Raw genomic sequence first — 71,785 nt, forward strand, 5'->3', positions numbered from 1 at the left:
GCTTGCCAGGAGCAGATTAAAAAAACAAAAAGAAAAAACCCAGCAACAAGCTACAATCCCAACAAACTACAAGACAAAAAGCTCGCCAACAAGAACTCACATGCCAATTAAGCCCAAAACAAGCCCAATTTCTGTGTTCCCCCCCACAGGTTTGGCATGTCTGATTCTGACATAATTATTTATTTTTGTCTAATATTTCTAGTCTCCCTTTAGCTTAGAAGAGGCTTGGTCCTACCCCTTCAAGCTTTCCACAGAGTTAACGTTCTTGAAACCCCATACTCCACCCGTTTTTGAAGAAAATAGCCTGTAATTAAGCAGAGTTATTAAAGGTTTCTCTTTGTAATTCCCAGTTCCACGCCATTGATTTCAGGGAGAACTTCAGGATCCTGAGCTCAGTTTTTGCAACCGATTTCCCTTACAGCCAGAATAGGTAATGTGTGGGGGAGAACACATTGGCTAGTGGCTTAGGAGTAGCCTACAGCTCCCTGTTGGCCAGGGGTGAAAGTAATTTGAAGGATTTACCAGTACAACAGAGTCCTGAACAGGGGGGCAGGGCCTAAACCAAAAGGGGGCAGGGCTTTAAATCCCCAGGCCCTTTAAATCAAGATTTAAAAGGCCCAGGCTGCGGTGGCAGCAGCTGGGAGCCCTGGGCCCTTTAAATCACTGCCAGAGCCCCATGGTAGCAGTAGCCAGGGCAGCAATTTAAAGGGCCCAGGGCTCCAGCCACTGCCAGGAACCCTAGGCCCTCTGAATCGCCTGCCTGGGGAAGCTGCCCCCTGCCGGTACGGTCAGCTGTGTACTGGCTCTTGCCAGTACACCGGACCGGCTTACTTTCACCTCTGCTGTTAGCACAGTTTTCTTCAGCTTAAAGAGCTGAGACATTTCTGGAGTGAGGGGCCTAGAGTTCCAGCCCCTACTTCTGCATGTTGAAGGGGAGGTAAAGTACCACACTCCCATTATAAGGTGGATTTTCACATCCCTTGTAATGCAGGGAAATGGCATATGCTTAAGGGCATTGAAAACCTGGGCTCTGAGTCAGGCTTAGACCCAAACCCCACTACTGTCCAGACACAAAGCCTTTCAGGGGATGTGGGCCTGCAGACTCACCCAGGTGTATGGATCTGTGTCATGCTGTGGTGCAGGTCTAAACCCACTCACTTTGCAGTGTAGATGTAGCAGAAGCCCAGGTCACCAGGCTCATGTTCACAGAGTCCACTAATACTATCCCATGATCCGCTAGGCCTGCGTGTGCGAGCCTTTCTGGCCCCCAATTTTCCACACAACTCCCAAGAACTGGGAGCAATCTCCTGGTTCAAGTACAGCTGCTTGGCATTTAACCCTTCCTCGCCACATGACCTGCTCAGCTGTAAACAGAGTTAACCCTCCTGTGTGTTTGCAACACCTCTCACTAATAAGAGCTGCTAGCTGGCCAGAGGAACAGAGCAAGAGTCTGGTCAGTCTGTGATGAGAGCAAGACCTAGGACCTCAATAAGGTCATGAGAAACAAGCTTGTGCACACAAGCAGCTCAGAGAGTCCAGCACCACTGGTGAGCCACTGGACCAGCAGGAGCAAGTCAAGCACCTCAAAGACCATCTTGGGAGCGAAGAACGTAGGCCACACAAACACAGGAGGCTCTACTCACCGCTGGACGGCACTGCCTCCTGGTGGTTACCTCTGCAAGGCTGACACCCCTACCTGTGGTTGGATCCAGAGTGATGGAGCGTTTCTCCCCCTGCAGCCCCTCTTGCTCCAAGAGCTCTCACTTCCCTTTTGCGACTTGGCCGGCCGGCCAGATCACCCAGCAGTTTCCCCTTCCAGGGTGGCCTTTCAAGGTCCCTCTCCACAGGCAGCCCTCACGCCCGCTGCCCTGATATTGTCACTCCTGTAGTCTTGCTATCCACTGCCCTCAATAATACCACTCTGTGCTGGAGGGCAGGGGAACCCAGACCTGCCCTCTACTCTGGCTCCAGTTCAGAGGCCTGTAGCAAACAGTCAGCATCTACACCATCTGACTGCTTTCACCCACCATTCCCTCCTACTGTACTGCTTCTCCCTTACCTCAGGGGGAGAGACTGCAGGCTTCTTTCCTGCTGCCTTTTTACCGGCCTTATTTATAGAAGCCCAATGTGTTCCCTCACAGGTGAACTGCCTCCTAATTAGCTCCCTCCACACAGCCTAATAATGGGCTTGTCCCAGGCTGGCCAGCCCTTTGAGGCAGCGGGGCTTAGCCTGGCCTCTGACTTAGCAGGTATCCTGCAGCCTCACAGATCAGATGAGAACACAAGGGCTAATGAGTGACCCGAGCCGGGTGTGATGGGGCTTGATTAGGCCCTGACCTCAGCTGCGGTGGCAAAGCGGTAGAGCACTATTTCAATAGAGCCAAGCCCTCACTAGAGGAAGGAAGACTCTGGAGGAAGAAATACCTATTGAATTCTGGAAAAGGGGCAGGTATGAGCCCACCCTTATCAGAAGGCCCCTTCCCCAGCCTTAGGGAAGGAGCCACTAAACCCAGGGTTCAACTGATCACGTAGGACAACAAATGATTAAACAGAGATTGAAGTGAGTGTCATAGGTTCAAAATTAGGAATCCAGAGGGGGACATTGAGCAGAGAACCTGGACAGCGCCCACTGCTCCTCAAAGGTGTCTAGGGAGCCAGCAGACACCACCCAGAGGAACTCTGCCCAGATGCATGAGACCAGGGAGGAGCGGAAATAGGCCCCCACAGTCACAGAGCACCTCCCCATCCAACATCCTCCTGCTGGTGTTATAGATGGCCACTTTGGCCAGGGGCAGGAGGAGGCTGACGAGGAAGTTTCACGTCTTGGTGGGGCCATGGACTTTGGGGGGGTGTATATGAAAAGGTGTGGGGAAAAGTGCAGCTAGAACTTCAAAGGAAGGTTCTGGAGGAGCCGGAAAAGAGGCTGAAACCTGGTGCATTCCAAATAGGCATGTGCCAGGGTCTGCCTCACACTGCAAAAGGGACAGGCGTCGGGGACGGGGGTGAACAGCGCCAGGCACACACCCGTGCTCACAGCTCCATGGAGGAGCCACCAACTGATAGCCCCGGCGGGCCATGGGACTAAGGTGGAATACAGGCTGGCCCACCGGGGTTCCTCACCCTCCACAGGTGGTAAAAGGTCCCGACACTTAGTTTTGGGGTAGGACACGAGGGTGAGGAAATGAAATGTGTAGAGCACGAGCGTGTATAGTTGTTTCCTAGGCATGGTTCAGAAGTGAACTGCCTGCAGATCACGTAGCCGGCTTGGGTGACAGAGGGGAGGGGGCGACTCATGGGGCAGAGGCCCGCTGAAAAGGTCCAGAGGGCCAGAGGTGAAGGGTGGGCAGGGAGCACCCTCCTGCAGGACCTGCTCAAGGAAAACCCGATAGGTCTGGAGGGAGGAACAAGGGGAGGTTTCCTCTGGGACGAGCCTGAGGAAGGCAGACTGAGGCACCCCCAGAGAGCAGAGCAGGCTCCTGACTAAGGGAATAGGCTGGAATAGGGCAGACGAGCTATTAGTTATAAGTAGGGCCCTTCGTTTTCAGTTTTTATTTTATTTAATTTTTCCAGGGAATGTATCAGCGTTTATTACTACAACAACAAAAACAGGCGAAAATCCGTGCCAAAAGCTATTTTAATCATTTTTCTGGGTAAATATCGGGGCTTATTTCGGTGGACGGAAAGACAGGGGGGAAAGTATGCAGTAGATTAATGCTTTGAATGCCGTTCATCAATGTGGTTTGTTGCAGAACTAGAACAGAACTCAAAACACAACGCCACCGCTGAGTTTAAGAAAACAATACGTCTCTAATCCCCAAATACAACTTTTCATCTTAATAAACAGTTTACTGTTGTAGGCTTAGACCTATTAGCCTATACATATTTACATGTAATAATTGGATCACCCCATTTGCAGCACGTACACTCAACTTCATCCTATTCTCCTGGCTTTTTTTTTTAAATGTTGAATACTTCCTTTTGTGTTCTGAAACAGATTTTAGTTTTCTTCCCATTTTAGTGCATCAAATCTTTAAACTGTTGTCCGCTAACAGCTTGAAACCTGTACGTGGTGAGCGTGAGATTCATCAGCACGTTCAGGTGCGCACACACGTCAGAGCTTGTGGGCCTGTTTGTTTATTGGGTTTATCTTCTAGACTAACACATAGCCTTACTTCAACAGGCAGCTTTGCATATCCACACAGACTAATGTATTATCATAAAACATATATCTCATGCCAAGCGTTGTATTTTCCTAATAAAACAAGTTATTCTTGTATAGTTGAACGATACAAAAGTAGAGGGAAAATCAGAAAAAACAGAATAATACTTTTTGTAAAACCTGGGGAATTTTTCGGTAAAAGTCGGTTTAAACTGAAAACGAAGGGGCTTGGTTATAAGAGGAGCTCTGCAGTAGAGAGACTCCTCGGGAAAGCTGCTGGAATCCCCGGGGAAGGGAGGTGGTAGGAGAATCCTGCTGAAGAATACACAAGCTGGGAGAAGCTCTGCAGGGGCCAGGAAAAGGGGCCAAGAAACAGGGGACTTTAGGGAAGCCTATGAGGGTCAGAAGGATTATTAGTATGGATATTTTATTTGGACTTTGAGTTGGACCTTTGGTATCCTCGGAAAGGGACCAAACCACTGTGTGAGGGGGCCAGAGGGCTGAACCACAGAACACCTAGTGAGTGAGTCTGGGGAAGAGACCAGCTCGGGGTGGTCACTGTGGCTGAGAAAGTGGCCACCACAGGGGGTGTGAGAAGGGAAGCCCCCTACAATATGTCCAGGCCTGATAGGGCACGGTAGGTGAGGATGTGCAGTTACAGGGCTCTTCAGTTTAGCAGAGAAAGGTGTAATGTGATCCAATGGCTAGAAGGTGAAGCTAGACAAATTGATGCCAGAAATGAGATGTAAATCTTTAATGATGAGAGTAATAAACCACTAGAACAACTTGCCCAGGGTCATGGTGGATTCTCCATCACTGACAATTTTTTAATCAAGATTGGATGGCTTTCTAAATGATACACTGTAGAAATTTTTGGGGGTAGTCCCATAGGATCCGTTATACAGGAGGTCAGACTAGATGATCACAATGGTCCGTGAGCCGTTCTGTTTATGTGACAAATCGGAGGAACTGTCCCAGATTGAGGTGTCAATAGAGGAGGTTTTGGAACAAATAGATAAATTAAACAGTAATAAGTCACCAGGATCAGATAGTATTCACCCAAGAGTTCTGAAGGAACTCAAATGTGAAATTGCAGAACTACTAACTGTGGTAGGTAACCTATCATTTAAATCAGCCTCTGTACCAGATGACTGGAGGATAGCTAATGTGATGAAAATTTTTTTAAAAGACTCCAGAGGAGATCGTGGCAATTACAGGCCAGTAAGCCTGACTTCAGTACTGGGCAAACTGGTGGAAACGATAGTAAAGAACAGAATTATCAGATACATAGATGAAAACAATTTGTTAGGGAACAGTCAACACAGCTTTTGTAAATAGATCAGTGAGGCATGATTTCCATTAGAATTCTCTCAAGGGGTCAACAAATGTGGACAAGGGTGATACAGTATACTTAGACTTTCAGAAAGCCTTTGACAAAGTCCTTCAAAGGCACTTAAGCAAAGTAAGCAGTCATAGGATAAGAGATAAGGGATATGATAGAGGTCTCTAAAATCAAGAATGGTATGGAATAGGGCTGTCAATTAATTGCAGCTAACGCCTGTGATTAAGAGAAAAAAAATGAACACGTTAATTTTTGTAATGTGTTAATCGCATACTTCTGGGTGGAAAGGGAGGCATTGGCGGTGGGGGGCTAAAGTCCCAGCCCGCAGCTCCGTGGGCACCCCCAAGCAGGGCTGGAGCCCAGAGCCCATGCAGAAACCCCAGAGCACCTGCAGAAACCCATAGACACTGAAATCAGCTCTGCATAGGAAGGCTCAGCTAAGGAATTGCCCAGGACTCATGTGCACACCCCCCTCTAAAGGATAAACCCCAAAATTTTACCATCTTGCACTGCACAGAGATCTGTACAGTGTAAGCCCATAAAATTCGCCTCCTCCCTCAATGTGGAGAGGAATACGCACAGCTTTCTGTCCCAAGTTATGATTTCCACACACACTGGATTTAGACAAAACACAAACAAGTTTATTAACTACAAAAATTAGATTTTAAGTGATTATAAAGGATAGCACACAGATCAAAGCAGATTACCCAGCAAATAAAACAAACACGCAATCTAAGCATAATATTCTAAAGAAACTGGTATAAATAGCAGATTCTCACCCTACATGTCGATTTAGGCACATTGCAGAGATTTTTGAAGGCAAGCTGCACTTGCTTGCAGCTTAAAACTCCAGTTATTCCTTTCACAGGCCAGACACCCTCCAGCCTGGGCTCAGTCCTTCTTCCCTAGTGCTGTCTCTTTGTTCCCAGGTGTTAAAGCAGTCTCTTTCTTGGGCGGGGAGTGAAGAATGAACCACAATGATGTCACTCTCCTGCCTTAAATAGTTTTTGCATATAGCGGGAATCCTTTGTTTACCAGTTTGATCCCCACCCCCGGTCAGTGGAAAAAATACTAGTATTGTCATGGAGTCCAGAACCAGGTGACCTGGTCACATGTCCCTGCAGCCACAACTCAAGAGGCTGTTTGCAGCGTCTCCAGGAAGGCTTCTCAGGACGGTGAAAAATTAGCATCTTCAAAAACCTATTGTTTTTCCCGAATGGCCCTTTCCAAACGGCGGTCCAGACTGATTGCATTCTGTCTAGTGGTTGTTCCCCAGGTGTAAACACATTTATAAGGGATGCATAGACAATATTCCTAACTTCAGATACAAAAATGATACATGCATACAAATCAGATAATCATATTCAGTAAATCAAGACCTTTCCAGTGACATCTCATATGACCCATCTTGCATAAAACACATTTTAGTTATGCCATAATTATATCATAACCATATCTCTCTGAAGAACATGGGGCGTGGTGTTACTTGGGGTATTTGTCTTATAACACAGTCTTTTTTCTGCAAGTATAGCTGGCCACGCCAGACTGTTTTCCTGGCTCAGCTGAAGTATCAGTTCAAATAGTAGCAGTGGATGTGTTCAGTCCAAGGCTGCCAGACCGGGCTGTGCAGAAATGCAGGGTGGTGGTAAAGAATGTGTCTCCATCCTGCATTTGCATCTTATTGACTTTTGTCTCGAATTTCTGGATGGTGATGCACGTGAACTTCTCCTAGGATAGGAACTCTAGAGGGTCAGTTAAATTCCAGGGCAGGGCATACTGGTTATGTCTGCCTCTCTAGCACATGACCCCCTGCATACAGAGATGTGCTGGTCAGTCACCAGACACCGAAAAATCTCCTGAGCACAGGTGGATGGCTCGCCTCCGCTAGCCTGGAACAGAAGTTCCCATTCCCACCCAGGTGCCCCGCGGATAACAATGCTTCCAGAGCTTGTCCTGCCTGAAAGACACTAAACTGGGAGGAGAGGTAGATATGCTGGAGGGTAGGGATAGGATACAGAGGGATCTAGACAAATTGGAGGATTGGGCCAAAAGAAATCTGATGAGGTTCAACAAAGACAAGTGCAAAGTCCTGCACTTAGGACGGAAGAACCCCATGCACCGCTACAGACTAGGGACCGAATGGCTCGGCAGCAGTTCTGCAGAAAAGGACCTAGGGGTTACAGTGGACGAGAAGCTGGATATGAGTCAACAGTGTGCCCTGGTAGCCAAGAAGGCCAGTGGCATTTTGGGATGTATAAGTAGGGGCATTGCCAGCAGATCGAGGGACGTGATCATTCCCCTCTATTCGACATTGGTGAGGCCTCATCTGAAGTACTGTGTCCAGTTTTGGGCCCCACACTACAAGAAGGATGTGGAAATATTGGAAAGAGTCCAGCGGAGGGCAACAAAAATGATTAGGGGACTAGAACACATGACTTATGAGGAGAGGCTGAGGGAACTGGGACGGTTTAGTCTGCGGAAGAGAAGAATGAGGGGGAGCTGATAGCTGCTTTCAACTACCTGAAAGGGGGGTCCAAAGAGGATGGATCCAGACTGTTCTCAGTGGTAGCAGATGACAGAACAGGGAGTAATGGTCTCAAGTTGCAGTGGGAGAAGTTTAGGTTGGATATTAGGAAAACCTTTTTCACTAGGAGAGTGATGAAACACTGGAATGGGTTACCTAGGGAGGTGGTGGAATCTCCTTCCTTTGAGGTTTTTAAGGTCAGGCTTGACAAAGCCCTGGCTGGGATGATTTAGTTGGGGATTGGTCCTGCTTTGAGCAGGGGGTTGGACTAGATGACCTCCTGAGGTCCCTTCCAACCCTGATATTCTAGGATTCTATAAAAGGACTGTAAAGCCAAAGTTAGTAACAGGGCCCCTCATAGGAACAGCCCCCGGGGGGGAAATGCAGGACCAGCTCTAGACACCAGCAAAGCAAGTACGTGCTTGGGGCGGCACAATCCCAGGGGTGGCATTCCGGCCACCCCTTTTCTTTTTTTTTTTTTTTTTTTTTGGCTTGGGCAGTTGCGCTCTCGGACCTTGGGGCGGCAAAAAGCCTAGAACCGGCCCTGGGGAAATGAGATTGAGGAAGTATGATAAAACTGACATACCCAAATTAAAATAATGCGTCTTGGCTTGCCAGGGCTTCTGAAGAGGCCAGTGAATAAAGTCGGAATAAAATAAAACCAAATCATAACAAGTATCATCCTGTGACCTTGAAGAGAGACAGTCCCTGGAAAAGGGGAGGAATCCTTCTTCCTCCTGGTCCGACAAGGACCACGGCAGGCCCATCCCCCTCTGCTGGGCTGAGACAGGAGCCGGCGGAGGAGTGGACCGTCACCCAGCATGGCGGAAGGGAGAGAATCAGCACTGAAATGATGCAGAACATTTTGGCTAAGGCGGAGGAGGAGGTGTCAGAGAGCCAAGGAGCCACCCCAGCATGAGGCGCAGTTCTTGGGGCAGACGGCAGGTTGAGGGAGGAGTGAGCATAGCAGAAGCAGCTAGTTTGTCATGAACACCAGGCTCCAGCTTCACATGCTGCCATGTCCTGCAGCAGGGGCTCCCCCGGAAGGCATTCTCACGATACACCCCAGGGCTCCCTGCCGCCTTTCTCCCGGTCAGCTTGCTGCAGCTCCCTGTACTTCTAGCTGTTGCTGAGCGAGTCCCAGGGTGGCATAGCAGAGGGGTGACAGGCTGCTGGAAGTGGGTGAGGCCAGGCAGGCCTGCTGGGGGGGGAGCCCTGGTGCAGGAGCCAGCCCCACGGCAGCAGCCTGATTGCCCGTCCCCTTGCCCGGTCAGGTTGGATCCTGCGGCTACCCCACCAGGACAGCAGGGCTGCTGGGCCAAAGCTGAGAGGGACTGACCCCTCCTGCTGTGCACCAGGCTGCAATGCCACTCACTGCATGTAGGCCCTGTGCTGCCTGCCCCCATCCTGGCAGAGGGGGCTGCCAGGCTGAAGCTGCGTAGGCAGTGGGGCAGCCAGCACTGCTGTGAGCAGGGCCCAGTGCTGATGCCTTGGCGCCCGCCCTGCCTATCGCTCACATCGTGTGTAACGTGCCCGTGGGCTGCGTATGGACTCCGTGGCCCAAGCCGCGAATGGTACGTGGAACAAGCAAACTCATGTTCTTAACCTCTGAGGACAGGACAAGAAGCAAGGGGCTTAAATTGCAGCAAGGGCGTTTTAGGTTGGACATTAGGAAAAACTTCCTGTCAGGGTGGTGAAGCACTGGAATAAATTGCTGAGGGAGGTGGTGGAATCTCCATCATTGGGGATTTTTAAGAGCAGGTTGGACAAACACCTGTCAGGGGTGGCCTAGATAATACTTAGTCCTGCCTTGAGTGCCGGGGACTGGACAAGGTGACCTCTTGAGGTCCCTTCCAGTCCTGTGATTCTACGTACCCAGTACGTCGGTCCCCAGCTGTTTAACCACAGCCAGGCCTGTAAAGTGCTGCAGAAGGGCCAACGAGAACAGGAAGACAGGGAACGCACAGAAACACAGGGGGCAGGCTGTCCCTGCCGGGATCGGGGGGGACAGGGGCTGGGCTAAGGAAGGGGGCCAGGAGACCAAGATGTGTTTGTGGGGAGGGGGGGCTGGGCTGTCCCAGCCCAGGGTTGGAAAAGTGGGCGGGGGGGGCTGTCTCTACCCAGGTTGGGGGGCTGAGGAACAAGGGGCTGGGCTGTCCCTGCCTGGGTTGGGGGAAGCGGGGAGCTTGGGGGGGGCTGGGCTGTAGCAGAGGGGGGCAGGGGGCAGTCTTGGGGGGCTGGGATGTCACAACCGAGGTGGGGAGAACAGGGGGCTGTGCTGTATGGTGGGCAGGGGGCTGGGATGTCCCAGCCGGGGAGGGGGAAGTGGGAGGCTGAGCTGTCCCAGATGAGGGGCGGGGGCTGTCCCAGCCCGGGTGGGCAAAGCAGGGGGCTGGATTGTAGGGTGGGCAGGGGGCGGGGGCTGTCTCAGCAGGGTGGGGGGAGCAGGGGGCTGGGCTGTAGGGGGGCAGGTGGAGCGGGGGCTGGGCTGTGGGGTGGCAGGGGCTGTCCCAGCCAGGGCAGGGGGAGCCGGGGGCTGGGCTGTGGGGGAGCCGGGGCCTGGGTTGGGGGGTGGCAGGGGGCGGGGGCTGTCCCAGACGGGGTAGGGGAGCAGGGGGCTGGGCTGTAGGATGGCAGGGGGTTGGGGCTGTTCCAGACGGGGTGGGGGGAGCAGGGGGCTGGGTTGTGGGCTGGCAGGGGCTGTCCCAGTCAGGGCAGGGGGAGCCGGGGGCTGGGCTGTGGGGGGAGCAGGGGGGTGGCAGGGGGTGGGGGCTGTCCCAGACGGGGTGGGGGAGCAGGGGGCTGGTTGGGGGGTGGCAGGGGCTGTCCCAGCCGAGGCGGGGGGAGCAGGGGGCTGGGCAGTAGGATGGCAGGGGGTGGGGGGAGCAGGGGGCTGGGTTGGGGGGTGGCAGGGGGCGGGGGCTGTCCCAGCCGGGGCGGGGGGAGCAGGGGGCTGGGCAGTAGGATGGCAGGGGGCGGGGGGAGCAGGGGGCTGGGCTGGGGGGGGAGCTGGGGGCGGGGGCTGTCCCAGCCCGGGCGGGGGAGCAGGGCCTGGGTTGGGGGGTGGCAGGGGGCGGGGGCTGTCCCAGCCGGGGTGGGGGGAGCACGGGGCTGGGCTGGGGGGGGGAGCAGGGGGCGGGGGCTGTCCCAGCCCGGGCGGGGGGAGCAGGGGGCTGGGTTGGGGGGTAGCAGGGGGCGAGGGCTGTCCCAGCCGGGGCGAGGGGAGCAGGGGCTGGGCAGTAGGATGGCAGGGGATGGGGGGAGCAGGGGGCTGGGCTGGGCTGGGGGGGGAGCTGGGGGCGGGGGCTGTCCCAGCCCAGGCGGGGGAGCAGGGGGCTGGGTTGGGGGGTGGCAGGGGCTGTCCCAGCCGGGGCGGGGGGAGCACGGGGCTGGGCTGGGGGGGGGGAGCAGGGGCGGGGGCTGTCCCAGCCCGGGCGGGGGGAGCAGGGGGCTGGGTTGGGGGGTGGCAGGGGCGGGGGCTGTCCCAGCCGGGGCGGGGGGAGCAGGGGGCTGGGCAGTAGGATGGCAGGGGGCGGGGGGAGCAGGGGGCTGGGCTGGGGGGGGGAGCTGGGGGCGGGGGCTGTCCCAGCCCGGGCGGGGGGAGCAGGGGGCTGGGTTGGGGGGTGGCAGGGGGCAGGGGCTGTCCCAGCCGGGACAGGGGAGCACGGGGCTGGGTTGGGGGTGGCAGGGGGCGGGGGCTGTCCCAGCCGGGACAGGGGGAGCACGGGGCTGGGCTGGGGGGTGGCAGGGGGCGGGGGCTGTCCCAGCCCGGGCGGGGGGAGCAGGGGGCTGGGCTGGGGGGGGAGCTGGGGCGGGGGCTGTCCCAGCCCAGGCGGGGGGAGCAGGGGGCTGGGTTGGGGGGTGGCAGGGGCTGTCCCAGCCGGGGCGGGGGGAGCACGGGGCTGGGCTGGGGGGGGGGAGCAGGGGGCGGGGGCTGTCCCAGCCCGGGCGGGGGAGCAGGGGGCTGGGTTGGGGGGTGGCAGGGGGCGGGGGCTGTCCCAGCCGGGGCGGGGGGAGCAGGGGGCTGGGCAGTAGGATGGCAGGGGGCGGGGGGAGCAGGGGGCTGGGCTGGGGGGGGGAGCTGGGGGCGGGGGCTGTCCCAGCCCGGGCGGGGGGAGCAGGGGGCTGGGTTGGGGGTGGCAGGGGGCAGGGGCTGTCCCAGCCGGGACAGGGGGAGCACGGGGCTGGGTTGGGGGGTGGCAGGGGGCGGGGGCTGTCCCAGCCGGACAGGGGGAGCACGGGGCTGGGCTGGGGGGTGGCAGGGGGCGGGGGCTGTCCCAGCCCGGGCGGGGGGAGCAGGGGGCTGGGCTGGGGGGGGAGCTGGGGGCGGGGGCTGTCCCAGCCCGGGCGGGGGGGCAGGGGGCTGGGTTGGGGGGGGAGCTGGGGGCGGGGGCTGTCCCAGCCGGGGCGGGGGGAGCAGGGGGCTGGGTTGGGGGGTGGCAGGGGGTGGGGGGAGCAGGAGCTGGGTTGGGGGGTGGCAGGGGCTGTCCCAGACCGGGTAGGGGAGCAGGGGGCTGGGCTGTAGGATGGCAGGGGGTGGGGGCTGTTCCAGACGGGGTGGGGGGAGCAGGGGGCTGGGTTGTGGGCTGGCAGGGGCTGTCCCAGTCAGGGCAGAGGGAGCCGGGGGCTGGGCTGTGGGGGGAGCAGGGGGCTGGGTTGGGGGGTGGCAGGGGGCGGGGGCTGTCCCAGCCCGGGTGGGGGGAGCAGGGGGCTGGGTTGGGGGGTGGCAGGGGGCGGGGGCTGTCCCAGCCCGGGCGGAGGGAGCAGGGGGCTGGGCTGGGGGGGGAGCTGGGGGCGGGGGCTGTCCCAGCCCGGCGGGGGGGGCAGGGGGCTGGGTTGGGGGGTGGCAGGGTTGGGGGGAGCAGGGAGCTGGGTTGGGGGGTGGCAGGGGCTGTCCCAGACCGGGTAGGGGAGCAGGGGGCTGGGCTGTAGGATGGCAGGGGGTGGGGGCTGTTCCAGACGGGGTGGGGGGAGCAGGGGGCTGGGTTGTGGGCTGGCAGGGGCTGTCCCAGTCAGGGCAGAGGGAGCCGGGGCTGGGCTGTGGGGGCAGCAGGGGGCTGGGTTGGGGGGTGGCAGGGGGCGGGGGCTGTCCCAGCCCGGGTGGGGGGAGCAGGGAGCTGGGTTGGGGGGTGGCAGGGGGCGGGGGCTGTCCCAGCCCGGGCGGAGGGAGCAGGGGGCTGGGCTGGGGGGGGAGCTGGGGGCGGGGGCTGTCCCAGCCCGGGCGGGGGGGGCAGGGGGCTGGGTTGGGGGGTGGCAGGGGGCGGGGGCTGTCCCAGCCCGGGCGGGGGGGGCAGGGGGCTGGGTTGGGGGGGGAGCTGGGGGCTGTCCCAGCCCGGGCGGGGGCAGGGAACGGGGGCTGTCCCAGCCGGGGCGGGGGGAGCACGGGGCTGGGCTGTAGGATGGCAGGGGGTGGGGAAAGCAGGGGGCTGGGCTGGGGGGGGGAGCTGTCCCAGCCCGGGCGGGGGGAGCAGGGGGCTGGGCTGGGGGGAGAGCTGGGGGCGGGGGCTGTCCCAGCCCGGGCGGAGGGAGCAGGGGGCTGGGCTGGGGGGGGAGCTGGGGGCGGGGGCTGTCCCAGCCCGGGCGGGGGGGGCAGGGGGCTGGGTTGGGGGGGGAGCTGGGGGCTGTCCCAGCCCGGGCGGGGGCAGGGAACGGGGGCTTTCCCAGCCGGGGCGGGGGGAGCACGGGGCTGGGCTGTAGGATGGCAGGGGGTGGGGAAAGCAGGGGGCTGGGCTGGGGGGGGGAGCTGTCCCAGCCCGGGCGGGGGGGCAGGGGGCTGGTTTGGGGGGTGGCAGGGGGCGGGGGCTGTCCCAGCCCGGGCGGGGGAGCAGGGGGCTGGGCTGGGGGGTGGCAGGGGGCTGGGTTGGGGGGTGGCAGGGGGCGGGGGCTGTCCCAGCCCGGCGGGGGGAGCAGGGGGCTGGGTTGGGGGGTGGCAGGGGGCGGGGGCTGTCCCAGCCCGGGCGGGGGGAGCAGGGGGCTGGGTTGGGGGGTGGCAGGGGGCGGGGGCTGTCCCAGCCCGGGCGGGGGGAGCAGGGGGCTGGGTTGGGGGGTGGCAGGGGGCGGGGGCTGTCCCAGCCCGGGCGGGGGGAGCAGGGGGCTGGGTTGGGGGTGGCAGGGGGCGGGGGCTGTCCCAGCCCGGGCGGGGGGAGCAGGGGGCTGGGCTGGGGGGAGAGCTGGGGGCGGGGGCTGTCCCAGCCCGGGCGGAGGGAGCAGGGGGCTGGGCTGGGGGGGGAGCTGGGGGCGGGGGCTGTCCCAGCCCGGGCGGGGGGGGCAGGGGGCTGGGTTGGGGGGGGAGCTGGGGGCGGGGGCTGTCCCAGCCGGGGCGGGGGGAGCAGGGGGGGGCTGGGCTGTAGGATGGCAGGGGGTGGGGAAAGCAGGGGGCTGGGCTGGGCTGGGGGGGGGAGCTGTCCCAGCCGGGGCAGGGGGCTGGGTTGGGGAGTGGCAGGGGGCGGGGCTGTCCCAGCCGGGGCGGGGGGAGCACGGGGCTGGGCTGTAGGATGGCAGGGGTGGGGAAAGCAGGGGGCTGGGCTGGGCTGGGGGGGGGAGCTGTCCCAGCCCGGGCGGGGGGGGCAGGGGGCTGGGTTGGGGAGTGGCAGGGAACGGGGGCTGTCCCAGCCGGGCGGGGGGAGCACGGGGCTGGGCTGTAGGATGGCAGGGGGTGGGGAAAGCAGGGGGCTGGGCTGGGGGGGGGAGCTGTCCCAGCCCGGGCAGGGGCTGGTTTGGGGGTGGCAGGGGGCGGGGGCTGTCCCAGCCCGGGCGGGGGGAGCAGGGGGCTGGGCTGGGGGGTGGCAGGGGGCTGGGTTGGGGGGTGGCAGGGGGCGGGGGCTGTCCCAGCCCGGGCCGGGGGAGCAGGGGGCGGGGCTGGGCTGGGCTCGGGGGGGAGCTGGGGGCGGGGGCTGTCCCAGCCCGGGCAGGGGGCTGGGTTGGGGGGTGGCAGGGGGTGGCAGGGGGCGGGGGCTGTCCCAGCCCGGGCGGGGGGGGCAGGGGGCTGGGTTGGGGGGTGGCAGGGGGCGGGGGCTGTCCCAGCCCGGGCGGGGGGAGCAGGGGCTGGGCTGGGGGGTGGCAGGGGGCGGGGGCTGTCCCAGCCCGGCGGGGGGGGGCAGGGGGCTGGGTTGGGGGGTGGCAGGGGGCGGGGGCTGTCCCAGCCCGGGCCGGGGGAGCAGGGGGCTGGGCTGGGTTGGGGGGTGGCAGGGGGCGGGGGCTGTCCCAGCCCGGGCGGGGGGGGCAGGGGGCTGGGTTGGGGGGTGGCAGGGGGCGGGGGCTGTCCCAGCCCGGGCGGGGGGGAGCAGGGGGCTGGGCTGGGGGGTGGCAGGGGACGGGGGCTGTCCCAGCCCGGGCGGGGGGAGCAGGGGGCGGGGGCTGTCCCAGCCCGGGCGGGGGGGGCAGGGGACTGGGCTGGGGGGGGGCAGGGGGCGGGGGCTGTCCCAGCCCGGGCGGGGGGAGGAGCAGGGGGTCTGAGCCGGGAAGGGGCCGCGCCCGGCACTGCCTGGCTGCGCTGTCCAGCGGCTGCCGAGCGCTCCCTGCCCCGCACCATGGCCCGGCCCGGCTGGCTGCGGCTGCTGCTGCTGCTGGCGCTGGCGGCGCGGGGGGGGCGCGGGCGGCGGGTGCGGGCCCTGCCGGCCCGAGCGCTGCCCCCCGGCGCGCTGCCCGGCGCCCGAGCTGGCGGCGCGGGACGAGTGCGGCTGCTGCCCGCGCTGCCTGGGCGCCGAGGGCGAGCGCTGCGGCGGGCGGGGCGCCGGGGGCCCGCGGGGGCCCCGCTGCGGCCCGGGGCTGGTGTGCGTGAGCCAGGCGCGGGGCGCGGGGGCGCCCGAGGGCACCGGCCGCTGCGTGTGCAAGGAGGACGGGGCGGTGTGCGGCTCGGACGGGCGCTCCTACCCCAGCGCCTGCGCCCTGCCCCGGCGCCTCCGCAGGGCGCACGACGGCGAGTGCCGGCTGGGTGAGACCGGGGCCGGGCGCGGGCGGGCGGGCGGCCGGGGCTGGGTCCAGCGGGGGCGCCCGCTCTCCCCAGCCCGGGGCTCCCGGCGGGGCTGGATCCGCTGGGCGGGGCGGACGGACCCGCGGGGCTCCAGCGCTCAGGTGCAGCGGGCGGCCTAAGCCCTTGCCCCGGGGTTGGGATCAAACGCGCCGGCTGTCCGGGCGGTTGCGCCCTGCTCCCCTCCCGGACACCGCCTGGAAACCCTCGGGCTCGGGGGTGTCTTTCCGTCCTTGTGCAGGACCCGGCTCCCTTTGTGTTTGTAATGAGAGCAGTAACCCTTTCAGCACCGATCTCAGGGCGCTTGGCAAAGGAAGGCTCGCTTCCCGTGGCTGTTGGTTTAATGTTTGGATTGTTTCCGTGTTATTTAGTGTAGGTTTAAACCGGGCTGGCCTTTGAGGTGCCATTTCAGTCCCCAGCCGCCACTTGTGCGTGCGCGCACTGGAGGTACAAACAACTGCGCACGTGCATTTGAACAAGGCTAAGATGCGTGTGCAAATTTGCACCCGCAAAAACCTGTTCGGACAAGTGAGTTTTGCAGATGCACTTTTCGGCCCCTGTGCGAGGGGTCGAAGTGTTGTCGTGAGCGCAGGCGCGGGTGCGAGACCAGCCTTGCACAGGAGGCCAGGCGGGGTCTGGGGGGAGAACTCGGCCCTGTTTGTGCAGTCTCTTGGCAAGGTGAGCTGGGCAGGATGCCTCACATGTACTAATGTGTTCTTAAGAATTGACTGTCACCATTGTGATGCCCTACAGCAACACCGCATGGTGCGAGCATTACAGTACCTGGCCTGCTCACTCCTTGTCCCCCTTACGTGCACTTCTGGCCCCCAGCGTGAGCTGTGTGTGAGGGCCAGACTGCTGTGGATTTGTTTGAGGCTGTGGCGGTTGCAGGTTCCAGTGTCTCTTGTAGGAGTTGTTTTAATTGTAGTTTGGCTCGGGGGGTGGCAGGGATTGGCCCTGCAGCATGCTGGGGGGAGCAGGACAAGAGCTGCAGGCTGTGGATGGGTTTGGTGGGTCATCAGGGGGGCTACACTCCTCTCCTCAAGATACCCATGGGGGAGCAGAAGAAGCCTTCCTCCCCAGGCAGTAATAGCTAGAGGAGGTCTGAGGGGAGACTGAGGTGAGTGGGTTGAGGTGGGTGGGCCAGGGAGTGCTGTGACAATACTCCAGGGGGCTAATGGTGGGAGAAGTGGTTATGGATACAGCCTTATGAACTGATGGGGGGCGGGGGGCTTGATTCACCCTGTGGCTGCAGGGGGTGCATTGTGTTTTCCCCTGCGTCCGAGGGCCTCTGAGGTCCTGCCAGAGGGGGGCAGCTTTAAATCCCAGCATAAAGCTCCGACTGCTGGCTCTGTGAAGCATTGGGATCCTGCTGCCCCTCCCAGGCCAGAGCCCCTGCTAGTCAGCCCGCTCTGGGTCCCCCGCAGTGGAGTGAGAGTTAGAGATGGCATACCCTAGGGCAGCCTCTGCTCTGGAAGGCGTTTCCAACACGGGGAACCTAGAGCAGGAATTCTGCAGTGGTGAACAGAGCCCATTCACTCTGTGTTTTCAACCCCCCTGCCCTCCCACAGCCATTAACGGAGAGAAAGGCAGCACTGCAGTTCTGAACTGGCCAGAGACATTTACCAAAAAGTAATAATGCTACTTGTCAATTCAGTGTTCTGGGTTAGATCCTGCAAGGTGCTGAGCACTCATGGCCTGGTCCAGCAAAGCACTTCACCACGGGCTTAACTTTAAGCACATAAAATGGGACTCATGTACTCAAAGCTAAGCATGTGCTTAAGTGCTTTTCTGAATCGGGGCCAGAGTGAGAAAATAATACTGAAAAGGCCAGCTGAGAGTATATAATCTTGAAATATCAGTTATATGGTCTGGCAATGAATGAGTTAAGGTTAGGTGCTGGTTCATTCTGTGTCAATGTCATAATCCAGAATTTTGAAGTTCTGTACCTCAAGCGCTAATTCTCTGGTCTGTCTTGCAAGCAGGATTCCTAAAAAGTAATTTTCTGGGTTTCTTTTTGAAATGGTTCACTGGAGGGGTATAATAAGCACATCTCTCAAAATCCTTTTCTCCAAATGCACATGCAGGATTATTCTGTTCCTTGACTGTAACTTATTCTTCAAATAAACTCATAATACAGCTAATGCCTCTGAAAGGCAGAGGTTGGGTTTTGAGCCTTTAAGTGATGAGAACTGGAGAGACATTACCTAGCGTATTAGAGAATGGAATTCCAGATTAGACATGCTCGCTTTTAATATTTTTTTTTAAATGGCTCTCTGCCTTCATATAATCAGCTTGTTTGGACAGTTAACTCTGTTAATGTTTCAGTAATTAACCTGCATTTTCAGAGTTGAAAACTTGGTAATAAAAGTTGACTTGGAACTGGAATTTGGCATGCTAAGAACAAAATAATTGCCATGGATTTAAAAGAAAACAGAACCATTTTGGCCACTTCAAAGTTCCTTTAGTGTTTTAAGAAAAAACAATAGAAGTTTACCAGGTTTAGAGACTTTTTTTTTGCACTTGAGTAACTGGAAATTTTGATGTAAATGAACTGAGGTGAATTACTAATCTTATGACGCTTTAATCACATTCAGTATTTCGAAAAGGAGTTTAGATTGGCCAGGAGATTTCAGACCTTAAAACTTGACACAGCGGAATCTTTTCTTAGGAGATTCTTAATGTACAGTTAAATCCGTATATACTCAAAATGTAAAACTTCCCATGAAAGTAATGCCTAGGATAATTCTCCCTTCCTCTCCCAGAAAACTAAATACACCCCAGTGAGTCAAATCCTAAACCCTGCACAAAGCCAAAAGCACAGGGGACCTCTGCCAGAAATGCACTCTGCTGTCCCCCTCACAACCCCAACAAAACTGCTCCCCACCTGCTCCTGCAGTCTCAGTGGTGCACTAACCTCAGAGACAAGTGCAATTCCCCTATATTGTATAGTTGCAGATTCACTGGGCGTGCCCCATTCTGCCTCCCAAAACACCCCTGCCCATTGCTGGGGATGGAGCCCTTTGGATTCTGCACACAGGCGCTGCAGAACTCCCTTTGCAGGCTCCCTACATGTCATCCTCCTGCATATTGAGCCTTCTGCCCTGCAGATGGACAGAGGATAGCTCAGTGGGGGGGAGGGATAGCTCAGTGGTTTGAGCATTGGCCTGCTAAACCCAGGGTTGTGAGTTCAATCCTTGAGGGGGCCATTTAGGGATCTGGGGCAAAAATTGGGGGATTGGTCCTGCTATGAGCAGGGGGTTGGACTAGATGACCTCCTGAGGTCCCTTCCAACCCTGATAATCTATGATTCTATAATGTGTGATTCTAGGATGGGGCGAGATGTGGGATTTGCTCCTATCCATATAATAACATTAAGGCCCTGTAAGGTTGTGTGTGGCCCTTGTGGAGTTGAAGGGGCCGGCCTGCCTGCAAGGAGCCAACTGCAGGATCGGGGCCTTAATGTTCTTGTAGTTTAGGAGCAAATCTTAAGCAAGGTCACCGCATGGGCGCCAGAGTCTGTCTGCGGATCTGATTGCAGAAACGACTGGTGTAGTACGGCTGCTGAGAGCCATTGCACCAAACTGTAAAATCTACATGTGATGGAAACCACAGCAGCACCCTTAGTTTCAGCCCCTATGTGCAGGACAAAAGCCAAACAATTCTGAGCATCCCTTATGCTATGCCAGTCTCCCTGTCCACAAGAGTGTGACCGAAGGACTGTCAGCCTTTGCACTTCCATCCACTGGCAGATTTGTGTCACAATCACCTCATTACTGAACGGTGGCTGTCAGCGTCGAGCAACATTTTCTTGCATCTTCCTCCTTTTGTTTCCATAATGACGAAAATGCAACAAGGAGGGGGTATTTCTCTATAAGTGAGTACCTCGTTATAGTATGACCCTAGGGCACTAATTTATTCAGCTGTAATCAGAGGGATATTTTTTAACAGTTCCCCCTGGGGGATGGGTTGTATGCAGACTGGGTAGGCCTGGGTACCAGCTGCTTCCTTTCCTATTTGTAATCAAGCCATCCCTTTGAGTTTGTTTATTTTTAATGAGCATCCCTGAAGCCCATAGAAGGAAAGAGCTCCTAAATTAAATGTGGTTTTGATTCTCATTGTGTAGCTGGAACATTTCTGAGACAGAATGGTGCCCATGGAGATCTGTTTAAAATACACTTCCCGCTCTGGCTTTTAAACATCCTGAATTGTAGCGGGGAACACTGGGTTATTGAAGGTTTGGACCCCTGGGCGTACACAAACGGTGCTTCCTTAGCTCCGCTCCCTGCCTTCTCATCAGCACTTTAGTTGGGAACAATCACATTGATTCAAAGACTTTAGACCCTTTTCCAGAGACAAGCCCAGGTTCTTGTACAATCCTTCGGAGGAAGCTGCACTCTTACAGTGAGGAATTGCCTGTCAGATGGAACAGTCCTAAAAGAAACCTTTGAGCCACTGTCACCCAGAGTGTTCTTTACAGTGCTCTGAATATTACAAGAATAAATGCCTGATCTCCTTTCATCTCTTGCAGCGCTTTTGATACTCCCTTTAATCCTCTCGCTGACTCAGCCAGTGAGAGATTAGGCAAAAGCTCTGCTAAATCCAGTGCCAATGTGAGCACAATTTGATATTCATAAATTAGTCTTGTACCAGTAGATCCCAGTGAGCTTGGCTTTGTCTCTACAATATTCTTTCCTCGTGATCTGTTTTAGTACTGTAATATGCAATAACAAGTACAGGTCACACTTGCCGTAGCTAAGGTTGCAAATCAGATTCCATTAAAACTTTCAAAAAGAAAAGGAGTACTTGTGGCACCTTAGAGACTAACCAATTTATTTGAGCATGAGCTTTGGTTAGTCTCTAAGGTGCCACAAGTACTCCTTTTCTTTTTGTGAATACAGACTAACACGGCTGTTACTCTGAAACCTGTCATTAAAACTTCGTTACTTAAACTTTTACAAAATAGTCAACTTTGGGGCAGACGGTTTTCATGGTAGGTCTGTGCCCAAAAGTGAGTATTTTACTTGTGCCTTTTAGAAGTATTTGAGAAAAATCCCTCTGGCTATTTTTGAGTAATATAAAGTGGGGAGAAGATTGCACGTTTGTTCAGTGGAAAGACAGAAATGGACCCTGCCCGTGTGTTCCCCACGAAAGCTGAAATGCTTTGAGCAGGCTGTATTCCTCCACCAGGGTTTGCGGGTCAGAGTCAGTTCAGCTTGTGCTTCTAACCGTATGGAGCACTAGAATTTGATCAGAGCGTTTCAGCTTTCTTGACTTGTGGAAGTTTGTTATATGGGAAGGTCCTGTCAGTTGCGACTGCAGCATGAGTTATCTGCATGTCAATTTTGTGTGGGAATTTGAGCTGGCCTTACGTTAAGCGTGTTAATGAGGCCCCGGGCTTGTCCTTGTCAGCACAGATGAGCATTTTAAGGATGACACGTATTAGAAGAAAATCTGTAAAATCTGAAATGCCACTAAACACTGAGGAATCTAAAGAAACAAGTACGAGCATCCACTTCAGCCATTTAAGACTACAAAAGGGAAGAAAGCAAAGAACTAGCAAGCTGTAAACAAAACCAATCATTAGGTCCTGAGTTCTAGTCTTACCTCAACTACTGACTGACTTTCATCCCTTGGACTTCAACAGCATTGTACAGTCCTTATTTCGGCCTCCTTCCCTCAGATACAGTAACTCCTTTCTTCACGTTTTAGTTATGTTCCTGAAAAATGTGACTTTAAGCAAAACCATGTTAAGCAAATCCAATTTCCCCATAAGAATTAATGTAAATGAGGGGGTTAGGTTCCAGGGAAAATTTTTTCACCAGACAAAAAACTATATTTTTATATATATATATATATATACACACACACACAATATAAGTTTTAAACAAACAATTTAATACTGTACACAGCAATGATGATTGTGAAGCTTTGTTGAGGTGGTGGAGTCAGAGGGTGGGATATTTCCCAGGGAATGCCTTACTGCTAAATGATGACCTAGCACTCGGCTGAGCCCTCAAGGGTTAACTCGTTAATGGAGCCTCACGTTCTACAAGGCAGCACGAATGGAGGGAGGCGAGACAGCATGGCAGACAGAGACACATACCCTGTGTGTGAGAGAGAGAGATGCGCATTGCCCCTTTAGTGCACTGACCCCACTCTGAGTACACTGCCTTGTTAAATATATCAGGAAGTTGAGAGAGCAGCTGCGGCCCGCAAGTTCCCTCCGTCCTGAGCCCTGTCCTGTCATCCCCCCGCCCCCGCTCTATGGAGATGGGGTAAGCAGGGGACAGGAGTGGGGGGAGGGGGATACCCTGAAATTAGCCCCCCCCCCTTCGCCCCTGCACAGCAAGCAGGAGGCTCTGGAGAGCAGCTCCAAGGCAGAGGGCAGGAGCAGCACATGGCCGTGCCAGGAGGGACAGCTGAACTGCCGGCAATTGGTAGCCTGCTGGGCAGCTGCCGCACAGGGAACTTAGGGGAGCGGGGAGCTGATGGGGGGCTGCCGGCCCACCCTGGTTCCAAGCGCCCACCAGCTTGCTGCAACGGACTGCTCTTCCTGCAAGCAGTGAACAAAGCAGGCGGCTGCCAAACAACGTTATAAGGGAGCATTGCGCAGTTTTAAACGAGCATGTTCCCTACTTGATCAGCAATGAAACAACGTTAACCGGGACGACTTTAAGTGCGGAGTTACTGTACAGTTATTTGCCCCCAGTTACAAGATGGGTAACAGAGGCAGAGAGCTGAAAGTTGGTGTCTCGGTTTTTGTGACATGGCAATTCAGCTGGATACAGCGGTGAAAGTAAGCCGGTACGGGCCGGGACAGCATACCGGTAAAAACCGGTGCAGCAGCGTACCGGCAAGAAAGTGGAGCATTCAGTGCCGGCTTACTTTCACCTCTTTCGGCTGCACAACAAACAGCTTAAACTCAGAGCTAATAAAAGCTTGGAAAGGGAAAACTCACTGTCACATTTGTTTGTTGTTTCTCTCCCTCTCCTCCTCCTGCTGCAAGCTATTGGGGGGTCACTGCAGCCCCTGCTGAGTGCGGGGTGGGGCAGGGTGGAGGGAGCGCGGAGCCTAGCCGCATCCGCAGCCGGATTGGAGGAGGAGGAGGGAGAACACGGAGAAAAATGTGAACCATGAACTTTCACTTTTCCAGGCTTATTCCAATATTAAAGTGTTATTTCAGACAGTACTGGTAGGAGTACTAGTAGTAACTTTACTTTCTATATCTAAGTCATGCAATGGGAGGGCTCCATGAAGTGTGTAGGAGAGGTGGGTTGCTGGCGATTGGATCGTACCAGTAAGAAATGTAAATTACTTTCACCCCGGCTGGATATCACAAAGGATTAACAAGCAAAGATTAGTTAGCAGTCCCAGAGGGACACCCCACTCTGAGCTCTGGAGATGGGTCATTTGTGAAAGGTTGCACAGGAAAAATTCCTTCTGCCCTCACGATTACCCACCCCACACCCCAAGTGAATCCATTTTCCTTGTCATGATGCTCCAGTGCTCTTCTTCCCCCCCAGCCCACCAAGGCACCCCTCCTCCAAGAATCAGTCCTCTCTTGAGGGGGGGAAATCTCTGGGCATCAAGGAGGAGCATGGAAGGACAAAGTCCCTCTGGACCCAGACCCAGACCACTCCTGTCTCAGCATCACTGCATACAGGAGACCAAACACTCCGCTCTCTAGCCTAGGTCTGCAGCCTCACACAGAGCTTGGAGGGGGCATGGGAGACACACAGGGTACATCAACTAACATACTATGGGAGGGAGGGGCGGGTGGGTAGAGGCATCTCCTGGGGAAAGAGCAGGTAACCAGAGCAGCATGCAGTTTAGGTTAGGAATGGCCAGGCAGGGGTGGTTTAGAGAGCTAAGCATCGCCTTTGGTGTTTCGTCTCCTTGGCTCTAAGGATCACATCCTGGTAGGGTGGGATCAGCCATGCATCTCCACAAGAGAGAAACAGCTCCATTCGTTTTTTCACTCAAGCCCTTCGGATGGAAAGCTCTGTGTGTCCTGTGTGGGTAAGCTGGGAAGCAGGGCTCCTTGTGGGCCTTCACAAAGCGGGCTTTGAAAGTGTGTGACTTGGCAAGTTATAGCCTCTGAGCCTTGGGTACGAGAGGGGCCAAGCCAGATGCTTAGTAGCTGGGAATTATCAAACTCCATTTGCACTTTTCCCTTAAAAATAAAATTATCAGAGTAGGTAATTCCATGCCAAAATCTGACGTGAATGCAGATATTGAAGTTGTATAGCCCAGCCCTCCGCACTGGGGATTGGAGAGTTCAGATTGAAAGGGAACAGGGAGTATTTTGGCTTTATCTAGTGGCATGAGCTTGGACCAGGGATGCCCCGGGGACCCTCATGCCATTAGGAAGCAGAGCATGGAATGCAGCTGTACAAAACCAGGCAGCGTCCATGACATTCACCCCAAATGGTAGCAAGTGACAGTGAAATCCTGGGGTGCTCCTGCTCACACGTCACCCTGACTGAGCTGCTGTGCACAAAGGGGGCATGAGCCTTGGCCAAGAAGGTGTGTTTGCAGACTCCAGGTGAACATGGGCGTGGTCTCCCAGCAAGCCGTGCCTAGCTCCAAAGGAGAGGACTTTGCAAATCAAAGAAACTGGAGGCTGCTTTAAAGTACTTGGCTCAGTGCTAGGACCGAGCGAGCACGTGGAAAGGAAGCAGCCACAGGCAGTGCTATCCAAAGATTTGTGTAAAGAGTTGTCACTTTGGATGGGCTATCACCAGCAGGAGAGTGAATTTGTGTGGGGGGGTGGAGGGTGAGAAAACCTGGATTTGTGCTGGAAATGGCTTTTAGATAAGCTATTACCAGCAGGACAGTGGGGTGGGAGGAGGTATTGTTTCATATTCTCTGTGTATATATAGAGTCTGCTGCAGTTTCCACGGTATGCATCTGATGAAGTGAGCTGTAGCTCACGAAAGCTCATGCTCAAATAAATTCGTTAGTCTCTAAGGTGCCACAAGTACTCCTTTTCTTTTTGCGAATACAGACTAACACGGCTGTTACTCTGAAACCTATCCAAAGATAGTTTTTGTTGCTTGGCTGCTATTCCTGATCCCTCTGCCACCACTGATGTGTGTCACCTAGATGTGGAGAGGCTGATCTGGTGCAGCGGAGGTTAATCCAGGGCCCTGGGCTCTGAAATGCTCTAAGAATTTGCTGGTGGTTTGTGGCATGGCCCTTCCCCCTCACCTGGGAGATTTCCATTTGGAAATTCATGTTGGACTTAATACTCTTAAAGGCAGTGTCAGTACCGCTCCATGCCCTGTACCCCACTTGGCAATGGGAGGGGAAGAGCAGGGCCCAAGCAGGAATGGGGAGCCAATGACAGCTCGAGGGAAAAAAGCCCTGTTAGCACATACTGCTCCCCACACCACGGTTCCAGGGTACATGGCAGCACAGAATGGTTTCCCACGGAGCCTCGCCCTGGTGAGGACTCCAAGCCCCAGCCCACGTGCTCCTCCCCACAGGCGAGGTCTGAAACTCCTCCGCCAGGGTGGAGAATGGGGGTAACCCCTGGAGTGAACCTCAGTGTTTCCATCAGGAATTTCCCTCTGGGAGGGGGTGATTGGATCCTTTTGGCATCATTGGGAGCTGTGGGGGCTCATTGCCTCTGACAATAAATCGAGTGTGGGAGACTTTCTAAAAGAGACTCTGGCTCTGGCACCAGCTATGGCCTTGAACCAGGAATCACTAGGTGAGATTCTCTGGCCTGGGCTAAGCAGGAGGTCAGGCTAGATGGTCATAATGGTCCCCTCTGGCTTTGAACTATGAAATCAGGCCATGTATTCAGGATCTTAAATATGGAAACGTATGCCCCGATCTTCCAAGGTATTGAGATGCCCATTCATTTCAATGGGAATTAGGTGCCCGAATACTGTTGAGGGGTTGGCCCTTAGAGCCTAACTTCGAGGTGTGGAATATTGGTCTTTGGGTTAGTAAACCTGGCCCTAAATGAAGAGTGAACAGGCCAGCCCCAGGGAAGTCAGTAGGAGCCACAGGTGCCCTGTGCTTTTGCAGATCAGGACTTCCTGACTGTCTCATGTTTTTTTAAAGGTTGGAAGTGGATTAGATGCTAGTGTTTGAAATGTTACGGCTGTCACACCGCATTACTCTGCTGCCGCATTAAGGTCGTTCAGGATTTATCATTTCTCAGCTATTTGTGCGTGTTTCTTTAAACTCTTATTCTAAAGTCTTTATTAGATCAGTGTGTTGGCTGCTGGGTTTACTAGACAAGAGCGCTTTGTTATGCTAAGCACTCCGTGGCAATTCAGCCTATGAAAATCTTCAGAAATTCTTTCATACCTCGGCATCTGCATGTAAAGCTTCTTGAATGTGTCACATAAAGCGGAGAGAACAGTGCGCCCGGGGAGCTTGAGAAATGCCCTCCCCCACACCACCCCTCCAAATCTCAGAATTCATAGCATGGAAATTAAGCAAGGGATTGTTGTGGATGTGAGCATGGGCTCACGTTCACCCAGGAGCAGTTAGAATAATCCCTGCTTAGTACGGGGAGCTCAACAATGCTTTAATAACATTATTCATAGCCACTTTTGGCATTGCTTGTATATCCTTAAAGAGACACTGCTACCCAAAATAGTCAGCATTTTCCGCCTGCCCTGGGACACACTGCTAGCTGGAACCAATGCCATGGTCACAATTGGGAGTAAACTTTTGTCAGTAGCTAGATGTAAAAATAGCCTTTGGGGCAGATTTGTTCCTGACACAGGTTTGATCTGCTGGGAGATGGCAGAAATCAAGAGGGCCTTTGCCACTCAGTAATGTAGTGCATTGTTATAGGACTTACATTTCTTTGGGTATAATTCTTTATAACCTAGCCCTTTTATTAAGGGGACTCAAAGGAACGGGCGAAAAGTGTACTGTGGAATCCAGTACTGATATTCACAGCTCACTTGTGACTATACATCACATAGAACATCTTCAGCTGAGGTTGTGCAGTATTTCCATTATAACATCCTAGTTTTAGAGTGTGTCAGTTCCCGTGAAATGACACCAGGCTAAGCTCTGGCATGCTAGCTCATGTTTGGGAACGACATCCACTCTACAAAGCTCAAAAGAATTGATTTAACACACTGGCCCGCAATCCTTCGTTTCTCCATTGCACATAGATATGGCTGTGGTCTGAGATGAGGGGTGACCTTAATTTCCACCTGTCCTGCGAGGCACACAGGGTGAGTTAAGGATGGAGTTTTAATCTGATTTTGAGTTGGTTGGTATGAATTTTGATTGGTTTGGGCTTTTCACGGCTAACAGGTCCCACAGAAGACGTGTATAACAGAGCTTCTTTTCACTCTGGCGTTAAAGCAGAGCACTGTTCATAAATACCCCAGGAACAGCTCATGGTTCTATTTTTATGCAGAGTAGTTGTAGCTAACTGTGTGTAAAATCTGATATTTCCGTTTGCACTAAATTGAGAATGTGACATTGAACTGCTGTGTCCCCTTAGCTCTCCAGCCTGAGATGCCTTTTACTCTGCTTTACTGGTGAACAGCAACCCCTCCAGGCTCTTCTCACTCACAGCCACTAGCATGTAAAGTCACTCCCAGCTCAGTACATGAATGCTATGCCCAGCCATCTATGAATAGATAAAGGGTGACACCCGCATATCCCTCAGTCCCAGCCTTGCCTCCCCCCAGAAATGCGTGTCTTGTACTGCTCAGTAGCCCACTGGACAGTACAAGCTCATAGATGGTTCATCATTCCAACACTGGGTAATGATTGTGCATCAGCCCTGTTGCCCTAAGCAGAGATTCCCAAACACTTCAACCAAAACACCCTGGTTTACATAAAACAATAAAACAAGTGTATTAACTAGAGAAAGATAGGTTTTAAGTGATTACAAGTATATGTGCATATAAATCAGGATTGGTTACAAAAGAAATAAAAAGATAAACACACAAGCTAATTCCTAAACTTTACCAAGGCTAATAGGTTTAAAAGCAAAAAAGGAGTTTTTCTCACTACAAGCTTACAGGAGTCTGTACTGTCTGGAAAACCTGCAAGATAGGACCAGTCCCCCAGTTCAGTGATGCTTCTTTTGTCTTTCAAGGGATCTTGCTGCTGTGAGTAGAGATGGAGGGGGAAAGGTGAGGAGGAAGTCACTGTCTCCCATTCTATATCCCACTCCCCTCTTTGAGGATTACCCTACACTGGAGTGCAGACAAACAGTCTCCCTCCCATATGTGTGAGGTTTGAAGCATTTCTGGGATGAAATGTAAATTCTTTGTTTATACCATCCCCCCTCCTGGTGGTTGGCCAATTCAGTAGGTAATGGCTCTTTAGCACTTTGCTGGCGTGCTAGTGTGCCTTTGTCTCTGAGAAAATGGTTTGTGGGTGTTACCTAGAACAACAACATCTTTCAGTAATAATCATATAGCAAAATCACATAATTTCACATGCAATGATGTTACACACATTTCAACTGGACAATAACGTTCAGTCGATTATTAGTTTTCAAATGATACCTCACAAGGCATACTTTATACAAAATATATCATAACCATATAGAAGTGGTGAACATGGCGTACAGGGTGTCACAGGGAAGCAGTGTCAGGTAAACTTAAATTGAAGACAGTGAAATGTCAATATTTTTGCAAAGGTAGCTTCCTATAAGTGGACATTTGAAAAGACAACCTAAACCCAAACCTTGCTGGCCATTATAGTAACTGACAATCTTGATGGACAGCTATCTGTTTTCATTCTGTTGAGTAGTTAAGTAAGATTAGTTGCAACTACGCTCTGTGACCTAATGCAAAAGACTGCATTAAAGACAGAACTCTAGTGGTGTAATAGAAGGAATGTTATTGTAAGATACAGGCAAACTGGCATTGGTGTTGAAATGTTTTTAGAAATACGGGATTTTGTTTCTTTCTGTATCCCTCTTTATTCTGATAGTGAGCATCGTGGTTCACATTCTGCCTGTTTAACTTGCTTAAACAAAGTCAAGGTATTCCCACCTGTCTGTGAAGACTTCACAAATGTTTCATGATTGCAATACCTCAAAAATCTGAAGACTTGTCATTTTAAAGAGTCTAGGGGCTTGTCTACACTACTGGATGGATCGATGGGCAGCGATCGATCCAGTGGGGGTCAATTTATCGTGTCTAGTGTAGATGCGATAAATTGACTGTCGATCCCTCTAACATCGACTCCAGTACCCCACCTCAATGAAAAGCATAAGCAGTCAACAGGAGAGCGTCTCCTGTCGACACACCGCAGTGAGTAGATCTAAGTACGTCAACTTCAGCTACGTTATTCATGTAGCTGAAGTTGCGTAACTTAGATCGACCCCCTCCCCCCCATAGTGTAGACCAGCCCTGAGTCACAGTGATGGGATGGAAAGCAGCCCAATTCACCATGACCTCCTGGCAGTTTTGCACCACTCTAGCAATGCAAAGCAGCCATAAAACTGGTTTTGGGGTGGTTGAAATTCCAATCCAGCTTCAATCCTGAAGGGCCAGTTTATCAGATGCAGTCACAGAAAGCCACAGAATAATTGAGCTTATGCTCAAATAAATTGGTTCGTCTCTAAGGTGCCACAAGTCCTCCTTTTCTTTTTGCAGAATAATCACAGAGTAAGGTCCTGAGGTGTGATTGTGTCAGTGTATTACATTGCACCAGTAGCGATGTGAGTCCTGGGACTACACCTTCACACTGCAAAGGTGACAACGCACCCTGAAGTTGTTGGCTCTCGGTTATTTGGTGTCTGTCTAGTTAGACCTGTAATGGACTAAACACCGATGGTGCACCTCGGAAATACGTGAGACGTGCAGGGTGTGTCGGAGTGTCTGAGGAAAGCACATGTGCTTTTTAATGCAAAGGCCCTGACAGCCAAACGGGAAATGAATGAATATTATGCACACCCTCCAGCAAAAAATTACACAGAGGGTGAAAGGATCATTGCATGCATAAATAAAGAGGAATCTGGGTTAGAAAGAAAACACAAGTGAGGACTAAAACCACGTGCAGAATGAAGAGTATAAATGCTTTATTGGAAGAACACAAGTGTGGAATGGAAGGACTTGACCTCAGAGGTTAAATACATATATTTTTAAAGTAAGGGTAATAAGTAAAAGAACTAGTGGAAAACATTAAACACATTCCGTGATTTGGGGCTCTGTGGTCCAGGGAGGTTGTTATCATTCTAATGTCATGACCTAGTTCAGTTAGCAGAACTATGCCTGTTTACACCGTCTGAGGATCTGGGCTGATGGATGCGAAGGATACAACCAAACCTAAATTCCCCTGTGCTAGACAGGAGAAATATTAGAGGGAATCTGGATAATGCTAGAGCAAATGATCAAGAAACTGGAACCATGGGCAGGGGGCAGTAAAGGCCGGGGGAGGCTAAGTCTCCCCTAACCCAGGCCATGGCCCAGCCCTTGCTCCCCCTCTCCCCTGAAGCCAGCAGGGACTCAGCTCCAGTTGGCAGCCTGGAGCTCGGGGCTCAGGCTGGTGGCCAGGGCCTGGGTTGGGGCAGTGGCATCCCGGGGCGGATGGCTGGGACGGACCAGCCGGGGGAGCAGGTTCGGGGCTCCAGCAGGCAGGGGAGCAGGGCCTCAGGTGGAAGGGACAGGGACAGAGGGCTAGCCTCCCTGAAGGGGCTAGTTATCTGCTGCCCATGACTGGAACATGTGGAGACTGACGACTGGCATTGAGGAAGTGAAAAGGAACCAGGAGCCTTTAGCAAGTTTAATTAAAGCCTCTCTGGAAATGGAAAAGGAGAGAACTCTCAACTGGAGAGAAAATCATGGAATTCTTCCGTATAGGAACAGAGAGGAAATCTAGGTCACTGGAGACTGGCAGCTGCACAATGGAAGAGATAGCTGAAGTCGCTGGGTCTTCACTAGAGCCGAACAAATAACTTGATAGTTTGGTTCAGTAGCCAGACTGAAAAATGTCCCCCCCGCCCGGCCCCCAGTGTGGTTTGTTTCAAAGCAAAACTGAATTTTTCTTGCTGAAACAAAAAACCCGAACCAGAAAAGTTATTCAAGTCAAATGAAATGTTTTGAACGTCATTTTGAAACGAAATGTTGCTTCAAAATGCAATGTCAGAATGGACTGATATTTCAAAAGATAGGGGTTCTCCAAGTTATTCTGGCTGAAAATATTCCTGAATTCACAAATAGTTCTGATGCCCTGAAAAATGCATTATTTAGCAAATGTACTATTTACTGAAATTTTTTGCCCAGTTCTGTTCATCTCTCATGTGCGATGGGGCCCAGCTGGGTTAGTAGCTTGTGGCGCAGTCCTGTAAAATACTAGTGGCGTCCCACAAGAAGTGGCACCAAGACACAGCTGTGCGGGTTTCAAATCTCCGTGCTGGTAACAAGGGTCGTGCAACAAGGTGACAGAATTAGCAGCTCGCACTCTGCCTGGAAACTGCATGGAGTCTCAAGCAGAGACCCTGGTGTTTAGGAGCATGGAAAGATGGGGACACCTCAGACCCTGCCTCTCCTCTTTCCACACTTGCCTGATTTGGCTGACCTTGATTAACCCCTGCTGTGCCACACAGATGCACCCAGTTTTGTACTGCTTGTGTACATCAGAGTCTCCTGTTAATCTCCTTTGCGAAGATCTAACAGATGGAGACTGGCTATGCTGAGAAATCAGGGTGCTGCACAAATTGACGGCCTAGGGCCACCTCCCATCCTCCCATATGCCAAGGAAAGTGTCCTGCTGGCCACTGGTGACTCTGAAGTTCAGGGCCTGTGGCAGGAGACAGTCACCACTGCAGTCTGAAATACAAAACGTGTGTTACGTCAACCTCTTTTGCTTGGAGGCCTTTTGCGTAGGTGCTGCCCAGTCCCCATAGTTTGAGAAGTGAGAGGATCACAGTCCATGGCAAGATTTATTTATTTAATTATAACCAGTGTACCTAACCAAGACACCAACCATATCTAAAGAACACAATAAATATCACACAGAGAGTTCAGACTGACAACACAATACTTTTCTCAAGACCTCAAAATAAGTGTCACCGTCAGCTAAATGTCAGTAGACAAAAAGACAGGTTTTTTGCATCAGACACCTGGAGAAATGGATGGTTTTTGCATTGTGTCATGAAGGCCACAGAGCAGGTCAGCAAACCGGGCATATTCATTACCCAGGGTTGGAATGACTGACTAACTATGAGTTTGTATGGTCCAGTGGGCTGCTGAACAGTACAAGATGCACATTTCTGGGGAGCCAGGCTGGGACTGAGGGATATGCGGGTGTCGCCCTGTATATAGTTCATGGGCGGCTGGGAATAGCACTCATGTATTCAGCTAGGGGCTGCATGTGAGCAGAATCTGGAGGGGTTTGCCGTTCACCAGCAAAGCTTTATAAAAGACATCCCAGGCTGGTGGCTTAAGGGGACACTGCTGTTCAACAGTCCAGATTACCCTGGGGAATGTCACAGTAGGGCAATACCATCACCTAGAATTGTTTGCAGCACTGCATTCAGGGCTGGCTGTAACACACCATTAAATATGCTTCTTGAGAGAGGCACTGCTCAATAAGCTGCCGAAAGACTCCATTCTGTACTCACTGAAGTTTCTGAGTGGTTCAGGTGTAGCTCCAGATATACTGCATTGAAGTCATTCAGTCTGGACATGAGAAAGGTTTAGATAAGCATAGCAAGGTTCACATCCACCAGGAATGGCCCCAACCTGCTAGCCAAGCACAGAAGGATAAAAGCACTGTAGCTATCAGGACGTCTGGTAGCAGCTGAGGAAGCAACAAGAGCTCTCAAGGTGTGTAACACAAGTTGAGCAGCCTCCTTTGGGGAAAGGAAGCCTGTATTGCAAATTTCATCTCCATTGTCTGCTCGAAACAATAGCTCCTTCTGGGATGAAAACAGGGGTTAGAAATGGAAGTGCCAGCTCATCCGTAATTAAGTCGTTGCTACGAAGATGGGATAGTAGTGATGGTGCTAAGCAGTTTCCAGATGTTCATTTATCAGATGTGCAGAGGTGTCAGGGAGAGTCAGAATTATTTGAAACAATCTGTTTCAGGCAAGGATCTGATAGGAAATATTGTTATCCAAGAATTTTAATGTTGCCTTTAAGGAAGCTGTTTGAATGTGAACGGGAAATATCTTTTGGGTTTGTGTGTCTTTTTCTCCTTTTCTGTTCTGAACTGCTGAGATTCTGTGTTGCAAGGGATCATGGTCGTGCCACATTGCTTTATTTTGATTGAAAATATTTAGAGGTTCATCCTCAAGGCCCAAATAACCTTTGGGTTTTAGTGTAGCTTGTAGTATGGGAGTATTTCTGCATTAAGCTGCTCATTCCAGAACAGATCTCAGTCCGTCTCTTTCTTAGACCGTTTGCATTAGCACCTGTCAGCACAGTATCTGCATCGCTCACTCTTTAATTCCTGGAGTTTTCTGCCCGTCTGCCTTCGTTTATGTGGGCATTGTTTGAGGTTGTGTTGAGTTGTGAATCATTCTGGTTACGGTGTGAAGGCTTTATCAAAGGGGAAGGCCTGGCAGCTTTTCCTGATGATGGCCAGACTCTGCATTGAGCGAATCTCTTTTGAAGCTGCTGTCACAGCTAGATCCTCTCAGCTGTGAACCCCTTATCTCTGTTTCTCACGTGCTTCATCCTGGGTTCTCTGATCCACATTTTCACAGAGGAGTAACGCTGTCTTGACATTCCATAGATAGAAATGCAGCCTCTATAATGAAACTGGGACCTGATCCACTAATGACTCCGATGTTCAGTGGAAACAACGTGGGGCCACGGAGGTACTTTAGGGCTCATAATGGCCTAGACCATGCAGGAGGTGGACAGCTGCATTGTTTTAATCTGCTGGAGCCTTCGCATTGCTTTCATCTTCAGTGTCAGATACAGCAAATTACAGGCATCCAGCTGGCCAGCGATGGATCACTGTGGGCGGGTCCTTGTCTGGCAGGAAGAGGTGACATTTCCTAGCGAGCTGGAGATGGAAGAAGGCATTTTTAGTCACAGGTGTTCTCTGATCACATGGGCTCCATGACGAGTTAGATAGGACCCCAAGCCCTCACGCTACGTTGGTGACTGTGGTCTGTCCGCGTTCAGTGGAAGAGGAGAACAGCATCCTGGCTACTTCTTGAAAGTATTTCCGTCTTTCTGACCAGCACGTCTGCAGTTGTGCGCAGGCTGAGTTAGGCCAGATGCTCGTCTTCTGGGACCTGCTTCTTGGGGGCATTGTGACAATAAGGTGTGCGCTCCTGACCGGTTAATGTCCTGTATGGTTACATTCTTCCAGCCGGCTTGTCTCCGCAGCGACTCTCTGAAGTAATCCGAAGGGTAGGACAAGTGAGATTAAAATAGAATCATAGAATATCAGGGTTGGAAGGGACCTCCAATAGACTGTAGTAAATGTCTAAGAGAGTCATGTTGGGCAAACTCAGTGACGGTACCGGGCCAAACAAAATTACCAAGTGTTTGGGATTCCAAACTGACTGAACCTGAAGGCTGTCCCAAGACACCTGGTCAGCCACGAAGCCTTTCAGCTCAGGTTTTGTTACTGCAGAAGTTTAAGTAACAAGGGGATAAAAGAGGCAAAGAGAAACCCTTCATGCATGAGAGCAATCCAAATGCTATTCAATTTCCAATGCAGCTCTGCAGTTAGCTGAATTAAGTTGCTTCTTGTTTGGCATTAGAACTGTAATTTCAATACTGATTAGCATAGATCATTAGCATTTGCCTTTTTATTCATGTGTCTGACTATCTACAAATCAGTTTATTTTTCCAGATTGTATATATTACAGCTTAACCATATCTTGAACTGGACAAAACACTTAGGTTTTGCATGATTTTTTTTTTTTTATGTTTCATGATAAAACCGTCATCACCGTATCAGGAGATTATAGCAGCTGCTGCTATTAACATAAAAATCCCCTCATAGACTTAAAGGCCAGAAGGGACCATCGTGATTATCTAGTCTGACCTGCATATCGCAGGCCATGGAACCTCACCCACTCACGCCTGTAACAGACCTCTGGCTGAGTTACTGAAGTCCTCAGATCTTGCTTTAAAGACCGCAAGTGACAGAAAATCCACCATTTACTCCAGTTCAAACCAGCAAGTGACCCTGCCTCATACTGCAGAGGAAGGTGAACCGCCCCCCCCCCAAGGGTCTCTGCCAATCTGACCTAGGGAGAAATTTCTTCCCGACCCCCAATATGGCGATCAGTTGGACCCTGAGCATGTGGGCAAGACATACCATCCAGACACTTGGCAAAGAATTGTCTGTAGTAACTCAGAGTCCTCCCAGTTTAGTGCCCCATCTCCAGCCTTTGGAGATATTTGCTAAAAGCATTCATGGATGGGCCATATGCCATTGTAGGCAACCTCATCATACCATCCCATCCATACACTTATCAAGTTCAGTCTTGTAACTTTTTTGTCCCCACAGCTCCCTTGGGAAGGCTGTTCCAGAATTTCACTCCTCTGCCGGTTAGAAATTTTCATCTAATTTCAAGCCTGAACTTATTAATAGCCAGTTTACATCCATTTGATTTAGTGTCAACATTGGCCTTTAACTTAAATAACTCCTCTACCTGGCTGATATTTATTCCTCCCCCCCCCCCCGCTCTCCTGCTGGTAATAGCTCACCTTAAGTGATCACTCTCTTTACAGTGTGTATGGTAACACCCATTGTTTCATGTTCTCTGTGTATATAAATCTCCCCACTGTATTTTCCACTGAATGCATCCGATGAAATGAGCTGTAGCTCACGAAAGCTTATGCTCAAATAAATTGGTTAGTCTCTAAGGTGCCACAAGTACTCCTTTTCTTTTTGAGAATACAGACTAACACGGCTGCTACTCTGAAACCTACTTTTAAGGCAGGTTCTCCGTTCCCCTGATCATCCTTGTAGCCCTTCTCAGCAACCTGTTTCAGTTCAGTTTGAAATCATCTTTCTTAAAAACATGGGAGACCAGAACTGCACACAGTTTGCCAGATGAGGTCTCACCAGTGCCGTGTATAATGGTACTAACACTTCCCCCTCTCTACTGGAAATACCTCGCCTGATGCATCCTAGGACTGCATTAGCCTTTTTTCACGGCCACATCTCATTGGCAGCTCATAGTCATCCTGTGATCGACTAATACACCCAGATCTTTCTCCTTTTCTGTCACTTCCAACTGATATGTCCCCCGCTTATAGCAAAAATTCTTCTTAGTCCTTGAGTGCATGACCTTGCACTTTGCTCTGTTAAATTTCATCCCATTTCTATCACTTCATTTTTCAAGATTTTCCAAATCTTCTTGTATAATATTCCAGTCCGCCTCCATATTGACAATACCTCCCAGCAGTGGGTCATTCACAGATTTTATTAGCACATTCCCACTTTTTGTGTCAAGGTCGTGAATGAAAACATTAAATAACACTGGTCCCAAGACTGATCCCAGAGGAACTCTACTGGCAACCTCCCCCTCCAGCCGGACAGTCACCTTTCAGCATGACCCACTGTAGTCTCCCCTTTAACCAGTTCCTTATTCACCTTTTGATTCTCATATTAATCCCCATCTTCTCCAATTTAACTAATAATTTCCATGTGGAACTGTATCAAATGCCTTCCTGAAATCCAGGGAGATTAGATCATCTGCTTTTTCTGTGTCTAGAAAACTAGTTATCTTCTCTCAAGTTAGTCTGCAATGATCTTACCTTTTGTACAACCATGTTGTATTGTATCCCAATTACTGTTTACCTCTATGTCTTTAATTAGTCTCTCTTTCAAAATTTGTTCTGACCTTGCATACAACTGAGGTCAAATTAATGGGCGTGTATTTTCCCAGATCACTTTTTCCTCCTTTCTTAAGTATAGGTACTGTACTATATTTGCAATTCTCCAGGCATAGGATATGACCCCTGAGTTTCTAGATTCATTAAAAACCCTTGCTATTGGGCTTGCCATTTCCCTATTAAAACATCCGTCAAAAGCTTTGCCCAACAAACAGCTCTTGGATATGCTCAAAGACAGCACAATTTTTAATATTTTTCATTCCATCTTTCAAAGAATTGAGTGTCTGAGCGAAAAAGCTGTATTCGGTATTCTCCTCCCAGTCCCATGAAAAGCTTGATTCTATCATCTGATGGCCTTATTCTGCCCTCGGGTGCATGTGCTGAACTGCCATTGGTTTTTAATGTTGTATAGGACTTTCCATGGTGCTCATTTCTATACCTGAGAACCTGGGGCACTTTGTGAATACCCCATAACAGAGGGGAATTCTTCCTTCCTTTTTACAGCTGGGGCTGGAGGCAGAAAGATACAGAGTATCTTTACACTGCAGTCAGAAGTGTGACTGCCACCCCTATAGACATACCCCAGCTACCTTGGATCCGGCTAGCGCAAATAATAATGGCTGTGAAGTCGTAGCAGCATGGGGAGCCACTCGAGTACATATCCAGGGTCCTGTGAGGAGCAGAACACATCACTGGTCTTACACCAGAGTGCATAATTAAATCCTGCCCAGCGTGGCAGTGTGCCCCAGATGACCTCTTGAAGTCCCTTCCAGCCCTATATTTCTATGATTCAGTGAGTCTGTGCCTGTCTTCTTTTGTTTAAATAAAGGCACAGGATACAACAGCATGTCTTAAATATATGGTCACTGGCATGTTTTTAGAATATTGGATCATAATTTGCGCATGATTTAGTGGCTACTTTTGGGTTATTTTTTTCTTGCTGTGACTTTACACCCTGAATTCTTCATAGAAATATGCTTATGATATGAATATGGCATAACTAAGATATGTTTTATACAATATGGGCCATGCGAGATATCATTGGAAAGGTTATGATTTACTGAATGTGATTATCCAATTTGTATGCATGTATCATTTCTGTATCTAAAGTTAGGAATACTGGCTATGTAACAATTACAACTCTGTATGCACTTGGGAAACACCCACCAGACAGCAGGCCATCAGCCTGGATGGGCCATTAGGAAGAAAGAGTTGAGCCCAGGATAGAAAAGGGATCTGGTCTGTGAATATGGTGTCTGAAGATTTAAGCTGCAAGCATGGTAGCTAACTTTCAAGAATTTCTGCATCCTGCCTAAAAGCAACATTTAGGGTGAGAAATTACTTCTTGAAACCAGTCTCTTTAAGATCTTAAGCTTAGTATGCGTTTTATTTGCTTAGTAATCTTCTTTGTTCTGTTTGCTATCCCTTAGAATCACTTAAAATCTGCCCTTTGTAGTTAATAAACATGTTTTTGTTTATTATAAAACCCAACTTGTGCAATTTATAACTGGGGGGGGGGAGAAGTTGTGCATATCTTCTTCCACATTGAGGAAGGGACGAATTTATGAGCTTACCTTATATAGATTTCTCTGCAGCACAGGACAATATTATTTTGGGTTTATACCCCAAAGGAGGTGTGCACGCGTGTGCAGGGTGAATCCCCGAGCTGATTCTTTCCACAAAGAGCTGATCTCAGTGTCTCTGTGTCCATTTGCAGCCGGGTGTGTCCCTACCTGTGTGTGTGCCGGAGAAGGCTTGAGGGCCTGGCACCGCTAAGACAGGGTGAGGAAACCCAGGCTGGTGGAACAGGTGGAACCAGTGAGACCCCCTAGCACATCAGGTGGCATCCTGGACGGGGGGGTCCAACCCGTCACAGGCCTGTTTTTAGAATATTGGATCATAATTTGCACATGATTTAGTGGCTACTTTTGGGTTATTTTTTTCTTGCCTACACGAGGCATAAATAAGAACTCATTGATGAGGAAACAACTAAAGTGTTGCACTGAGGAGGAGTTTAAAACCGTAACCTTTCCTGCCTTGACACTTGCATATTGAAAATCTTTTATAAACGTCGGTGAACTAAAAGCAGGCATTAGGTGCAGTACATCAGCTACGCAATGGACTGCTGGCAATTAATCCTGAAAGCCACAGTGTATCAGAAATCACTTATCATAATTCTCCCGATTCAGTTCTACAATCTGTCATAATGTGCAACTTTTCTCCCCAAAAGCTGCAATTTACATCCAAGGATAAAAGTATCTTAAAGCAGATGTGTGCCATTAAGTTATTAGAGCATCAGAACGCTTGGAAGCAGAAGGGACTCAGCAGGTATTAATCTTTCAATCCAAAGGGAATTACTTTACATTCTGTATAGGATGCTTTATCTTCTTACAGACTCAATTAAGTAGCATTACTGCAAATATTCATTTGTCAGTGGTAATTTTAAAGATGGAATACCTTGGAACAGATGGTCTTTTTTCCTTTTCTTTTGTTTTCCAAAGAGTGATGTGTCCTATGCCAGCTGCCAAAGGGAAAAGATAGTCTGTGTTCACACCAGCTGAGTTCACACAGTATTCAATATTCTGCATGCGTCCACATACTGAATAGAGATCAAAAGTAGTATCAGGTGCCAAGCATGATGGGTCCGCACAATGGGATCCCATGATGTGAACTCTGGAGATCTGAGCTTTAATTTGGCAGGCATTATTAGAAATCATAACTGGAGTGACAGTGAGTTCCTGGATATTGACAGAGCTCAAGGATTTCCTCCTGGGCTAATTGTCTTCTGAGGAGGAGGAGTGTTCCTGGTGGGGAATCCAGGGTGACTGTTTCTAAATTACCTTGCTTTGTAGAGGCAGTAAATGCGCATGGAAAATTGGCTTAATTTGGCAAGGGTCCACTCTCTGAGGAAGACTGCTATTATTCATAAATGTTGCTATAGATACTGATGACAAAGCTGAAAGAAAAATGGGAAATATGGTGAAACTAAAACACCTGAACCTCTCTAAGGCCTTGTGTTGTAAGTCCCTTCCTCTCCTCTCAAAAGATGTAAATCTTTGTCCTTTGTTTCAAAAGAATTGTTAGATAGTTTTAATTAGAAATGTAGTCCTGAAATACTCTTGTTTGTATTGCACATTTGTTGGCATTGCGACATTTTGTCAATGGCTTTTGTTTAAGATGCTGCTGCCCCTGATAAGAGATTTGTCATGACTGTGTTTTAAAAAGCCAAATAAATAAGTTTGCAATGCTAATGGCTGTACAGCCCTTAGGTCATAATCCTGCAAAGATTTGCATGCATATTTAATTTTACGCATGTGTAAGCCCATTGGTTTCAAAATTAAGCTTGTGACTTTGCAGGATCAAAGCAGAGTGTTAGGTAACTGAGAGCTCTGAATGCCAATTTCACTGACAGTGACCTCTTTCAGGATACAGTCCACAACAACAAAAACTCATTAAATAGCTTTTTTTTTTTCCAACTGCCCCCTCTGGGAGCATAGTCCTGTGCGAGAGTGCTCTAGGCCTATAAACACTATCTGAAATGTGGCACTTCATGATCACTGCGGTGCTCAGAAAACATGGGCCAAATTCTCCTGCGAGATGGCCATTACTTTGAACAGGAATATTTTGAAAACCGAAGTAAATTTGGATTATGTCGCATATAGAACTCTGTAATCCTAAATTTACCAAAATCTCTTATAGTCTTCTAGCCTGTTTTAAGCATTCATTCTGCAGCCAAGGTGGATGAGGTAATTCTCTCGCTCACCAACAGAAATTAGTCCAGTAAAAGATATTACCTCATCTACCTTGTCTCTCTAATATCCTGGGGCTGCCATGGCTACAACTGCACTGCATGCAATCTGCAAACAAATCGGTTGCTCCAATTAAAGGGGTAGAAAATGGACTAATAACAGAGATCTGGGTGCAGCCTTAACTGTGCCATCTAACATCAGAAATGCATTCTTTCCATTTCCAAATGGTTCCCTGTTTTATTATGTGTGACTGAGATTCAGGGTTTGGTATAGTTTATCTCACAGTGTACTTCCTTCATAGGAATACAGCAGCTGTTCAGTGGTCACAACTAGGCATTTAAGGCCCTGATCCTGCAACGAGGTGTATGTCCCATTGACTGCCGCTCACATACACCTCACTTCAGGACTGGAACATAAACAAACTAGGGAAATGCACCCTAGATGGAGCTACTATAAGGTGGATGCAAAACTGGTTGGAAAATCGTTCCCAGAGAGTAGTTGTCAATGGTTCAGTCATGCTGGAAGGGCTTAACGAGTGGGGTCCCACGGGGAGCAGTTCTGGGTCTGGTTCTGTTCAATATCTTTATCAGTGATTAGATAATGGCATACAGAGTACACCTATAAAGTTTGTGGATAATACCAAGATGGCAGGGGTTGCAAGTGCTTTGGAGGATAGGATTAAAATTCAGAATGATCTGGACAAACTGGAGAAATGGTCTGAAGTAAATAGGATGAAATTCAATAAGGACAAATGCAAAGTACTCCACTTAGGAAGAAACAATCAGCTGCACACATACAAAATGGGAAATGACTGCCTAGGAAGGAGTACTGCGGAAAGGGATCTGGGGGTCATAGTGGACCATAAGCTAAATATGAGTCAACAGTGTGACACTGTTGCAAAAAAAGCAAACATCATTCTGGGATATATTAGCAGGAGCTTTGTAAGCAAGACTGATTAGGCCTCAACTGGAGTATTGTGTCCAGTTCTGGGCACCACATTTCAGGAAGGATGTGGACAAATTGGAGAGAATCCAGAGTGGAGCGACAAAAATGATTAAAAGTCTAGAAAACATGACCTATGAGGGAAGATTGAAAAAACTGGGTTTGTTTAGTCTGGAAAAGAGAAGACTAAGAGGGGACATGATAACAGTTTTCAAGTACATAAAAGGTTGTTACAAGGAGGAGGGAGAAAAATTGTTCTTCTTAACCTCTGAAGATAGGACAAGAAGCAATGGGCTTAAATTGCAGCAGATGAGGTTTCAGTTGGACATTAGGAAAAACTTCATGTCAGAGTGGTTAAGCACTGGAACAAATTGCCCAGGGAGGTTTTGGAATCTCCATCATTGGAGATTTTTAAGAGCAGGTTGGACAAGCACCTGTCAGGGGTGGCCTAGATAATGTTTAGTCTTGCCATGAGTGCCGGGGACTGGGCTAGATGACCTCTCGAGTCCTATGATTCTATGTTCAGGTTCCATGTTTGTCATGGAGGTCACAGATTCTGTGACTTTCTGTGACCTCCCTGGCTTCTGCAGCGGCTGGTGTGTCTGGCCCTGGGGCCGCCCGAGCAGCTCAGGCAGCTCCCAGACCAGGTGCACCAGCTGCTGCGGGGGCAGTCTCCGGACTCCCCCACCCCCTAGTAGCAGAAGTTTGGGGGGCGGGGCTCAGGGCTGGGGATTTGGGTGCGTGGTGGCACTTACCTGAAGGGGGGCTCCCCTCCCTCAGCCCCTAGCTTCATGTGTCACCACTGCCGGCAGGCACCACCCCCGCAGCTCCCATTGGCCGCGGTTCCCAGCCAATGGGAGCTGCAGAACCGGGGCTTGGGGCGGAGTGGAGGCAGCACGTGCTGCTCTGGAGCCGGTGAGGGGGCCTGCCCCAGCCCCACCAACCCGCCCCCCTGCGCCACCCGAGCACCCATGGTGGCCCCCCACCAGCACCCGCATCGCCACCCCCAGGCTGCGCCCCCCCCCCCGGGCTGCACCTCCCTCCAGCACCTGCGTCACCGCCCTCAGGCTGCGCCCCCCCGGGCCATGCCCCCCCCCCGCACCTGCGTTGGCACCCCGAGGCTGCGCCCCCCCCCCCCCGAGCCGTGCACCCGCAGCGCCCCCTGGTCTGTTGCCTGAGCCCTACCCCCACAAATTTTAGTCAGGGGTATATAGTAAAAGTCATGAACACGTCACGGGCTGTGAATTTTTGTTGATTGCCCGTGACCTATCCATGACTTTTACGAAAAATGCCCGTGACTAAAATGTAGCCTTATCTATGATTCTATGTAGCTAAAAGGAATGGGCTAAATTCCATCTCTGTTTCAGTTTATCCGGTGGCAGATGGAGTAAGACAACAGTGCATTGATTTATATAATGAAGCCAAGCTTCCCAGGGAGAAGGGCTAAAAGCTTTTTAAAATAAAAGCTCAGAACCATTTCTGTTGCCTCTGGTTTAGAGACAGATCCAAACCTTTGCGACTGAATCATCTCTGGCTGAATGGAGGAAACTGTATGTTTTTTCCATTTAAAATTGGCACACAAAATTGAGAACTATTAGTGGTCCCATGTAAAAGTACTAAAACTGAAATGTTCTTGTTATTTCCAGCTCCTGTGATTGTTGTTCCACCAAAAAAGATCCATAATATAACTGGTGCCCAAGTGTACCTGTCCTGTGAAGTGAAGGCAGTTCCCACTCCCATCATCACATGGAGAAAGGTATGCCAAAACCTGATTACATTTTAGCCAAGAGGTTACACAGAATCTGATGCGTGTAGGACAGAGAAACTGACATGGGGCTAAATCCGCTGTTAATGTAAACTGTCTCTACGCCTTTGGAACCAGTTTTCACCAGGAGAGAATTTGGCCCATTTCTTTTGCTCTCTTGCCATACCTGATTTCAGATTATTATATTCACAAATAAAATGGCATTCCTTAAAAATGAGACTAGAGGGCAGTAATTCCCTCAGTGCGTTAGCATGCCCCATCCGCAGACAAGGGCTATGAACATCTGCCTGCCTGAGGGGCTTTGAGAATTGAAGTGTTGGTCTCACGAGTTTTGACCAGCTCCTCGGCTGCTGTAAGTCAGCGTAGAACCACTAGGTCAGGAGAGCATCTCTGATTTACAGCAGCCCAGGGCCTGGCCTCAGTACATCCCTGAGGGGGAGGAAGGGAATTAATAACCCAAACCCCACTCAGTGCTCAGGTTGAATATTGGACTGGCTTGGCTGGGGATGATTCTGGGCTGAAAGCTGATCTGACAACGTGACTGATGACATCTATATAAGCAGTCCTCAGAGCAGCACCAGGGGCAGAAAGGAAGAGCCTCAGCCTAGGGACTCTGGCTGTGGAGAGGAAATCTCTCTCCAAGGAGCCAGCTCTGGGGTTAAAAGGGGGTGGTCAGAGAGCTAGGGCTTTGGGGATGGCCAGAGGAGTGGGATGCTAAGTTCCTGGGAGCTAGGGACAGACCTTGAATGAAGGCAGCTAGGCACTTATGCCAAAACCTTCAAACTAGGGTGCCTAAAGTTAGGCACCAAAACAGAAGGGTTGTGGAGCACCCAGCAATTCCTAACCCCAGGGCTACGTTGGGAGAATGGGGAAGCTACCCTGCATCCTGCACACCCACCAGTTACTGAAGGATCCAGATGGAAGGGGTAAGAGGAGCCCCATGTTGTGGCTGGCACTGGCTGGATGTGTGCAAAGAGAAAAGTCAGAATCTGCCCCCAGTAAGCTGGGGCGAGGAGGGCTACAACCAGCTGCATCCCACCATGTAAGAGGGAGGCATTGCCTCACGTTGGCTCCTGGTCCTTGACTAGCATCTGCCTCTCGCTCCTCCCAGTAGCTGCAAGAGGTTCTGCTCCATACTCCTTCCCCTCAGTGAGAGCATCACTCTGAGATGCTCAGGGGAAAGATAATGGTATGTGTTCTTCTGTTATAGGCATCTCTCTGAGGAGCACTGGTGCACATTGCAGAAGCTACTATAGACGGCAACATGTTGAGCTCGTACCTGCCAAATGCAGAGGCAACACACCGATGAGCGTGATGCTTTTAAAGTATTCCATAGCTACATTAACAGTATGCCAATGTCATAACACCCCACAGGTCACAGAGTCACCCAAGGGAGTTAAACTCCTGGAAGAATTGCCTGGAGACAGAGTAAACATGGCAGTTCAAGTTCGTGGTGGTCCTTCTAAACATGAGAGCACCGGGTGGGTTTTGGTAAGTCCAACAAAGCAAACTGTACTCAGGGCAGAGGTGGGGAAAGAGAGGGGCAGGCTGATTTTGGAAGTGTTTCCATACAGAACACACAGTACATTGCAAGCACGTGATGGTACAGTTTCTAGGGGAGACATTTGAAGAGAAGAAACTCAGAAGAGTGATTGAGCAGAGTTTAAAATAGAATGAAAGTTCCTACAATCTAGCAGACCGAATTTAAACCAGACATTTTAGTCCTTGTTTTGAAGGAGGAAACCTAAAATCCTTTAGATTTTTCATTCTTATCAAGAATTGATTTATGGCTGCCCTTTTGTGCTTACTGTTAATTTGTTGATAGTGTGATATTCTCCCCTTTCATTTTGCCAGATTAACCCGCTGATGAAGGAAGATGAGGGTGTTTACCAATGTCATGCTACCAACATGGTTGGAGAAACACAGGCAGAAGGGAATATTAAAGTCAGTGAGCAAAGTAAAAGTAAGAGGACTAACTTCCTAGAATCAGATGACATGATATAGCAGGGTAAGTTTAACATTACAAATCCACTTCAGTACCACAGAAGCCTGTTACCCTTTTTTGCATTCACTTGCTCTTGTTGGTCTAAAGATACAGAAGTAGAGGAAGCATGGCCTAGAAACAGTGAATCTGGAGGAGCCTGGAGTCGGTTAGAGGTTGAAGCATTGGCTCAGTATTATCTTGAATAAGTCATTTTCTTCTGTCTGCCTTACTAAACCCATGCTGAAGCGTAGGAAGATAAAGGAAGGGCATTGCAATGTGCTAAATACCTTAGATTTTTCAAAAGCAGATACTATTGCACTGAACATTTCTGGGTAGATAAGCGTATAAATATAATTGCTGCTTTTAATTCAACATTTAATGACTGCAGTGTAAATACATACCATACATGATCAGAATGCTTGACATCTTCAGACCAAAAACCAGCATTTGGTACCATATTCTAAAGATGATGCTAATGTTACATGCCAAGGAGACAGAGCAGACTTCCCTCATCTATGACCGGTTCATCTCAGTCGTCATCTCTTCTCTGTAATATCTTCTCATGTAAATGGATGCAATTCACCCCAGGGCAGAGGGACAGCACAATGTCACAGCCACACTTTCATCCAACTTAAGTCCTCTAAATGGGATTTAAGCAGTGCATATGCCTTGTGCTGACCCTCCCTTTGCACCCCCAGGGTGAATCTCACCCAGAGAAAGGAGAGCAGACACCAAGCAGATAAACAAGCGTGTGGCCGAGATTTAAATAAAACAACCAAAAACTTTCTTCCGCTGATAGCTTCATTGTTCCCAGAAGTTTTAGTATAAGGGCCTGATTCTCCACTGCATTACTCCAATTCTACACTGGTGCAACTCCATGGATTTCAGTGAACCTTTGAATAACTGGAGTAACACCGTAGTGGTGAATTGTGTCCAATACGTGACTCTAGCAAGACGAGGCTACGAAGCAAAGAGGGTGAACAGTGATCAGAGTCTTGTGCAGAATTGGCCTGGAAATGCAGCTCTGTGCATGAAAATTAATGCTTATTTCTGGGAGAGATACCCTATGTATTAGCTGAAAGAGGGTTTTTATTAAAAAAGATACATCCAGTTTAGCAAATATATTATTCAAAGCAAGGTATATATGTTGTGCTAGTTGCAGCCATGGCCATGTCTCCATCACAGTTCAGTTTTCTGTACAAGTTATTACAAATCCCTGGATGATAAGCTCTCCAACTGTGCTTTTTTTCTCTTCTAGGGAAAAGTGATTCAGTCGTCACTCCAGGGAAACAAAGATTGTCGAGCACAGGCTAAAAATAAGTCCATTAGTGGCTTCCTTTGCTATTTCATATTATAGAATTAGGAAACTGCATTAATATTCTTGTTATGTGGTTAATGACATGTTTTTTTGTACATTTTCCTATTTAGATCAATTAGATTAATATTAAAAATGTGTAGTTTATAACGGGAATAAACGAGCAATAAAACGTTTTTTTTTAAACCATTTAAAAGATATATACCGTCTCAGGGTTGCTTTTTGTTGGCATGCTCAACTGTAACACTAGGGGGCAGCAATTATGGCAGAGACCATTTAGTGTAATTTCTGCATCTCAGTCTTGGCCCGAAAGACAAATCACAGCAATGTAACAATTTCCTTTCTTCTTTTCGTCCACTTCTTAGGGGAAAAAAGCTGAACATTTAATGAAGCTTTGGCAATTGTTGCTTTTGGGTACATACAGTCACTAGAACATGACTCTAACTAGAACACTGTGTTTTGAAGAGGTTTATAGTCAAAATGGAGGGCTTCCGAGGTCTAAAACAGATACGGGGAGCCCTGATTTTATGAGCCCAGTACTCCGTCTACTGAGAGGGGTGCAGTGATTCATTAGATTCCAAGGCCAGAAAAGTATCAAAGTGGCAGCCGTGTTAGTCTGTATCCACAAAAACAACAAGGAGTCCGGTGGCACCTTAAAGACTAACAGATTGATTTGGGCATAAGCTTTCATGGGTAAAAAATCCACTTCTGCAGATGCATGGAGACAGAAAAGACCACTGTGATTCTCTAGTCTGCCAAGGGCAGCAGAAATAATGTGTTTTCACTGCACTTCTGACCAAAGCAGAGATTCTGAGCAAATGGACTCCACCCCAACATACTGTGGTATAAGAGAGCAGTGATAGGTTCCTTACCAACAGGCACATCCCCTGACCCTTTCCAGATAACCCTTTTGTGTTCTCTGTCTCATACAAGTCATTCAAGAATTAACACTAGGTGGCCCAGTCACGAGTGAGTGACACTGACCCTGTGCAGAGGTTCTGCGCTTGAGTAATGCACCACGTGAGACTTCTGTGATGCATGAAATCTGTGCTGCACATCAGTAAAGTCCGGTATAAGGGATGCCCAGGCTGAATGCTGAGACTCTGAACAAGGACAGAAGTCACTCTGGTCTGCGTTAGCCAGGGTTTTAAAAATCCTCTCATACAGCACATACAGCAGCACTGTCAACCCCAAGTGTTCAGAAACTCGTGGTTGACTTAAAAATCATAATTCTCTTTCTCATTTTCCAGCTGGATTCTGAGGCTGTGGGGGCACTTATGTCACATCGTAAAGCTTTTCTCTGCAACCATAAGAGCTAGAAAATTTCATTTTCAGTGGAGGCTGAGGTTCCTGGAGAAAAGCCTCTCAGAAAAACACCAGGTACGACAAGTGCTAGCATCAACGCATGCAAGGGCTGTGCCCAGCCAGTGAGGGGCCCAGAAGATGCTCCGACGGCTCAGCTGTGGTAGGAAGGGTCCTTTCCTCACCTGAGCGCATCCCCCACTATGGACGTGGCAGTTCGGGAGGGGGTTACTTTGCCCAGCCTCCACCACCGGGCCACCCATGCATCCCCGCGCACCCTGCCTCGAGGCCACGCACCCCCCACCATGCCTCCGCCATGGGGCCACACTAGGGTTGCCAGGCATCCGGTTTTCAGCAGGAACACCTGGTCAAAAAGGGACCACGGCAGCTCCAGTCAGCACCACTGAGTAGGCCGTTAGAAGTCCGGTCGGCAGCATAGCAGGGCGAAGGCAGGTTCCCTGCCTGCCCTGGCCCCGTGCAGCTCCCAGAAGCAACCGGCATGTCCCTGCGGCCCCTAGGTGCAGGGGTGATCAAGGAAGCACCGCTACAGACTAGGGACCGAATGGCTAGGCAGCAGTTCTGCGGAAAAGGACCTAGGGGTGACAGTGGACGAGAAGCTGGATATGAGTCAGCAGTGTGCCCTTGTTGCCAAGAAGGCCAATGGCATTTTGGGATGTATAAGTAGGGGCATAGCGAGCAGATCGAGGGACGTGATCGTTCCCCTCTATTCGACATTGGTGAGGCCTCATCTGGAGTACTGTGTCCAGTTTTGGGCCCCACACTACAAGAAGGATGCGGATAAATTGGAGAGAGTCCAGCGAAGGGCAACAAAAATGATTAGGGGTCTAGAACACATGACTTATGAGGAGAGGCTGAGGGAGCTGGGATTGTTTAGCCTGCAGAAGAGAAGAATGAGGGGGGATTTGATAGCTGCTTTCAACTACCTGAAAGGGGGTTCCAAAGAGGATGGCTCTAGACTGTTCTCACTGGTAGCAGATGACAGAACGAGGAGTAATGGTCTCAAGTTGCAGTGGGGGCGGTTTAGATTGGATATTAGGAAAAACTTTTTCACTATGAGGGTGGTGAAACACTGGAATGCGTTACCTAGGGAGGTGGTAGAATCTCCTTCCTTAGAGGTTTTTAAGGTCAGGCTTGACAAAGCCCTGGCTGGGATGATTTAACTGGGAATTGGTCCTGCTTCGAGCAGGGGGTTGGACTAGATGACCTTCAGGGGTCCCTTCCAACCCTGATATTCTATGATTCTATGATTCTAAGCGCTGCGTGCTGCCCCCAGCACCAGCTCCGCAGCTCCCATTGGCTGGGAACCACGGCCAATGGGAGTTGCAGTGGTGGCACCTGCCCCCTCCTGCACACCAACCCCCTGCCCCAAGTCAGAATCCCCTCCTGCATCCTAACTCCCTCCCAGACCCCACACTCCAACCCCAGCCCTGAGCCCCCTCCCACACCCTAACTCCCTCCTGGAGCCACCACTCCAAACCCCTCATCCCTGGCACCACCCCAGAGCCCACAACCCCAGCCGGAGCCCAAACCCCAAACCCCCTCCTGCACCGCAACCCCACGCCCCAGCCCTGAGTCCCCTCCCGCACCCCAAACCCCTCATCCCCTGCCCCACTCCAGAGCCTGCACCCCCCGCCGGAGCCCTCACCCCCCTCTCATACCCCAACCCCCTGCCCTATTTCAGTGAAAGTGAGTGAGGTTGGGGGAGAGCGCGTGACTGTGAGGGAGAGGGGCTGGAGTGAGTGGGGGCGGGGCCCTGGGGAAGGGATGGGGCCAGGGTGTTCGGTTTTGTGCAACTAGAACGTTGGCAATCCTAGGCCACACACTCCCCATACCCCCCCCCCAGGGCCACGCACCCCCCATCCCGCCTCAGCCACGGGCTGATTCGCCTCCTAGAGCCAGGGGCAGGACCCGCCATGAGATCGCTCTGCCCTCCCTGCTACCACACGTGAGCATGGCACAGGTGGGGGGAGAGGCTCCTCCCACCACGTCCGCTATGGGGAGGGGCGGAGCCAGCAGCGGAAGTGACTCAGCCCCGGAAGTACCAGGATCTGTGTCACGTGACCAGCACAGGCGATAAAAGGGGCCGTGCAGCCGTGGCAATAGCCGGCACTGGCAGGGGCCAGAGGGGCCCTGGCGCTCTCGGTCCATCAGCGGCTGCCTGGAGCAGGGCACACGGGTTGGGATGTGGGGGAGGCCACGGGCACCTTGGAAGCTGCGGGGGTGCTGCCCTGCCCAGGGAACGATCTCGCCTCGGGGCTGTGGGCGTTGGTAGTGCCCATGCGCAAGGGGAAGGACACGCTCTAGGCCTTGGCGTGGTGGTGGTAGGTAGGTGAGCGTGCACTGTGCTGCATTCTTGGGTCCGGTCCTGTTCCCGCGTGCCGGCCGCACGCAGTGCAGGCGTGGTGGGGCGATCCTGCCGGCCCCTGGGCTGAGCCATGTGGCTCCGAAGCCGGGTGCGCAGGGTTGGGACAGGGCCGGACCCCGCCTCGCACCGCCCAGATAGCTCTGGGGCCCACAGCACGGGTCCCTGCAGGGGGTGAGAGTGCATTCAGTGGCTCCCACCCAGGGATCAGCACAACCCAAAAGTGCCCGGGCCGGTGGGCTCCAGCGTGGGCCAGGGGATGCGATGTGCACCTCTAGCGCATTCCCCTGGGAGTAGTGTTTTAGCAATGAGAACCCATTAGTAGGATAACTCCCTTCGTTTCTCTTCATGTGCCAGTATATTTATGCCTATATCTGTAATTTTCACTCCATGCATCTGAAGAAGTGCAGTTTTTACCTACGAAAGCTTATGCCCAAATAAATCTGTTAGTCTTTAAGGTGCCACCGGACTCCTCGTTGTTTTTGTGGATACAGACTAGCACGGCTGCCCCTCTGATACGTTAGTAGCAGGCTGTCATTATCCTGTTCTGAACCAGAACCACTTTTTAACATCAAAAAAACCCAGAACAGTCGGTTCCAAAGTGGCGCACACAATGAAATTTGTACACATCGCATATTGCCTTGATAATGTTTTAGCAATGAAAACTGATCCACTAGCCTGTTCCAGCTCACCCACTTTTTGAGACCAATGAGGATCCAGAACACCAGGTTCTGAAGTGCCTCAGGATTAAATGTGTATCTATACTCCAGTACCTTGTAGATGATATTTTAATAATGAGAATTGATTAGTAGCACACTGTCATTAACCTGACCCAGATCCACATCTTAACACAAGTAAGGACCCAGAACTGTCGGTTCTGAAGTGGCTAAAGAGGACCAAAATGATTCACATAACACAAATGAGAATAATGCTATATTTTCAAGTGCCCCTTATGGGAAATAATACCTTTATGAATAGAAGTACCTGGAATACTCTGTTCCAACATAGCACAGGGGACCAGAATGCTGTAGCATGGAAAACCTCTTCTGAATGCACCTTCAAATGGCCATTTTGTGTAATTAATTCCCTTTATGACTCGAACCACCTAGAACACTCAGTTCCAAAGCAGCACAGGGAACCAAAAGGATGCACATAATACAACTAACTGAGAATGGCATAATATTGCAGAAAAAAATGACCAAATCAACCTTTCTTTACCCGTTCCAGTCAATAAAGTAATATAGTATTGATTCAAAACATCTGGAACTGTATATAGCTGAAGTGAAGGGAGACTAAAAATAATGCATAGGTCTATATAATACAGAACCAAGTTAGAAAAATGTAATCCTTGGTAAAATGCAGCTAAAACCGACTTTTAATGCTGTACCACCTTCTGTGAAATGAAATGTTACATATTATTTGCAATTCATAGAAATATTAGCTTATTGTTTTTGTTGTGATTCCTATTGTTGGTAGTAATGAGAGTAATAGTTTATACAGTATTTCCATATAGTCTAAAAACGTGGGCTTAAAAAGTCTTTACCCTCAGTCTTGGTGCAGATATGAAATATTTTACTGATGGAAGCATTTCGAACATATATTTTTGTTGTTTTGTTTGTGAAGGGAACCGTATTATATAGGTTCTATGCAATAATCTAATTGCTGTTTTTTAATCAAAAAATTTTTAACATTGTTCTCCCTTTTCTTAACAGTGGAATATAGTGAGGCCTAAATAGTATTTTGAACACAAGAAAGTGATAAACTAGCTTTATTTTCACAAGTAGGCCTGTATTGCAAAAGTTTTGGAACGGCTGTTTGCCTGTTAACTGCAACTGTTTGCTCTGATTTTAAACAATGTATCATTAACACACAAGTACAGAGCAAAAAAAGTTTCACGACTTTTCTATCGGCCCATATTTACTGCCTGGTTAGTTTAATAAAATATTTTTACTTTCAATTCAAACAACTTCTGTACAGAACTAGCCGTGAACCTGGTGAAAGAGTAAGCAGCCGGAAAGAACTATTGAAATCTTGATGGTTTAACAAAGTACTGCAAAGAACCCCTTGCATACCATCAAAAACCAGTTTTTATTAGACATCTCAGGGTGACAGTTGTCAACAGCTGCCAGTGGAGAGCTGGGAATTGAGTTGCATAAGAAGTATATGTTTCCAGGTTGAAATGGGTCAAGTGGGTAGGCTTGCCTGTAGAACAAATACATAGATCAATCACGATAAATTTCTTAGTGTTTACATCAACTGTTATTAAACCAAAAGTGGTCAAAAACCTGAACTAGTAACTTTGAAAATAAAAAACATTGAATTAAATGGCAAAAAAATCTTCATTAACACAGAGTTAAGGTTGCCCGGAACTGCAGTCCAGACCTAGCAGCTGAGGCTACCAAAGTGCCATCCAGCGGCTGCTAGAGCTCAGCCCAAAACCCTGAGCTGCCAGGAACAACAGTGGTAAATGGTGCTTCCCTAGCACATGCTAGTGCCTCTCCTTGGAGGAGCACCCACCATTTGAGCCCACAGCAGCCCAAATGGTCACTTTGGCTGCTGTGGGATCCCCAGTTTCCCTATTATTGGGGCAGGAAGAATAAAGTGTTGTTACCCTGATTATGTGAATCAAGGACAGTGAAACTGTTTTATGACGGAGGGACTCACCATCAACTAAGTAGCACTCATTAGACAAGGGACATGGGTTCCAAAACCCAGTGAATAGAGAGAGGGTGGGTATTTGTACTCTGTGGTCTGGGTCCCTTCTGAGGGCCCTAAATGCCAGCTGCACCTTCTCCTCCACTGTGTAATAGAATAGCAGAGCTAATTTTGATTTCAATAGGGGTCTGGTTACAGATTGCAGAGGTGAATTCACTTTGGGCTAATAGTGCACAAGCATTAGGGCTCCCCTACTATGAGCTGCAATCACTGAGTACTGTGTCAAGTAGTAGGGGGCCTGAAGATATATTGGTGAGCAGCTTGCAGGACGGCTACCAGTGGGGAGCAGCTGGTGGAGTGGCTCCCAGCACAGCTACTGGGGAGGAGCAGCTGTCAGAGCGGCTCACTGGATGACTACTGGAGAGGAGCAGCTGGTGGAGAAGAGTGGCCGGTGGTGAAGGCTGCAGCAGAAACCCACGGAGAGGCGGGGCAGTCGGTCGTCAGAGCACGTAAGGTGCCCCTTTACTAACCCCCCCCACACCGCCGCCCATTTCCGCACAGGCTGCGGGGGTTAAAACTCTGCAGATGACCTTTGGAACTCTCGACTCACCAAGGACAGAGACAGAGACTTTTGGGTTGCTGGACTTTTGGGACTTTGAGTGACTTTTGGGTTGCTGGACTCAAGAACCAAAGGGAAAGGACACAGCCCAATTTGCTTGGGGTGGGTTTTTGCTCATGGTTTGTGTTATGAATCCTGTTGGTGATATTTCCCCAACATAATGCCACATTGTTTCTCTCTGTTATTAAAAGGCTTTTGCTACACTCCAACTCTGTGCTTGCGAGAGGGGAAGTATTGCCTCTTGGAGGCACCCGGGGGGGAGGGGGGGTATTTTTTGTCCCAGGTCACTGGGTGGGGGCTCGAGCCGGTTTTGCATTGTGTTATTGGAATGCAACCCCTAGATACTGAACCTGGCCCTTGTTGCTGCCAACTGTGACAGGCAGAAGGATTACATATGTATGTGTGTATATATATATATATATATTACTAAAGTGGTTGGAGACATTAATTTGCGTGCTTTAGGTGACTACTAACTAAAGCAACGATGAGAAAGTTTACCATTCCAATATGCAGAATCTTAATGCTCTGGGTCGGGTATGCTTTCTTGGTATGAAGATAATATCAGGCAGTTCATGACAGTAAAGTGACTCCAGCACAAAGTAGCTGCTTTTTGCAGAATTGTTCGACCTGGATTGGCAGGGGGAACTATATCGATCAGAATCCTAACTGTTCTGCCAATTTCAGTGGGCAGATTATTTAACAAGTCCCTAATAATACTGCTCTTCTGAGTGTACAGTGTGCAGATCTTGACTGCTTGTGGTAGGGTCCCTGGGCTGCAACCCAGTGTAGAGGGCAGGCCCGGGTTCCCCTACCAGTCACTGGGCAGCGTGGCTGTTAAAGGGCAGCAAGAGGAAGGATTGCCTAGGTCAGTGGGTCCCTAGAGAGTTTGATACCCCGGAAAGGGAGAACTACAGTGACCTGGCTGGAGGGCCAAGCCACGAAGCGGGAGCAGTCAAATCTCAAGTGAGCAAGACAGGGAGAGTGCTGCAGTGAGCAACTGTAAGAGCTAATCCCCAGACACGGACAGAAGGAGGTGCCCCAGCGGAGAGGAGAGCACCCGGTGACAGGCCCATTTATTCCATCTAAATTCATAAAACAGAACTCAAATATGAAATTACAGACCTATGTATATGACTTATTGCTGAAATTAGCCTCTGTACCAGATGACTGGAAGGTAGCTAATGTAATGCTGATTTTTAAAAAGACCCCTAGAGATGATCCTGGCAATTACAGGCTAGTAAGCCTAATTTACCCACAGCAAATTGGTAGAAACTGTAGTAAAGAACAGAATTATCAGACACAGAGATGAACAAGATTTATTGGGGAAGAATCAACATGGCTTTTATAAAGGGAAATCATGCCTCACCAATCTACTATAATTCTTTGAGGGGGTCAACAAGCATGTGGATAAGGGGGATCCAGTGGATATAGTGTGCTTGGACTTTCAGAAAGCTCTTGACAAGGTCCCTCACCAAAGGCTCTTAAGGAAACTAAGTAGCCACGGGACAAGAGGAAAGGTCCTTTCATGGATCAGTAGTAACTGGATAAAAAATAGTAAACAAACGATAGGAATAAACAGTCAGTTTTCACAATGGAGAGAGGTAAATAGCAAGGTCACCCAAAGGATCTGTACTGAGACCAGGGCTATTCAATATATTAATAAGTGATCTGGAAAAGGGAGTGAACAATGAAGGGGCAAAGTTTGCAGATGATACAAAATTATCCAAGATAGTTAAGTCCAAAGCTGATTATGAAGAGTTGCAAAGGGATCTCACAAAACCGGGTGACTGGGCAACAAAATGGCAGATGAAATTCAATGTTAATAAGTGCAAATTAATGCACATTGGAAAAAATAATCCCAACTATACATATATAACGATGAGTTCTAAATAAGATGCCACCACTCAAGCAAGAAATCTTGGAAACACCGTGGATAGTTCTCTGAAAACTTCAGCTCAGTACACAGCAGCAGTCAAAAGGTCTAACAGAATGTTAGGAACTATTAGGAAAAAGATAGAAAATATGACAGAAAATATCATAATGCCACTACATAAGTCCAGGGTGCACCCAGACCTTGAATAATGTGTCCAGTTCTGGTCGCCTCATCTCAGTATCTAGTGGACCTGGAAAAGGGTCAGAGAAGGGTGACAAAGATGATCAAGGGTATGGAACAGCTTCCATACAAAGACAGACTAAAAAGATTAGGGCTGTTCATTTTAGAAAAGAGACAATATATGGGGGATGTGATAGAGATCTATAAAATCTTGAATGGTGTGGAAAAAGTGAATAGAGAAATGTTATTTCCCCTTTCCCACAATATAAAAGCCAGAGGTCATCCACTGAAACTAATAAACCAGCAGGTTAAATACAAACAAAAGGAAGTACTTTTTCACACAACACATAATTAACCTGTGGAACTCATTGCCATATGTCATTGTGATGGCAAAAAGTATAATTGGGTTAAAAAAGGAACTAGATACATTCATAGAGGATAAGTCTATCAATGGCTATTAGCCAAGATGGTCAGGGACACAGCCCCATGTTCAGGACAACCCTAAGCCTCTGAGTGTCAGAAGCTGGGAATGGAAAATGGGCGGGTCACTCCAGAATTGCCCTGTTCTGTACTCACGCTCTCTGAAGTTCTGGTATTTGGCCACTGTTGGAGACAGGATCCTGGGCTGGATGGATCATTGCTCTGACCCACGATGGCCATTCTTATGTTCTGATGAGCCAGCAGTCTTTTCTCAGCCAAAATTCCTGATGATTTCAATCATGGGGTCAGATTCCGCTTTCAGGTGCAGCAGCAGTGTAAATGCTTGGATGGAGTTACTCCAGATTTGCATCAATGTAACTGGCAGCGCAAAGACTTAAATCAGTATTTGTTTAGCCTGAATAAGAAGAGCCTGGGGCAGGGCAGGAGGGGGAGGGGGTTAGCTCTAGCCTGCAGAGCCACTGGGCAGAAAAGGCCAGGTTCTGCTTTCCGACACACTGGTGTAAACCTACAGTAGTTGAATTGACATCAGTGGCATTACACGGGTTTAAAGCGGTAGTGAATGAGATCAGAATCAGGCTGAAAAATATTCGGGTGCCATCTTTGACATATCAGGTCTGTAGGGGAGTTCGATTTGAGATGACGTGAATGGTTACGCATTTTCAGTGATGGCCGTTGTAAGTGCATGGAGCTGAACGTGGCTGCGTTTGTGTGCAGAAGTGAGAATCCTTTGGTGTTCACATGTAGTTCCACCAATGTGTGTGCACACAGGAAGCAGCATAGCTGTGTGCAGTTAAGGATATTTCAGTTTCCAGAAATGAGGCTTGTAACGGGCTTTCAGTCATTACGACTTAAAATCAGATCACGTCGCGAGGTGATATGTTTTGTCAGATATTTAAATCAGTTTGGTTTGTTGCAAAACTTCCCGTGCCCCATGCTAGCACACGTATATTTGACATGTTAACTACTTTTTTAGAGGATAAAACATTAAGTTTGAAAAATAATCTTTTGCAAACAATCTGCCCAGTGGATTTGCTTTGGGTGTTATGATTGGGAAAGCTTTCTAATATCAAAAGTCATTTTTTAAATACCTACTGACTGTACAAAGTAGCCGGTTTTCATATTTTCTTTAGGTTGTAGCAGCGGCCTGAGATAAGCAGCTTACCATTAGAAGGTGAAGTTCTGGCCCTGCTGAAACCTCCTATTGACTTCAAAAACAAAAGGAGTACTTGACTAGCACGGCTGCTACTCTGAAACCTATTGACTTCAGTGGATTTCACTCTTGGTATATGTGTGAAATTCACCCAGGCATGGAGGCCCATGTAAAACCTTCAGCACCATTTACATGCAATCCATGGTGGGGGTGGGGCTGCTGGGGGACAGGAGACAGTATAGAAGGCTGCAGACAGGTTCCTGATTTACACAGATCCCGGTGGTCCTACCACCCATCACACACGTCTTCTGTTGATTCCCAGGGTTGTCAGGGGCCAGGACACTGCACAGAAGTGCAGTATATTTGCTAAGTCACCCTCAGGAACTAGAGACAGGTGCAAAGGGGTCCAGCAGGGAGACGCTACCCTTCGCCATCCAGTTAAACCCAGGAGGAAATTTAGGATGATGCTTATGTTTTGCTGTTCCTAAGGACTGAAGGAAAATCGCCAGTAGATGGGGCAGAGGGTCAGGGGGAACCTCCACATGCATGCATTTGGGGTCTAAATAGGCCTGCCAAAATGACAGTCTTTCTGCCGCAAACTACTGTTGCCCATTTCTCTTGGGAATGTTGATCCCGATTTTTTTCCTGATGTTGAGTTCAACAAGGCATGGGATGGGCAAAGCGCCCATGAAATCTGCCAGGGATGTGTGTTTCAAAACAATTGAGGCACAAAAACTTTGAGAGAGAGCTTCTTGTCCCCTCGTCTCTGAGTGCAGACAATCCACACCAGGATGCCCCCAAAACAGGTTACTGTCTGCATGCAATTAATCCAGTCTCATGACTATAGTATCGTTCTCGAGTTTGTCTAACTCTGTCTGTTGGTTTTTTTAAGAGTTTTAGTGTTAAAATGCCATTCCCAAGGCCACTTCAGCTTGTTCCAGCATATTTTTGTTCTCTGTGCTGCTTTGGGAGTGTTCCATGTGGTTTTAATAATGTTGTTTAGAACCCCAAACTGGCACTTGGAGGTGGGTTTGAAACAGGTTTTTTGCCGTACAGTGTTGTGCTCAATTAGTTGTATTATGTGTATAATTTTGGTCCCCTGTGCTGCCCTGGAACTGTGTGTTTTTTGGTGGTTCTAACCATAAAGGTATTTATTGCCTGAAACAGGCACTTGAAGGTGGGTTCGGACAAGGTTTTCTGTAGTACTGCGTTGTTCTCAGTCAAGTGTATTCTGTATATCATTTTTGTCCCCTGTGCCACCTCAGAAGTCCGTGTTCCTGGTTCTTTATGGTGTCAAAAATGGTTCTGAGCTGGAACAGGATAATAACAATGTTATTAGTTCATTCTCATTCAAAAAATATTGTTAAGTGTTTTTACCAATATCAGCTGTGTTTGACAACAACTTAATTTATTACAGTGTCTTTCTGGGATGTTCTGGAATATTTTTGTTCCTTGTGCTGCCTCAGAACTGAGTGCCCAAAAGAGGCCCTAGAAGGTACTTTGGAAGAGGTTTTCTGTGGTATAGAGTTATTCTTAGTTCCTTGGAAGCTGTGTATCATTTTGGTCCCCTGTGCCGCCTCGTAACTATGTTCTGGGTCATTATCGCTGTTCAAAAAATGGTTCTGGGGCAGGTGGAGTTAATGACTGTGCTCCTAATCGATTTTCATTACCCTGAGGACAAAATTTTAGTAATGAAAACCAATTAGTAGCACACTTCCATTAACCAGTTCTGGCCCATAACCACTTAACAATGTGGTTTTAGTCTGTTCTCATTACTAAAATGTTGTTCCAAACTGTGTAACAGTATCTGCTTTTTTTTTGCAAGAATTCTACTTATTAAAATGCCATTCCAGGCTTTTCCAGCTTTTCCACCATACCTCAATGCAGTGCCTACGCTGATGACTGTCAGTGTGCCCTAAACTTGGTGTCCTCTGAGTTCAAGGGCAGTATTGTTTTTTAACTCTTACCTAGTCCCTCCTCTCTGTTGTCACAGTATCCCCATAAATTATTTAAACTCATTCTTGTAATAGAGAGAAATTTGCATCTCCACAAGAACAGTTCCTATGGGGCTATCTTGTTAAAAGTTTATCTCCACTCCCAATGGTATGGATACTCAATTAAATACTCTGTTGATGGGCCCTATAGAAGGTTAAAACATTCTTGGGGCTACACGTCTAAAGGCTAAGAGTTCAGGAACCTGTAGTGAGACACTGCATCATCTGAGCATGTAGTGTCCCTATACCGACAAACGATTCATGATCTGCAAGTCAGGCCTGTTAGTATTGGGTAATTTTATAAGCTATGTAACTGTGGTGGAGATGACACTATTCTCGTTTGATTTGCCTCTATCTGCTCCATTAATACCTTGTGTCTCTGACCCACTTTGTGTCTCTGAAGAACACAGAGGCAGATGAAGTTGTGTTGACAAGTGCAAAGTAGTGCATGTTGAAAGGAATAATTTGAACTACTGATGCACATTTCTAGGTCGTATAAACTAACTGCACAATAATCTGGTCACCAAAAATGTACACCACGATGCTGCCATAGTAAGAGCTTTAGCCACATGACCTCCAGTTAGATCAGGGGTAGTCGATAGGTGGACCACGAGCCAAATCCAGACCTCCAGATGCTTTTGAACAGACCCCGAAATCTTTTTATTTACTTATCATTATTTTTTATTATTTTCTCAGGAGTCTGGACCTTGACCAGGACATTTGGACCTTGACAAAAAATAATTGACTAACCCTGAGTTAGATGCTGCAGAACTCTCGAAATGCCAGTGTCTACACTGCAGTTTAGTACCAGACTTTGAAAGAGCCACCAGATGTCAGCAAATACACAGTTACAGCACTCCCACAGGAACATCATGAAATTAAAAGGCATGCGGAAGTTCCCTCCACCTTGAGTAACTATGGGAAAATACAGCTGTTTTTTTCTAATTCAATCCTATGCCAACACCACTTCCCAGGCACACCAGAGCTATAAAACATAACCAATTTCAAAGCATGAGGTAACATATAAAACAGCTAGCTAGCTACCTCTCACTCCCCTGCAGCCACCCTGGGACAATGAAAATGGCTGCCAAACACACTGCATCCTATGCTCAAATTTAAACTGGCACAGGTTATGATGAGCATCTCTGTGAAAAGGTGCAGAACTCAAAGCATTTTATAGACAAAAATACCAACATTAATTCACTTTTAAAAAAAAAAACCTTCTATAATCTGCAGGGGTAATTGCAAACTGTTCTCCTGTATACTTGCTTTTCAATTTGCTGGAATGCTACATTTGCATGGAGGGGTGTTATATGGAAGCAAAGATGGATTAATCAAAGCAGGAGAAGTGATGTTTGTGTAGTATTCTGGCCACATTCTGCTGATGCAGACAATAAAATCTCTGATATGGTACCCAATTAACAGGCAAGAGTAATGTCCTCCAAAACTGGGAAACTATGGGGCACAGTCTTGTCTATGGAAAGATGTAAATAGAAATGATTCCCTGTGGTCTCAGACCTTTCATGGGAATACAACACCTCTAAATGTCAAGGGAGAAGGGAATAAAAGGTGGGATTGCAGATGAGACTCAAGTCTCTCTAAAGCATTAAACTAATTTTCAGCCCTTTGCATATAAGATACCGAGCTCCCTGTGTTTACAGTTATATCTGCAACTCAAGAGTATTGGGCAGTCTACAAGAAAGCTGAAAGACACTAATCCAGGCTGACCTCTTTAAACAGTTATCAGAGTATAAGGACTTTGTGCCACCTTCCAAGCCTCCCCAATGACCTGGATACCCCCACTGGTTTCTGACACTAGCCTTGTTCAGGTAAGTCTTCATATGCAGCCAGTTGTAGAACATCATTAGTTTCTAAAAATTACAGACCATTTTCTAACACAGAAGGTTTTCCAACGGACACAAGAATTCTATTCTGGACATCACTGTGATGGATAAAGATGAATAAACCATTGCCTAGGTACTGGTGATCAAATCTGATTACATTCAATATTGGCAAACAGAGGACAGCCCCAGCCAGTAATAAGTATACTTGGAGCTTCAACCAGACAAATTTCCCAGATCTGAGGAAAATTTGAGTGAAATTGATCAAGAGGGAAAACTTAGACATATGAGTGAAAATTGTGAGTTCTTTAAGATGGCATTATTAAATGGCCAAAAGCCATGATTCCACAATCAAGAAGCCAACTTTGGCTAAAACCCCAAACTCGTTCAGTAGCAGACTGAAGGCAGCAATTAGAAACAAAAAAGCAACCTATAACTTAGAAAAAAGGGAAAGCAGACACAAATTAATTTAAACTAGATGTTATAAAATGAAGAAAATTGATAAGAGGAGATAGACATCAGAAAGAAAAATCTATGGCTGGCAGTCTAAGAACAGTGAGAATTTCTTGAAGTACGTTGGGTACAGGCCCATTACCAGCTAGAGATGGTAGAATTGTTGATGTTGTCAACAGAACAGAAATATTTATTGAACACTTCTGCCTATTTCTGGAAAGCAGCAGAGTAATGTACTAGCATCATGTGAGGATGATGAAGTATTTTCTAGTCCAGTAGAAAGTGAGGATATTAAACAGCATCTGCTAGGGATAAACATTTTTAAATCGGCAGATTCTGATAACTTGCACCTAACAGAGTTGAGTGAGGAGATTTCTGGCCTGCTAATGTAAATTTTTAATAAACCTTAGAATATTGGGGAAATTCCAGAAGACTGGAAGATTGCTAATGTGCCAGTATTTTAAAATGCAAGTAAATTGACGCAGGTCAGGCTGTCTGGCTGATTGTTACATCAATCCCAGTCAAAACAACAGAAAAGCTGATGTGGAACTCAACTGCTAAAGAACTGAAAGAAAGGAACATAATGACTGCCAGTCAATATGGTTTTATGGAAAATTGCTCATGTCAAACAAATCTGATTTCATTCTTTGTGATCATAAGTTTGGTTGATGAAAGTAACTATATAGATGTAATAAGTCTAGACTTTTGTAAGGCATTTGACTTTGCTGCACAACATTCTGATTGAAAAATTAGCACTCGACAATATCAATAAAGCACACATTACATGGATTAAGAGCTGACTAACTGACAAATCTCGAAGTAGCTGTCAATGGGGAATCATCAGATGGAGGTGTTTCTAATGGAGTTCTGCAGAAATCAGCACTAGACCTGATGCGATTAAATATTTTCATCAGTGATCTGGAAGTAACTTTCAAATCACTGCTGATAAAATTTAGGGTGTGACGTTTCACTCCATATTCTGCCAGAAACAGAACAAGCAGATTTCTGTGTCTCCAAGATATACCAAACTATTGTAAGTGGGTAGTGCAAATATTCTGTACAAGGCTTTGTTCTCTGTGTAGCGTAAAAACTAGAACCTGGTGCAGAGATAACATTGTAATCCTATTGCCCACGCCTTTCTTCTACAGACCTGCCACACTTTCTTTTGCAGAACACAGACAATTAGTTTGCTTTACTGGCAGCCTCCTTGTCTACAGTTGCCATTTGGGGAGGTGTAATATAAAACTGCCTTGTGCTGGCCCAGGATCAAATGACAGGCTTTGCTAGAAGTTGCCTAGCATGCATTTTGGAGCTATCAACATCTCAGTGTAAATGTAGAGGATTGTGAACAGAGAAAAACATCACCCAAGATTTTGCGAATTCTTGTAAGAGAAGTCTGATTAATTCAGTAACAGTTACCTTTTCCCACACCTTTCACAAGGAGGGGGAAACTGAAAGTCACTTCTTGAGGTGTTAGTCTCTAAGGTGCCACAAGTCCTCCTTTTCTTTTTGCGGATACAGGCTAACATGGCTGCTACTCTGAAAACTGCTTGATTTGATGCTCTCAACTGATTAAAAAAACATCAGATGTTGTGGCTCTGCTATTGACTTTCTTAGGGTTAAAAATTGCTCTCAAGTGTTTAATTTCGGAGTCCAAACTAAGCCTGATGAAATTTGTAAAGAACGTAGCACTGCATATATCACTTTTTAAAAGGACCACTGTGTACACTGGCATTTCTTTCCAAGCCATCTAACCGTCTGTGACCTTGTTCATGCTTCCTAGCGTATTGTCAGTTGCTGTTTCATCCTTTTTAAAGTTAAATTCGGCTGCGTGGTTTGGGACTCTGTCCTTAGAATAATCTTCACAGATGTGTCTGAAGGGTTTGACTTCACAATACACAGAATTCTTCATATTTGCTCTGAAATTCTTCCACTGATTCTGAACTGATTAGCTGTGACACAAAGGTCTTTCAAAACCATTAGGTCAACATTCCCCTAACCCCCCATGCCTCTAACCTAAGTGGCCCCAGCAGTCATAAGATGACTTGTGCAGTACTCCCGAGATCCAAGAGAAACTTGCTTGTTTCCCTGCTTGAGGAAATGGGTACATATCTCATTTTGTCTTCTGTGCCACTTTTCTAGTGTTTCAGACACAAATTCCTGGTGGTGCATCCGATGAAGTGAGCTGTAGCTCACAAAAGCTTATGCTCAAATAAATTTGTTAGTCTCTAAGGTGCCACAAGTCCTCCTGTTCTTTTGTGAAGATAAACAGTCATTGGAAATATTGGGTCACCTTTCAAAGAGGCATTTCTCATCACGAAGGGAGGCAAATCAAAGTAGTACCATGTGACATGAGCTGTAAAGAAGTACAACAATATTTTGTCATGGCCAAACAAAACGGAGATTGAGCAGCATGTGAGCTTAGTTATGTACGAGTCAGGATGCACAGACTGTTCCAAGAGGCTAAAGATTTCATTATTCCAAGGGTGCCCTCCTTCTTGGGACATATCTTGCCCCCGTTTGAGGATCCATGGAGTGTGCCTAGAGGAACCAGCCAGAGCCTGTGCATTTTGCTAATGTTCATAAGCTTTCGTTGGATCTTTAAGTGATAGCAGAGCAGCTTCCATTTCCATGGTAGCAACAAAAACCTGCTTTGAACATTCAGGTTACCATATCTTGAAGAGTGGCACAAACTTCCGTCACCTAAATAATGGCGTACATGAAGCTTGCTGAATCAGGAGATTCCCTTAGGCAATACACGTTTCCTGTAACTGGACAGCGAGATGTCTTTCACCTCTCCCCTCCCATTTACCTTTTTCAGACAATTGTATCTGTCCCACAGCACCTGAGGTGGATGAACTATGGGTTTTAGACTCAAATACCATGAGGGGAAAGAGCAGAAAAAACTCAAGAGTATAAAAAAGATATTTTTTTAATGTAAGGTCCCATAAGAACTGAAATCTCTTTGATTACAGAGATTCCCATAACAACTTCGTAATATAGCTCCAGGCTAAAGTAAGACCCTCTTGAGTACAGCAAGATTCACCTGGGCTGAGCCTCCAGGCTAACAGAATCTTTCAAGGCCGCTGTTGTCTGCAAAAGTCAAGTTTCCCTATTGGATTAAGCCCTTGTCAACAGAGGACAATGGTTTTTTATGTTTATAACTTTACTGAAGAAAGAGTATGTCCACCACACTTTGTTTATGCCATTTTATGCTGCTTTCTTGTGACTCATTGCACCCGCAACGAGTCAGCAATGTGATGCTGTTCATAGGCGTGCACACATTTCATTAGGGTGTGCGCCCAGGGAATTTTATTTATTTTTTTAAGGCGAACATTTATTGAATACTCAATCATAAAGGACGTTATTTTTATTCATCAAAGAAACTAAAGAAACTAAAGCTTAACTAAACGTAATTTTTTTTTAAATTAACAACTAAACTTTACTTAAAAAATGAGACACAAAACACTACACTATAACCAGGCGTATACAAAGATACAGTCAATTTTCATGATCTTTATCTTTAACCAGATAATGAACTAACCCACATTGACCAAAACAGATTAAGATTTCCTCATCTACCTGTCCTAGAGAATGAGACGTCACTCACCAGGTGTTATGGACTTAAATTCCTCAATCACATCATTGCAATTAACTGACGAAGCCAATCCTTGTTCAACGTACAAAGTCACGAGTGAGTCGAGGTGCTGTTGGGACATTGTACTTCTTAGGTTGTTTTTTACGTGTGCTAGTTTCGAAAAGGCTCTTTCACATGAACAGCTTGTCTGCTTCTTTTCTTACCTTAACAACGAACCGATCCATATTTTAAAATTAAAAGGCGGTATCATAGGTTTGAATTCAAACGTAAAGCCACGGGCTTGTTATGCTATTTCAGTAGAGTACACGTGACAAAGATTACAAACACTGTAGACATTGCGCTGGGCATGCCTCATGCGGCTGCTTATATAGGTCAAAGAACTTTCTAGAATAGTAGTCGGAGGAGGAGGGGAGGACCAATGGTAATGTGGCGCCGCAGTAGTGGGGATGCATGCGGCGAGCGAACGCGGGCTTTCTGGATAGAGCGTATCATGCAATTAAATTAAAACTCAAAGCCACTTTTTTTTGAGACATTAGGGCAGGCGTGGACAAACTTTTTGGCCCAAGGGCAACACCGGGGTTCCAAAATTGTATGAAGGGTCAGGTAGGGAAGGCTGTGCCTCCCCAAAGAAGCCTATCCCCGCCCCCCACCCACTTCCTGCCCCCCTCAGAATCTCCAACCTATCCTGCTCCTTGTCCCCTGACCACCACCTCCCGAGATTCCACCCCCTACCCAACCCTCCCTGCTCCATGCAAGACACACATTTCTGGGGTGCAAGGCTAGGGCTAAGAATTTGTGGGTGTCACCCTATATATAGTTCGTACATGGCTGGGAGAACATTCATGTAACTTTGCTGGGTGTGCCTTTACATACAAATGGCTGCGAGTGAGCAAGTCCTGGAGAGGCTGCTTTTTACTAACAGAGCCGTGTAAAAGGCATGCTGGACTGGAGAGTGAAGGGGACACAGCAGTTCAACAGTCCAGCATGTACCCTGGGGAATCTCTCTCTCACTCACACACACACAGACACACACACACACACACGCATTTTTGTTATTTTATCATTTTTCTTACTTTATCCTAAGATAGATGTTTTCACACTTAGTACCACATACCATCTCTTATGTCCACTTTTTGAATTTGTATTTGCTGTTTAATTTTGCTGAAGCCAGCAAGTTGTTGTTTTGAATGCAGATGTCATGGAATTCCATACATGAAACCCACGGTCGCATCTAATGCAAAGTTCACTTTTGACTAAGTCTACGCTTAGGTGATTGCTCTCATCAGTCCACAGGTCTCCAATCACATTGAAAACTAATCACACCCCCTAATGAAATGCTGCATGGCACAGAAAAAATACTGAATTATTTTTTAAGAAATCTGGGGCTTGAACCACCCTGAAAAATGTAAACTGTGTCTGAGCTGGTCCACTGAGACTTTTATCTTCCATTCTAGCAGGTGCAGCAATGTGTAATAGACAGACCTCCTTATACAAAGCATCTCCATCCACACTCAGTTTCATCCTCTCATCAAATGAAGGCGTCTTGTTAAGGCTCCGGCCAGAAAAACGAATAAGAGGAAGAATTCTCAAAAGAAAACCATTTCTCCAGATAGGCCACCCTTCTAAACTGCCTTGGCTTCAATTCTGAACTTTTGTTGAGCTTCCCTGGGCAGGTGCGGTAAAGCTCTGTTCACATGCTAACCAAAGAACTCAACATTTTTCCTGTCAATCAGCTGACTTCTGACGTAACACCATAAAGTTCTGCAGCATTCCTTGCATCCATTTCAAGAATACAGCCGGGCTTCTGAGAGCTGGCCGTGACCAAAGGTACAAAATACATGTAGCTCTTAGGGGAGTGTCAACATGTTACTTAACTCGGGCTTCTGAACTCAGATGAATCTCCAAACTGGATTGTAGCAGTCTGATTCTCAAGGCTGCAACAAATACAATGTAATGGCCTCCCAGTTCAGCAGAAACCTTTCAACTGTATGAAAGAGGATTAAACAGCAGGTGGGGGACATGCAGAAGCACTCTGAAATATTTTGCTGTGGAAAATCCAAACAGGACTTGAGGCATTCAACTTTTTTGCACTGCGTGAAAACCCATTAAGAACTTTTAAAACCAAACCTCCCACTTCAAAGCGGAGTGCTTTCCTGAAAATGTGTGCTGGGTTGTGCAGGTCATTGCAGTTACAATTAGTCTGTATTATCTTTGTTTGTATTGCTTTCACTTTAACAAAAACAGAGCAGTTCTTACCATAATTCACTGATGCATTCTGTGGTCCATGTGCAATTACTTCTTTCAGGGCCAAACCAAAGTTCTTCACAGCATCAATTATACATTTTGTAACAGATTCAGATGATTCATCTGCCTCCTCGTAAAAATCCAAAAGGACATTGTTCAGGCCACTTTCACCATAAAAAGAAAAACAAGCAGCCAAACGGAAAAAAATTTAGTTTCCTTAATTTGAAGCATCTGTAGCAACAGCCAAGGAAGAATGTCTTGCCTTCAGTTTTTCCGCAGCACTTTCCACAGAGAATGACCCTACTGCATATTCCACCAGACTTTCCATTTTTGTTTTTGCCAGCTTTATCTTGCTTGCCAAAGAGGAATCTCACTGTAGGCACACTGATAGTTTGCTGCCACAGTGAGGGTTGTTTTTATAGTGGGGGTACTGAAAGCAGAAACCATGAATTTGGTTATTACTACTTCAAGACAGGGGGTGCTACTGCTCCCCCAGCATCCCTAGTTCCAGCACCCCTGGGCACAGTTCACTGACAAACAACTGTACGAAGCTTCACCCCATGACAGACAGACCAATTCAGTTGCAGTGACAATGTCCACCGTTTTTGCGTTTTTTAGTGATTACAAATGTGTAATACAGATGTTCTGTTTTGCATTCTGAACAGTGAACTGGTGCTTTCCCCCGGTAAAATGGTGTTAAACAGGATTAATACCAGCATATTTTACTGTAAACATGCAATAACAAATCCTGCCACCGGCATTAGTTTTATCCCATTTAGCTGGCCAGGCTTTAAAGTCTGCAACCGTTAACGTATTTTCTTCAAATGTGCAGTGTCTGAAGTGTGTCCTCTCAAGAGGCATGGGACCTCTGGTGCAGGTATTACCCATTATCCTCACCACTCTCCATTGGTTATTTAAGTTGAAATTTGTTCTGTAATTTAACCGTAGAACTCTTTCTCCTACCAACTCTTCACTCTAGCACTGACACTTGCAGACACGGGGACATGAACAAAGTAACTGCATAATCCATGTCCTTTCTCCTCCTCCTGCCTCTTTTACGTCTGTCAAGTCTATCTTCTAGATGCTTCAGTGGAACCTGTGAAGTGCTTAGCATACTTAGGAGCTCTAGAAAGTATTCAGTTAGAATAAGGATTCTTCCTATATTATACGATAATAAGAATTCTTCTTCCTTGCCCTTAGATAGTAATTTTTCCATAGAAATATGCCCCCCATGTAGCCTCAAGTCTGAGGTAACACCCAGGAACTCCCCGAGAGAGAGAGGTTCTTAAAGGAATGTGTTTCTCATCATACAAGCTTTCCGGAGAGAAATAAATAAATAACGGAACACCAGAGAGTGACAGACCATCGGTTACAAATTCTCCCACCTACTGAACAACAAATAAATACCTACAACAAATGAAAAAAGGTATTCTCCTTTGGGGAATAACAGATGTTCAGTGCAGGACAGGGGTGTGGCAGGTAGCAAAGGCTGGGTTCCAGTTTTGTGTTTTCAAACCCTTTTTAGCCTCATGCCAAAGATTACTGAGCCACTTGAAAGGGTAAGTCTCTTGGGCCAAATTGCCAGTGAAAGTAATAAAAAAGACACTGGGTTCTGTGTTTGTGCTTGACAGAATATATCTCTGTGTTCACACCCTACACACAATTGTAATAATGTTTGTACAAGGTACGCCTTGTGAGGGGTCATTTAAAATCCCATAACTGGCTGATCAGTAATACCATGGCAAAAGGCACACAGCAACTGTGATACAGCATGGCCAGAGGTCAGCAGGAGAGTGTTAGAAGGGAGCCTTATTCCCTGTAGAGGGAAGAAAGTTTTCTATAAATTAATTAAAGCACCTGAAGCCAGTCACATGATAAAAACTCCCTGCTTCAATCAGACAAGAGGAGGAGTTGAAGCCGAGTGGATTGGTGTTGGAGCAGAGAGCAGTTTGGAGGGAAGCAGAGGGGAGTTTGGAGAAGTGCTGCAGTGGGCTAAGAAGACCAAGACCCTAGGTAAAGGGACACCTGGTTTGTGCAGAGGGAGGGCAGGAAGCCCCACAAGCTAAAGGGCAGGAGAGGGAAGTAGCCCAGGGGAAGGAACCGCTAGTTCTAGTGGTTTACTGCTATCCCTAGGGCCCCTGGGCTGGGACCTGGAGTAGGGGGCGGTCCTGGGACCCTCCCTCTTCACTCCCCTCCTCTAGGACACTAGTGGGGCAGTTAATACCCCAGTTCAGGGGCAAGAAACGGTGCCCTGAAACACACACACCCCCCACAAGAGAAAGCACGAGACCTATCATAGTAGTGCTGGCAATTTGCCACACAACACAAAAGGTAAAGTTATGAGCATAAGCTGAAATCATGACTGAAGTATGTTTCCTAGATAAGTCTGGGGAGTGGCTAAACCGGTACCTCATAGCCAAAGGGTAAGCTGACACCTCAGCCAGGTGTCAACAAGGCTGAAGGACCAATGCCTGCTCAATGGTCACTCTTTGACAAGGATGGGGGCGTGGGACCAAAATTACATCTTAGCAAAGAAACAACATGGGAGTTTCCCTTTTCACCAGGCTGTCTGTCATCTTCCTCCCAGCGGGACATGCTTCTCAAAGGGGGGACAGGACTATAAAAAGAAGGGCAGACACCCCAAAGTACCTGCCTCTCTCTCCCTGTCGCTGGCATCACACCTAAGAAGAAAAAGGAAAGCGGGTGTTGGGAGTCGGGGTGGGGGACTCCTGACCTGAAGAGTTTGTTCAGTAACCTTGCTGGAAATAGGTGGTGAGGAATTTTGTTTAAATCTAATAGTTTGTTAAGTTAGGCACTAGTAAGTGATTTATCTTTTGTTTTCTTTTAACCATTTTTTTTTATTTTATGCCTCCTGGCTTGTACTCACTTAAAATCTCTCTTTGAGTTAATAACCTTGTTTTACCGTTTTATCAATTCCAGTGTGTTTAAGCTGGAGTGTCTGGGTAATGCTATTTAAAATAATAAACTGGTATATTATTCCCTTAAAGGAATAAGGGACTCAATATGTTCACACTGTCCGGAAGAGGGCTGGGCATTACAGGACATACGTTTCTGGAGGGAAATCTGGGACTGGGCGTGTTGGTGTCACCCTGTGGTGATCTTTAAGGTTGGTAGGAGTCAAGGTGTCAGTGCTCACATCTTTTCCCAGCATTTCTCTCACCTTTTCAAACTGTAGATAACTAGGAGTAGGGCAGGACCATGTGCAGCGAAGAAGAAACAGGACAGCAGCATAAAGGTGAACTAGATCCATTAGAACTAGAGAACATTGCAAGCAGCAGCCACGAAGGCGGAATTAGGAACAGGCAACAGAGGCGTGTGCCTGGGGTTTTGGCTCCTGGAGTCAAGTGATGACATCAGAATGGTAGTTATTTTTAATTTTGTCCCCTAGGCTTCACAGCTACAATGCACCATAATGCTCTTCCTGAGCCATGACAGTGTATGATGAGTCCCATGGCCATGGGGCACCATGGGAGAAGTAGTCTGGCTTAAGAGCTCAGCAGGTAGAGAACTGGGCCACCATATATCCAAACTAGGGTTGTCAGTTTTGGTTGGACATATTCCTGGAGGTCTCCTCACATGACATAATCTTTAATTCCTGGAGACTTCAAGACAATCCTGGATGGTTGGCAACCCTAGTCCAAACTACAATTCCCAAGAAGGACGATGGTAGCATCTCCAAATTGTCAACTGAATTTCTCTGTTTTCAGGCATTAGGTTTTTGGACAAGTCATCGACATTTTCTGTGGAAAGCAAATACTTTTCATGAACATTTTTTAGTCAACACCCCATTTTTTGGGTAAAAAAAAAAAAAAGTTTCCACAGGTAATGTTTGACCAGCCCTAGTTGTTCACTATAAAATGGGTGGTGCTTTTCCAGTCGCATCCCCACCTCTTACCCCAGTAAAAGACACTGTCGTCGGGGTGATCTTCAAAATGGTTTACTGCTTAAAAGGACTTTAACCTGGGGGCAACTCAGGAAGTGTTCTGTCATTTATGGGGGTTGAAACCCCACTTCCTTATTCCAGAATAATTTGCAAAATACAACTGTGTGTGTGTGTTTGGTGGGGAAAGGGGGAAGAGGGACATGGGCCGCTATTTTATGCAAAGAAAAATACTTCAGGTCAGGAAATGACACGTCTCAGCTATTTCAGAATAGGGGAGAGGCTGCAGGGATGTGTCAAGAAGAATTTTGACCAAGAAGAATTTTGTTCTCACAGCTAGTGTTCATTTAAATAATGAATTAGTAATAAAATTGTAACAAATCAACCACGCTTATTCTGGTGAAATTTCTAAAAAAGTCTTACACTAATGATTTCTTTAAAATGTTTGGTCTGTGAATAAGGAACTGGGACAAGGCAAATGACTTCAGCCTTGTGTGTTAGTTTCTTTTAAAATGCAGTTAGCCCTTCATTGGTGATGTTCTAGAGCAGTGGTTCTCAAACTTTTATACTGGTGACCCCTTTCTCATAGCAAGCCTCTGAGTGCAACCCCCCTAATAAATTAAAAACACTTTTTAATGTA

At 48.7% G+C, this 71,785-nt stretch overlaps 1 protein-coding gene across 1 annotated transcript; it reads left to right on the top strand.

Moving 5' to 3' along the window:
* The first annotated feature begins 15,554 nt into the window (after positions 1-15,554).
* IGFBPL1 (insulin like growth factor binding protein like 1) lies at positions 15,555-46,562 on the top strand. The gene is given in 6 exon segments (XM_077816507.1): positions 15,555-15,608; positions 15,610-15,958; positions 43,094-43,203; positions 44,587-44,703; positions 45,067-45,220; positions 46,455-46,562. Coding segments are annotated over 5 exon segments (780 nt in total). The 3' UTR covers positions 45,217-45,220; positions 46,455-46,562.
* Positions 46,563-71,785: the final 25,223 nt, after the last annotated feature.

Source organism: Eretmochelys imbricata, chromosome 5 (genome assembly GCF_965152235.1).
Source record: "Eretmochelys imbricata isolate rEreImb1 chromosome 5, rEreImb1.hap1, whole genome shotgun sequence".
Lineage (NCBI taxonomy): Eukaryota > Metazoa > Chordata > Testudines > Cheloniidae > Eretmochelys > Eretmochelys imbricata.